General features: G+C 30.8%; 2 protein-coding genes across 3 annotated transcripts; one reads left to right on the forward strand and one right to left on the reverse strand.

Annotated features, from left to right (window-relative positions):
* The first annotated feature begins 7674 nt into the window (after positions 1–7674).
* LOC113516091 (protein gooseberry-neuro) lies at positions 7675–47400 on the forward strand. 2 transcript variants are annotated; one of them, XM_031909018.2, is made up of 6 exons: positions 7675–7941; positions 27123–27295; positions 35116–35256; positions 36193–36301; positions 45178–45374; positions 46494–47400. In XM_031909018.2, the coding sequence occupies exons 1-6, from the start codon at positions 7869–7871 to the stop codon at positions 47226–47228; spliced, it is 1428 nt and encodes a 475-aa protein (XP_031764878.2). In that variant the 5' UTR covers positions 7675–7868; the 3' UTR covers positions 47229–47400. The 2 variants fall into 2 exon arrangements, with proteins under 2 accessions (XP_031764878.2, XP_026756254.2); XM_026900453.3 differs by lacking the exon at positions 7675–7941 and adding an exon at positions 24812–25309.
* Positions 47401–49775: 2375 nt separating this feature from the next.
* On the reverse strand, positions 49776–57150 carry LOC113509273 (serine-rich adhesin for platelets-like). Its single transcript, XM_031908961.2, has 2 exons — positions 57001–57150; positions 49776–54503 (listed from the first exon to the last, which is right to left on the reverse strand). Exons 1-2 carry the CDS (start codon positions 57025–57027, stop codon positions 49899–49901), a joined length of 4632 nt encoding a protein of 1543 aa, XP_031764821.2. The 5' UTR covers positions 57028–57150; the 3' UTR covers positions 49776–49898.
* Positions 57151–57826: the final 676 nt, after the last annotated feature.

Raw genomic sequence — 57826 nt, forward strand, 5'->3', positions numbered from 1 at the left:
TAACAGGCGGATTGACAACCGCAGTTAAGCTTTGGTGATGTTTTACAAGGGACATTGCTGCTCACCCATTAAGTTCCCTTATTAGCCTCTGAAGATACCCACGGGAAGCGGTGACCCATTCCTAGATCACATAGCCAGTCTTTTCTGAAAACTAATGTCTAAGTCGTTAGTTCTAAGAAAAAAACTCTAAATTCTAAAACACGATAATCCATAATCTATATAAGGAGACCCATATTAGGTCTTACTTAAGAGTAAATAAAAATAAGATACTTAATCTTACAGTTTACGAACATCAAACGATGCAAAAAGACAACTAAAAATCTGTCCTGCAATTAATAGCGAAAATCGAAAATTTCATTTCTACGAAACAGTGATCGATGAAACAAAAATAGGTAGGTACATATGTAAAGTCTATTTATATTTATTTCTATGAACTCCAGATAACTCATAAACTAATTACTATAACACAGTAAAATACTACCTGGGGCTTGTTATTCTGAGAAAATATATTCACACCAAATTTTCTATTTTCCCCTAAAGATGTTTGGAAGAGAATTCTGTTCAGCACTAAGACTACCTTTTTAATCATATACTAAGAGTGGTCAATAAAAGTATTATAAATATAATAAATAAATTTTATATGGTTTAAATAGAAAAATATATATATATGTCTTACAATGATTTAGTATTTATAGAGCAATTTTATAATTAAATGTAGCTCGATACGATAGCATGCGATTTTGCCACATGCATTTCTATGGAGATATGTATTTATAATTGTTTATGACAAAATTTATAAAGGTATTCGAATAATTAATAAATCATAATATAATTGCATATATTTTGCTCTTGTATTATAGCGTGACGATAAAATCCTACAATACGATATTTTGCTTCAATAAATAACAAAAGCACCCGCCATGTCCCTTCCAGAATTAGAGTGTCACATATTTATATCCAAATAACCGGCGTTCTTTATTTAACACATTTGACTTGTTTCCACAAACATGTTGCGGGCGGCAGAGGCGCAACCACAGACGCGGAGGCGTGTGGCGGCGCGATCACACATTTTTTTCTCGTTTTTTCTGTCGGCATCTTCTCAACTCTACTCTTAGCTAATGACTTAAATTAACATTCACATATTTCATTAATTTTCTTAAAACCTGCCACTAGTTGGGTTAGGTCGCGGTTTAAAGTTCATTAAATATCGATAATATGTTCATATCATGTTTTTAAAATATTACCTACTAAATGATTTAATGATTTAATTGCTCTTCTTTATTGAAGAGAACATATTAATAACATAGCACGAGTCATGTTAGATATATTGTACCTACATACATATATTATACGTAATAAATTCCTATTACTATAAACAAGAGTCTGTCTGTCTATCTGTTAGAATTTATCAGTCATTTTACTATTTCTTTTAAAATTTTATTCGAATCTCTCCGATTTAAATAAGATTTATGATATCGTTAAATATTTCTTGCGAGAATCAGAGAACTGGATTTTATATAAATCATAGAAAGAATATATATAGTTCTTAATATATTATATTACACTATCTACTTACTATTTTGTAGTGCATCTACATATATGCAAATAAGTTTTCTCTCATATGCAGATATACCTATAGGTTATAAGTTGGTAAAACAATGAACACTGAAAATATGTTATTGTAATACTGACAATACCACAAAAGCAATATGTATGAAAAACTTTCTGAAATATGATTGTGTATTTTTTCTTTGTATGTATAATTCGAGATGGCTAGCAAGCTGACGGCTCACCTTATGTAAAGTAGAAACCGTCACCTATAAACATGAACAGCAGCATAGATATCACAGAATAGACTGTGACAATATTACTCTTCATGGGTGTCCATTCTCCCATATTTCACCCTTCAAATCGAAGCTCATCCGTCCAAGTAGTTGTTTAGCGACAAAAACACGAGTAAGATATAGATACCCATGCAGACGATGTACGAACAGTTATTCAATAACATTGGCAAATTGATATATCCTAAATAAAAATTTCGTATTGGTACAATTTAAACTAATGTAATACAAATTATTCCAATATTACAAATAAGACCGCTCGTTTTTTCTGGCTGAAACTTACTATATTTATTTATCTATGATTCTAATTTAACCTTCTGAAGGAAACAAAAAAGAGTATCTAACTAACAAAGCTTCTAGTACTATGTACTACATCGCTTAAAATCACATGTTCTGATGACTTCTAAAGGGTCAATTTTATTTGCATACGAGCGAGTGAAAGCGTGCCCAGCTTTCGAGAACATTTAGCAAACACTGTGCCGTAGAACAATGGGACTGGTTCTATTTGCACGAACCATTGTACTGTATAAGAGGCTTTACAATTGACATCACTCTCGTTCCTAATAGCGATCAGCACGAGTATAAAACAACATTCGAAAAGCATTTGTGTGATAGGTTTATAGTTTGTTTTGTACAAATCGTATCCTTAGCTAGTTAGGAAATATACCATCTCTTTTATCTTATAATCCTCTTCATAGGATAATCCTATTCAACATCGAATTAGTTTAATAGCTAGTTATCCTAAGCTTTTCAGACATTAAGTTTAGACCGATATTAATAAAACTCGCCAAATTGTAAGCAACGGCGTACACATAATATCCCAGTATGCTATATGATGTATGGGAAAATTTATCAAACGACAAAATGTCCATTGTAAAAACTTTAAATTCGTAAAAAACAAATAGACTACACTTACAAAAAACTGTTCAATCAGTGATTCTTTTCATAACACTCGAAATGTCAAACAAACATATTAAAATAGAAGTTTTGTAAATCAAAAATGAAAATATAAAAAAAAAATTGAACATGAGATGCTATCACCATATTCCCACACCTAAACGAATTAGTACGAGAGACAAATTTTTTTTGAAGTTTTTCAAACCATATTTCTTTATTGAAAATATTTAGTTTCGCTGATAGAACACTTCTATCAAAAGATGTTAATCATTTCTATTTCATCCTACATCCTATACCCAGGCTTATCTTGTCTACGATATTCTTTAATTATGCAAAAGGCTGTATTCTTGTACCTCTAATTTAATCTATGTTTAATTGTTTAGTGTATAGCGAAATAATTCTATTGTACTAAGCAATATTTTAGTTTCAATCATGAAAAATATAATAATGATATATTTCATACAAATTACGGTACATAAAAAATAATAGTAGATTATATTTCCTCAATACGAAATTCAAATCAATCTCCGGCCTGATTGACAGGTACACACACAATTCCCTTTCTAGTATTTGTTTAATGCCAACAAACGTATTCCTACTGGGATACGCTTTGGTAACGTTCAAGTGGGCACTTGTCTTCATTGTTATATCGGAGAGAGTTCTTGGCAACTACGATCGACTAATCCCAAGGTACCACTCGATTTTGTTTTGACATATGAGAACTCGTCAAGACGAATCGATACTGCCACTGAACAGAAGGAATGATGCATTCCTTTTAAAAATCAAATCGAGTTACATTCAAGCCCTTTTTGTATACGATTATGAATGAATAGTTACAATAAGTAAATGACTTGGCAATTTTCATTAGAGGAATTTCGTAATAATCATATAGATAACTAATGCAGATATAAAAAAATAGAATGGGAATAATTAGAATGACTTTAATAGGATATTCTCATTCCTTGAGAAATGATCATATATTCAGTTTCACCGGTAAAACAGACCCTTAAAAGCAATAAATAAAAGATATTGTTATATTTTTCGTGGTAATTCAAACAATAATAAAATCATAAACATGACTTCTAATTAGAAGACATGGCAACCATAAAAGGTCCTTTAGTCAAATAATATCTACCTCTACAATAAAATTTCGTACCTCAATCTTTATCTAAATAAAAAAAAAACTAATTCGATTTTGGATCATTATCACATAAAGAAAATACCATAAGCGCAAACAGAAAAAATGTAAATCTGGCATTTTATTATGAGTACTGAAATATTATAAAGAACTTTAATAAATTAATGCTTTTATGATACGAGTATATAATTTTTCAATATCTTTGTGGCTATCAAAATATTAAATCAAAAAAGGTGAATGTTCTCTATCAGACTATATTTAGTTTGCATAAATACGACCATGTTTTCAGCTACTGTAAGCAACTCAACTGGCTCCTAATAAGATATTGACATAATATTCACATCCTATCCTTGCTGTATAAGATTTTATTTGACCCTTCGGCCCCAGATTACCTCCGAGAGAGATTTTCCTTCAGAATCCCCGATCCCCGTGTGCATTGTTAATATCGTACATTGGAATTACCTATCCACAACTCCCACTCCTATACAAAATTTTTCACAGTACAAGCTACTAGACTATGCATTTTTCTCCTAAATGATACTAGAATTGCGCAGACCCTTCGTGACTTCATAAACATTTTCTCCTTTCGGGTTTTCATATTTAACTGGAAGAAATCCCTTTAAGGAATAAGTCCCCCTTTGTACATTTTTATTATAACCTAATATCTATACTATAAGTGAATTTACAAAAGCATATAAATAAATAAGTATTTTTAATATTACTTTTTATTATTTTTATAACATAGAAAACAAACGTGCAAATAATATAAAATATGTCAAAACTAATCCTACAGCCGTTTTATTTGTCAAATATAAAATCTAATTCTGAAAGAACGCAAAAATCTCAAAAACTAAAAACAAGTTTTTGGGATTGTTTTGCAAATATTTAATAAAACGTATTAAGTGGATAGGTTTTTTTATCTATATAATTAATACAATCATATGCCATCATTTAATAGATTTAATCATATTGATGAAGCAATCAAATAAAAACATTCATATGACTACCTATACTGAAAATATAAAATAAATATATACGTTTATAACTGTGATTCCTGATAAAATATTCACAAGCATGTCAACTTTTATCATAACCGAAAATATCTATTTCACTTAATTAATTACACTTAAGTTTTAGTATTATATTCTTAATGCTCTTAATATATTACTATCTGAAAACAATTATTTCTCGATACTATCGATTTCGCAAATGTTATTCAGTTCGAGCACAGTGTAGTTGTTGTATTAAAATATACCAGAATACAAATTCAATAAAATCTCATCAAACAATTTTATAAAAACATAAGTATCTACATAAAAATCAAATTATATTAAAAAATATTAGTGATATTTTAAATAAAGAATAATTCATGACATAATTTGTTTTTAGTAACCTGCCAAACCGTTAGTTGGACTTTTTATAAATCTTATTGTTATATACATCTTAACTACGAAAATGTTTTTGACTAGATATAAAATAGATAGTACGACAAAATAAAATAAATATAACAGTCACAAACCATTAAAAACTTATTTTCAGTCGAGTTTTTTGCGACTTTATTGTGTATAGTTTTTTGTATATTACCTTACGCAATATCTTCACTATCTAATTGTAAACCAATTTTGATTATTACTTTATAATGGAAATTTATTTGTTTACCTCCGTGTTAGTCATGTACTAATTTTATCGAGATTGAATAATTTTTTGCAACTGAACTTTCAATTTACACGTGACAACCTAAACTGTTTACTATGAAACGGACCAATTTTATGGCTACCGTTAAAATATAAAAGAATTTAATCATTATTTCATCTGTCTCATTTGAATCTTCAAATCTATTAAGAATGTTGATAAACAATATAAAAAGTCAAAAAAAAGGGAACATTTTTTTAGCTCATATCGATACTTCAAGTACATGTATACTAAATGCGACCACACCTTTATATGAACCATCGTCTATAAAATGGTGAAATTTCACAATTACCTTATTTAAACCATACAAAGTTAATTATATAAATTTCCATATCAATATATTAAATAAAATCATAATCAGATCCTTTGCACAAACACTGATACATTCATTTTATGTTCTTTTTTTTCCTTTTATTGTAATTATAAAATAAAATAATGATGATATTATTTAAGTAAAAAGTTTGTTCAGTGTATATGTAAATAAATAAATAAAATAAAAAAAAATAGTAAATGTGTTTGCTATAATATTAAAAATAGATATAAGAATTATATTATTTAATTTAAGTAAATATAATATATTAAGTACCTACATAAATATATTATTTTATTTGACATCATTATTACCAATTTATAATTTTATAAATTACATTATTTCTTAAAAAAATTTACTATTATTAAAAAATTATAAATTAACAACAATAAAATAAATTATAGTTAGTATGTCTTTAATCATATTTCATAATACCTAATAATAGCTACTTCTTGGTGTAGGTTTTTTCTTTTTCCGTTCAATACTTCTCATCACTGGTCATCAAACGTGATCTGATTCAATTATTTCAACGATACTACTACAACTACTGGTACTTTCATTACCCGCCCTTACATTAAAAATGTCATAAACAGCTGGCTTTTCGATTTTTGGCAGAAGACCCCAAAAAATGGAACGCGAATCGAATCGCGTGGTGCATACGTTCAGGACACTCGTATTCGGATGGTACAATACAATGCGTCGATACAATAGTGGATAATTTGCATGACGACTTTTTATTGATACTATTGTCGAGGCAGTAGAAGCAGCTGCGCATCAGACAGGAGCTATAGCTTTGAAGCTTTGATGACATCAACAGTCAGTGTTGAAATGAAAGGCGCGATACAGTGATATGAGTGATATGAAACGTGAAGAGAATGCTATATAACATTAAGTCTGCCTTTTGTACCAAACATTTTTTTTTTATAATGTGGTCATTAAAGAATAAATAAATACGTAAATAAATAAATATGGTATACGATCGAAAATATTATTATATATATAGAATATACTAATAGTATAAATTATAAAATAATTATGTAAAATAAATAAACCGATAATTGGTCAAGCGTTTCTCGTAGGAGAAGTGGTAATGTAATGAGAATTATTTAAAATGTACTTATATTGATTGGTGAACAAAATGAATGAAATAAAAATGTCTCAAAATATAAGGTAAAATATCGAGAACTATTAAACGTAGAAAAATGACGTACTTCGGTCACATTCTGAGGAGTAAAAAATACAGAATAAACCAAGGAATAATTGCTTAAAAGAAATATTAAGAAAATCTCCACTTAAGGATCTGCAGAAGTAGTTTGACTAGAACAGAACCTCGGTCTATATAGCGGTAACTCTAAAAAATAATGAAAATTGCCCTGATGCAATCCAACCTACAATAGAAGTGAAACGCAAAAAAAGAAGAAGAAATAGATGAAATCTCACTACTCATTTATATAGGTAAATAACGCAATCACACATAATCATTAAAACAAAATATGACTCACGTACGACCATTAAATTTATAGAACATGTTAAGACATTTTTATCAAAGAAATTAATCTTAGATACACAATGTAATGAGTTAATACAAGCAAACATAAAACTACATAAATTTACGCCCTTTTATAAGGGAACGCTCGACAGTAGTTTGAAATACATAAGCGTCTGTTCCTAGTGATTTACTATTATTACCAGTAAATAAAAAGTGGTAGGGGAGCAAAGAGGTGGAGCGAAACGCTATTGTAATGATCGTAGGGTCCGAAAAATAATGCGGCTATGCGACTTTGTAATTGAATCGGTTATGTCACACACGAAGCATTTGTAGCTGACAAAGTTTATAAAAAAAATCTGTTACGTTCAGTGAACTAATATAAACAATGTTAGCAAAACTTATGCAATAAAAAAGAAACAATTAGAGACGATCAGTGTAGTGTAGTGTAATAAAATATATGTGAATAAAGTGAAGTGAAAGATCGCAATTAAAAACATCAAAATGGATTACACCACAGGAACTACGTCTTCGATGAACAATATGAGACCAATTTTCGGCGCGTATGCCTTTCAAGGTGATTCTCAAATTATTATAGACGATAGACACGAAAGGATCAAGAGAGATGAGAAAAAAGTCTTGATATGGTTAATTACAATGTTCCCAGGTACCAATAAAACAAGCAATAATACGTCGGAATCAAAGACCCGAAATCAATATCGACTATTGCCTAAACAATAAAAAATTGGGCACAGCGCATTACATTTTATTCACCATGAAAGGTTCCGTAAAAATATTTATAACTATTCTAGCATAAACTGGTTTCTGGTTTTTTATATTAATTTTACCTACTCCAATTACCTAAATGTTAAAAAAAGAAGGATCTAAAACAAATTACTGCAAATTTAAATAAAATAAATAAGGATTTAAAGTAAAAAATAATAGAAGTTAAGATATTGTCCACGCAGAAAATTATATCTCCTGTTCCCTTAGACTTTACTAAAAAAATCCTTTGTTAGTTATTTCTTGAGTCACTTATGAAATCTATATGTAAAATTTCTAATTTCTAGAACAAATAACTCTTACTTCTACATAAATATATCAATCAAAATATCTATTTTTCTGCATAACAGTAAATACTTAGATATTTAGGACTATAATCAGTCACCTTCATCATTTTTATTAACTCTACGAGAATAAAATCAGAATAAAAAACTACATCCAAGCGATGCCTAGACAGTCATGTTCCTATTATTGACGCGGAACTCTAAAAAGCGAAGGTACCTTTCAAAGTGCCGCTTATTAACCTCTCATCGAGTCCGACCGTAAAATGTAAACTCGATAAAGCCACCAATTAAAACTAAATATGAGAATTTCGACAATCAAAGCTCGAGCCGCTACATCTGACACCGAAAAACATTTCTCCAAAAAATAAATCGCGTTTTTTGTTGAGAACGCAAGGTCGCAGGCGCAGCATGATTTTCGCCTTTCGATAACCACGATTACAGTCTAAAGACGCGAAAAAAGTTCAGGTACTAAAACTGATTCGATCTCATTTTGAACCTTACCTCCAAGGTGGAAAGATAAATTGTAATTCTCTAGTGTTGTAATTAGATTTGTCAATATATATACGACGGGATAGGTGGCGATAATAACAATACTTTATGAAAAGGTTTAGCCAACTAATTTGTTTTTTCTCGGCTACTGTCGATCTCGGTAGCGATGCAACCTTTTTTTTGTTGGTAGAGATCAATCAGTCAAAATAACAGTGTGATACCGCCTTTGATGAGATCCGGCCGACCTGTTTTAATCTCGGCTGATACATGATTAGATCACCGATGATGCAGCAAACAGTAACTGATCCGAAATTAAACGAATACATAGTTTTAGATATAGATTTAAGAAATAGCTATTAAACATATCTAATATAATAAAATAATAAATGAAATAAATAATCAAAAATAAATTCATAATTTGCTCCAAATAATTGGAAGATGATGATGATATAAATTAATTGTTATCATTATTCTGGTTTATTTCTTTTTGTTCCATTATTTTCTCATTGTTGAAATTTAGTACTATTACTTTGGTTCTTCCTTTCCAATACATTCAGATTTAGCCATCCTTATTATTATCATACCATAAACATTATATAAATAAATAATCATCTTCCTTTACACATTATACCTATATTTTTAGGTCTTACTCTTGTACCCGCTATCTTATTGATTATCTTGTATTTGTCTCGTTTATTATACTTTCAATTTGATTAACTTTTTCGTAAAAGAATCAAAGTTTCATAAATACACAATTTACAAATCTTTAAAAAAATAACTTAAATTTCTAGGAAATTAGTATGATACCATCCTAAAAAGCAGACTTTCACTCAATACTCCCTCTCTCTATTTCCTTTAATTTAAGAGTTTCCTACTGTCTGTGCAACTAATTCATGCCTTTTCTTCTAGCCCGCTCTATCCCAGGCCCATATCTTTCACCTCCCTATACGACATGACACCTAGCGTTTTCTTTATCTGTCCCATGTAATTATTCCTCGGTCTTTCCCTTCCTCTTTTGCCCTCCATTTTTCCTTCCTTCTTCTTTCTACTGTGCTCTTTAAAAAATTTACATGTCGTAAAAGGTGGTCCAGCATTTTGCCTTTTCTATTCTCTATTGTTTTTATTAATAATCTTTTCTCATTCACTCTTTTCAATACTTCCTTATTACTTAATTTTTTTGTCGTTAATTTATCCTTTCCATTTTTCTCCATTTCCACATTACGAATACCTCAAGAATCTTTCTTTCCTTTTGCGTAATTATCCATGTTTCACATCCATATAATGCTATGCTCCAAATATAAGTTTTTATAAATTTCTTACGGATTACTTTTGATATTTTTGATGTGCATATATGTTTTTTGTCATCATCAATCCTATTAGGATAAAATAAAATTCACATCTAATAGACACCAAATGGAACTTATTTCGTCATCCCTTAACAATGAAAATACAATCACGAATCATGAAAATAAAATCGCAAAATGCAATAAAATACATGTGAATTAAGAACCTCGTTCATTTTTAAATTTGTTAAAAATAGTTTATTTATTTACTTGAAGAATAACTTAGTAAAAAATAGCAGCTGACCACAACAGTGACGCTGTGGTTGCATACCGCAAGGCAAAGAGTAAAACAAATGATGTCAATGACATCGCAGTGACCATTCATCATTTCTCAGGAACGTTAAAACTGTGTTAATATAAGTAAAAATATATATTTATTGTAAACTGATCTCTCGATATTTTGTTAAAGTTTTTACAGTATTGTAAATGTGAAAGTTTGTAAATATGTTTAGATTTTTGGAGATTTGAATGTTTGTTACTTAATCATGCGTAACGGCTAAACAATTAACTTAGAATACACTTAAAATAGTTTACATACTAATTCACACAAACAAAGCTGCGGAAAACAGTTAGTAATTTATAATTTTGCAATTTATAATTATTTAAGGTTTTCAGTCGGACTGTACTCATATTTTTATCAACCGACCTCAGAAATCAATAATTTTGCAGTTCTTCTGAAAACCTTCATAGTTTTTGGAAAATTTATCGCGATAAGCCAACTGACCTAATTACATCTTCATTTCTCGCCATAATAAACCAATAAGACTGGATGAAAATAGAATGGACCCCATTCTATTTTTGTTAATTTAGGAATATACTAAACGTTCATATAAACAATGTAAGTATTGAATTATATTTTACACAAAAGCATTGAATATCAATCTTAACAAATTAGTATAATATAATATAGTACAAAGGCTATCATGGAATATTTTTTTTATTATTATTAAATTAAATTAGAATCACTAAAATCGGTTCAAGCAAACATATCGTGTAATGTACAAACACACTAAAATGTAGTCAAATTGAAAACCTTCTCGTATTAACTTTTTTAAATAATTTTAAAAATGAAATAAGTGAAAAATCGCACGTTACATACGCTCACTACCCACCACAAATTTGTTATAACAGCCACGAGGCGTTCCGTAACTTCCATTAAACCAAAATAGTCATTAAATCGTCCATAATAAGAATAACAACAAAATAAAACAACGAAGCCACCGTCATTGTGATTCGAAATTAAATCGGGAGCTGGACTCATCATCGCGCGCGTCCATTGAGAGAAACACAATAGTAATCAAAGGGAAGAAACGCAGAAGCTGATGATTAATTATACTTACGTTCCAAGTCCAACATGTTTCTTTTGTACCTATGTGTACCACTTGCCTTACAAACAAGTGCCATAAAAATACACATTCGATTTTTTGATATCATACTATAGTGTGTAGAATAAAAAGTTTATTTACAACAGTTTACTCACCTACTAACAGATAATTCACATGAATTAGGATACAATTACTTTATTACGTTAACTCACAATGTGTACCTTCATTCATATGTAATTCATTCGTATCCGCTTAAGCGCGATTGAATAACAAACTTCCGAACATTTAAACATCCAAATATCTTAAGAAACTTTCATATTATATAATACCGTACCCGCCACATTGTTCTCGTTATCAAAATAAAAAGGTAGACTATATCTTTCACCATCTTAAAGACTGTATTCTAAATTAGAAATAACAAATGTTCACATTTATAATATTATCTAATGAATAAGGATTTGCGGGAATTTTAGTCTTTAAATACATAACACACAGTCATAAGTCACAAATGTAGAACGATTTGCGGCTAGACGGAGCGATGACATACGTAGGGTTGCAGGTAATAACTGGCGGCGAAGAGCCGAAGATCATATTCAGTGATGTGCCTTGGGAGAGGTCTATGTCCAGTAGTGGACGAGTATTTTACACAAAATAACAGCCTTAAATTTTAACCAAATTGACATGGGTCGATCCGGAATATAAAATATTAACTTCGCTCGTGTGCGGTATTCAGTTTCTTGTAATATAAATTCTAGTATCTAACTTCTAAACTGGCGAAATTCAAGACATTCTACACTACCATTCTACACCCTTAGGGGTTGAATTTTCATCAAAATTCTTTTCTTATTATTCCGTCTACTCTATATAAAAAACCTATTCGCAATATTTTCTTCTTTTAGATTCTACATTTAGTGATTTCGGTACATCACCTTTCTCATATATATATATATATATATATATATATATATATATATATATATATATATATATATATATATATATATACAATATAATGGATCAGATTCCTAGTCTTTTTCATTCCTTTTATCATAAATCCTCATTTTGAGATTCGTTAAACTTACCTTTTGTAGTATTACTACTATGTTTGATCACTATGTTTATTGACATCAACTTTTTATTATGACTACAATTAAAACTAAGAAACAATTATATGAAAAATCGCTAAATTTCAGTAAAATAAAAATTCAATTTCCAACTTTTTTTTATACAACTTAGAATGGCAAACAAACTGACGGAAAATGAACTACCTGATGGAAAGTGGTAACCGTCGCCTATAGACATGAGCCTATATACTGTTTCGCCCATGACACCCTGCGTTGCCATTCCTGAGGACTCAGATGTTATTCCTCTGTACCCTGTAAATTCACGCCATATAACACAACCATGCACACACACAAACACAACTGCTTTACGGTTGAAACACGAATGGGACAGAGGTGCCCAAGCAAACGACTTTTGTATAAAGTCTCCCTCTGGTATAACTTAAATTCCAATAAGCCTAAAAGAATCCTAAACAACTTCGTGTAATGACAAACCAAGAATATATAATAACTTTTTTATAAATAAACTATAGGAAATTATAGAAATCTGTCCAGCTCAAAGTGAAATATAAATCAGCTTCAATACAACTTAATAAAAATATAAACAAACGTAAAATTTAACTATACCCATAGACAATCTGCTGATGTCCAATACTTGTACAAATAAAAATGCTATTTTTTGATTGAATATTTGTTTTGTGATGATTTCAACAAAATTTGGTTATCTTTTCATTAAGTTATATTAAAATAGAAAAGACCAAGCTGCCTAACAAAATTTTGTTTACTGGTATCTGCAGAAAAACCCATGCCCAACAGTGGGATGTTATTAAGTTAACCTTATCAAGATAGTATCAGAGGTATAAAGTAAAGATTATTCTAGAAATTATATTTTACTTAAGTTCTCAATACTATGAAATATGTTCTAGAGGAAATTGGCTATCTCCTTCGACAAAACGAAAATTAATCTTTGTAATCTAAAACGTTCCTAAAATAATTTTATTGTTTGATCTGGAATAATGAATGATTTTTAACAAAATAGGTTTATTTATCGAATTACTTTTTTATACTGACTGTTTACATACTTTATAAATTATTTTAAAAGTACTAATACTTTAAAAGTAATAAATGTATCATGAACTATTTAATTTCAATACACAAATTTTTGAAGTAAAAACTATTTTCAACTAATTCCAAAAGAAAAGATACAGATATATACATAGTTCTCCATTTAATTATATTTTTTCAACATTAATAATATATACATATATAACATAGGTATATTATACCCATTACGCAATTATCTACTTTCGATATTTTTTTTTTATTTTAAGGTTTTGTAATCGCATCTTGTTTTTTTTTTTTACAACACTTTCTAGAAAACGTTTCTAGAAAACAGAGACAATATCGCAAACAACAATCAAAATGCTCTGTATGGTACATAATTTAATTCATTCCATTCTATTTATTACTTACATTTATTGTAAAAGAAATCTGTTTTACAAATTGTATCTTACATTCTACAATTACATACAACGCTGTCAACTCTAAATCTAATGAAGAAATGCCTGGAATTTTTCTCATCGCGTTTTATTTCTCTTTACTATGTCAACCATTCAAGCTTCCAACGCTGTAATCCTGCCGATCTCTGACGTATTTGTCTCACTGGAATGCACATAATGATTGAAAAAAATATAAGATTCCTATATAGCGAATGCCATAGGACTCAACTGATTGAGTTATAAGTTATAATGACAACCCCATTTTGTTTTTGCACCATTTTTCACTCGAATACCATATGGCGAGACTTCCACTCATATTTAATATACATTAGGGAGACGTCGATCTTTGATTTCAGCTTCTTGCTAGAGTGTCAGTCAGAATATGTGCCTTGATTTATGTCACCATAATGTATTATTAATAGTTTTTGTTACTTTATCTAATATATGCTCTATAAAAATGAATAGATTATTTCTTTTACAGTTACTTTAATAACATTTTTATTTCATAATAGCTACTAACAAATATTTACCTAGGTTAGTACACGTATGCATTTTACACGTATACAAAAGATAATGAATAAACATTATCCAAAGCTAATATCCAAACACAAAAAACAATATCAAAGTCGAGACATTCAGTCGCCGGTCGTGTAACACCATCACTTACAAGCAACTTTATTGTACTTAACCTTAATACAAGTGCATAAAATTGGTTTTCGGTTGTTATAAACATCTCAAAATTCAGCCAAGTAGGATACAAAGCCGGGTAGCCGCGTCTTATAATCGAGAGTGCCTCCGGTTTGATAGTTAATTAAAGAAGTGAATAACATGCGGCATTGCAAGTCAGCTGCAATCTTCGTCATTGTTTAAGAAATTTTTAGAGTGGATAATACCAATTTGTCTTAATAGTGAATTATAAATCAACCTCATTATTGATTTTATACATTAGGCGTTAATTATATATATATTTGATAGTAACGAATGTGCAATATACCTATCTGTATAAGTATAAATATTATTATTTTACATAATAACAAACTGAGTAAAATTATTCATCGCATAGTTTTAAATATATGGGAATATTAATAAGTCTTCGAAACAAAAAATAATATTTAATTTACATGAACAATAACAATGCATTTGCGAAATCCCCAATCAGGAATCCATTTTGGCGCGAACAAAACCGCGTAAAACAACTAGCGTAACTTAAAAATTATAGATTATTTTAAAATCAAGGAATCTATAATGTACATACATATTTATTTTCAATACGTACTTACTCTTTAAGTTCTGATACCATAAAGATATGTATGTTTCATTTTAATAAGTACACATGCATAACTTTCAATCATGCTGTAACTGTAACGACTCGTAAAACCCAATAGTAATAATCTATTGCATTTTACGACAGTCAATGAACGTCACATAATAACTGAGGGTTATAACTACTCCAGCTTATTGTCAACTCTTTGCACAAGACAACGACGGAGGTGCAGGTCGATTCTATCAAAACGAATCTATGTAACTTCATATTTACAGTGAATTATGCTCTATTTGAACATTCCTTATTATAATAATCGCTATTTTTTTTAGATAGATAAGTAACTATTAGAAGTATTATGGAAGTTTTTTTTTATGAAATGATGAATAATAATCATAATAAAAGTGTAATCATTCTCTACAAAATTAAGTTAAATGCGTAATATATAATGTAGAAAAAGTGAAAGTAATAAAATGAAATTAGAAACCATATAAAGCTATAAAGATAACGAAAACGTTAATTTTCCGAGATTTTTCCATTGTCACTATGAGGACTAAAAATAAAAAGTAACTTGGGATATGCAAGTAGGTAATATTTGAAGCAATAAAACCGTTATCGACGAAGTTATCGCTGCGCAACGGAGCGCATTCTGCACGCTTCTAATGAACGCCTTATGAAACAGGCAATTTATCACATGTAGCCTTATCACAAAATGCACTGATAAATTTTATATGAGAACCAACTTAATAAACAATAGCTATTATGTTAGGGACCAGTGATTTTATATATAACATTACTTGTAAGTCACAAATACGTTCCTACCGTACACCTGCATTTTGTTTTCCAAACTCTTATCCCTTTAAGCAATCGTTCAGTTTCACTTTAGGTAGCTGTACGTGAGTTGTTATTTTGTAACTTTTCATACACACACACTCATTACCAATTCGAAATACGATAATATTTCCAAAGGCCCGTCTTTGTCGGCGCCTTCAGTCTTCAGTATGACCATGAATAAATCAATGAAAACAAATAGTATTCGGCTACCAGTATTCCCAAAAGCTTTTTTAAATGATGTATGATCTGCTATTGTTTCAACTCCCGTTTTGTTAAAGATCCTCATATATGTTAATTTATTCAAAGTGAAATAATAGGTAGAGCATATTTTCCCGCCAAGATCGACTGTGCTGTACATATAGATAGGTTTGAGGCGTAATTTGGTAGACACCGAAACTAATTTATTTAACAAAGGACGGACCGACCGATACAGCACTTTTTATATTTACTCCTATAGATAGATATACGCTCGTAGATAATTACATATTTTGTTCTCAATATCTTGCGGATAGCATTATGACAGCATATCATTCCAACCGATTTAAATTACTCATCATAGCTACACAGTAAAAGAATTTTGTAATTCACGAATTTCCAAGAAATACAATTAAAAGTGACCGGAAATTAAACATTCTTTGTGTTTATTTGAGTAATCGAGAAAAACGGGAAATTAATAAGGTACATAAATACAACAGAGTTCATTGTCCACTCCTGTAAATTATTAAGATTCAAATAAACTCTTATAATGAGAAAATATTTTTATAATTTAATTTGTTCTCCATTGTACGAATACTTAAATATTTTAATATCCGTCCATTTATAGCGTACTATTAATATCGCACTGTTGGGTACTAGGATCGAATACTTATTTTACTTAATCTTGAATTTTTCAAACGTCTTACCATCACTTTCCATCAAATGAGGTAAGTACAAGTAAAACAAATAATAAAAAAGTTACGTGCCATTAACATTGACAGGCATTATAGGGCCTTTGAATTCTACACCAGTCAATGATTACATTTTAATAACAAAGAAATCAACACTGAGTATTTTATTTGTTTAAAATAGTTTTTTTGTCTGTTTTCCTAATTTTAAATGCATTTTCACTAGTGTTTATGAAATAGCTCTTGACTAAAATAAAATAAAAATTGAAGTTTCCCACGTAAAATAGATACCTATCAAACTAAAATGTCTACATCTAATTTCATGGCGATCGTTTGAACAGTGCAAGCGTGAAATTGGATCTAAGACACAAACAAACTGACTTACAGTTAGTTATCCTACTAATCCTACTAATATAATACTACGAGTGTTAATGTGAAAGTTTAGATATGCACATATATAGTTGTTTGTTTGTTTCATTCACGCTTAAACAACTAAATGGATTTAAATAAAATTTAATATACAAACAGAATTATTTTATACTTCATTTTTATTTTATATTCACACGAAAAACTGCAGAATCTCTTACTAATATTATAAATGTTTGCATAGATGTTTGTATCTTTTTTATATTATGAAGGTGGTAAACACGAATACAGTCCGTCTGGTAAACGGTTACTATAGCGTATATATATATATAGTGTTAAGTGCGCTTTGCCAACCCTGAAGAAACCTTAATATACCCTTTTTAAAGACTTACTGTGATCTCTAGGCAAAATCCTCGGCAAGGAGCTCATTCATTGTTCTTAAAATAATAATTAGCTTAGATAAATAGATTGATGGATAATTTATTTGCATTACTTACAGCACACAAATTACAACATATATAGATATACATAAAAAGGGAAATAACATAAATGATTAAAAAATACATAAAGCTAAATAAAATTTTTCGCTTGTGCGTGTGCCATAACAATACAAAATGGTCAACAATCTTACTATCAAGAAGACCATCACCATCATTTTAACCCACCAATGGTCCACTGCTTAATATAGCTTTTCCCATATTTCATCACAAAGTACAATCTTATACCACTTGCAGCCATCAGCTCCCTACAATTATTTTGAGATCATCACTCCATCTTCGCCCTTAGACTGCGCTTGCCTACTCGAGGTCATCTATATAGGAATGAAGCCGTTACTCTCGCTTTCTCTCTCTCTCTCTCTCTCTCTCTCTCTCTCTCTCTCTCTCTTGATAGTATATGTATACTAACAAAAAACAAAATCAAAAGTTATATATTTACAAAACAAAAAGACAGCTTTACGTATCAAACAGAATTAATGGTGCATATATTTTTCTTTTAAAACTGTGAGAATCTCCAAATGGGATTTAGTATTTCTGGAAAAAAACTGAGGAAATGAGTCAGGAGTGATCAAATGGGGTACGTTAACGAGCCCGTGTCGGTCCACTGGTCATAGTCGGCTTCCGGTGACAGCCGTGGAAACATTGCGGTGGCAGGACACACCTGCTGTGATCGCTTTTCAGCAATTAATAAGTCACTATGAGCACTTTCAAATTTGGAACTTACAACTATAATTATATTATTATAAAAAGAGCATAAAAAAAAGAAATAAGTACTTATCTATCTTTGAATTTTAAAGCATAAGCAGCTACGATTGCAATGGCCACTTTTTAAGTGTCTTTAAAAAAGGCAGTATCTACTTTGAATTTGGAATATACGCAGCTGTGTAATGTTTGGCAAAATACCTTAATATCAAAGTGGATGCCACTAAAGAAAATAAAAACTATGCATTGGATAGCTTTCAAAGCAAGACGTCAAAAGATTTTCAATTCGCATTAATCTTCGCCAATTTTAAACCAATTATATTCTTTTTGAATCAAATAAATACTGTATTATTTAAAATCTATTTTTTTATATACAAAAATTTTAAAAATATCATAAATAAACTTACTTTTTACATTTAAAGTTTCATGAGTAAAATTGACCAAACTACTATAAAAAGGATATCCAGGAATGTATTAAAAAAAATCCAAGAACCGGACGCTTATTTTTAATACCGGCACAACCCAAAGCGAAGAGGAATAAAAAATTCAGCGCTAAAAAGAATAACACCGTGAGTCTATTACTTGTACAGCATGTCATCGACGGTTCATTAAAATACGATGACTTAACACTAATACTATAGTGGACTTCATTGATAGCCTCTGACGTAGGCTTGGATGCATAAAAACATCATCGACTACCTGCCAAATGAATTTAATTCGTACACAAACGGAATAAGAGCCATTAGATTCATCAAATATAGAATTCACTGGTTCGTTTTGGTATGAAAGATCGCTTACAATAGCATTTCATTCCGTGGAATCCATTGATAAGTCGGATGCTACCAGTGTTACAAGAAGCCGATCTCACGAGCGTTGAGAAACTCAATTACTTCCGAATACCCTCTCGCCAAGGGGCTGGAACAAAACTGAAAGTCCATATTTTTTTTTTATCTACATCAACTTTTCAAATTAAAATAAAAAAGAAAAGTAGGAATGTAAGACTTATGATACAGGTAATTTTTTTATCTACCGCCCAATTCCGATAGCAACTTCAGCTATAAAAAAAGTACAAGAAACGCTACTGTTGCTCCTATGAAACAACAGTTGAAGTTTCTTATTTTATGTGAATAGTCACATAAAATAATAAACTGTGTTGCTACTTTGTAGAAATTAGCAACACATTATACTAAAATAAAATATATAAATATATAGATAACTAGTAAAATAGACATGTACTTAACTAGAACAGCCCAGACCTTAGAATTGTTTTAACTGCTACAATCAGATTATCTCTAGACAAAAAGCAGTCCATTTTCGATACTCTTAAGATATTTTATAAACTTTAACGCTGAGGTTCAATACAAGCCTATGACTTAGTCTAATAAATGATTGTGCTGCAAGCAATTTGCCAGATAAATCACTTGTGTGATTTACATATAAAGTTTTTAGACTATTTTTTTTACTTATTATTTTTGATCTGAACCACTCCATAGTATCTACGTTTTTAAATTATTGTGCTATTTGCCTAAATATTAACGTCTTACATATAGTTTCTGTGAAACATAATTATGCTTGCGACTTTATAAACAGTATGATTCTTGACATAAAAAGTATATTATAGTTCTTAAGAAAGTTTTCACAATATCTTGTATATACGAGTATCACAATTTATTTTACAGGCGATAGTCGACATTTTCCATTAATTTAATTATATATATTATTGGTTGTACATTATTGGAATAACAATAATTCTAAAAATAAAATATAATTAATAAAAATAAATATACAATAATAAATCGCACGTAGCTAAAACATTATAGACATTTATTATGTCTTATATATAGTCACTTAACTTATTAAATAGAACAGAATATAAACTAATATTATTAAAAAGAACTCATCGGTGCGAAAATAACAAGAATTAAACATTTGAATTTAACTTATATAACACAGATAAGAAAAATTTCCAAATACTAAAAAAGAAAGCTAAATAACTATTTGCTTTCCAAAACCGTGAGAAAATGGTCGCTTCCAACTTGTTGTGGAATTTAATGGAGTGTGAGGGGCAAAAAACAGTAAACGAAAATTATACAGTTACAAATTATTGTGCCGTGGAAATTACCAATTCAATGCAAAATTGAATGCTTTGAAGGCACTTTGTGGAGCCGATTTTGTTTGGAATAAATTAATTAAAGCGATTTAAGACGATTTTCCATCGTCACTCGCAGCCGACACCGTACAAATTACGATTTGTACTCTACCAGTTATTGTCTAGCTCAGATCGCTTAACTTGGAGATGATATCTCTCTGAATATCCCCTCAATCACATTTTAAGACTATTGTGGTTTATAAATAACATGTTTCTTTCATTAAATATTTTTTTTCATAATTAGATAAATAAATTATGTTTGCGTCTAAATAGATGAGCGACAAACTTGTTTGTTACATTTTCACGACCCAGTCATTTAAGTCCAGTAAACAGGCTTAGTTGAAAATTGATAAAAGCACTTCTGGACACCAAAAACAGTCGTTAATTTTTAAGATTTTAAAATTTTTGTGAGACCAATATAAATATCATATCAATAGCATACAGCCCGTCTGATGGTAAACGGTCACTGTAGCCTATGGACTGCAACACTAGGAACGTCATGTGCGCGTTGCCGACCTTAAACAACCTTCATATAACCTTTTTGAAGAACCCAATATTGTAATCTCTATAGAAAACCTCGGCAGGGAGCCCATTCTATAGGCTGAGCGTTTGCCGGAGAAAATTTCTCTTAAACCGAAAAGGAAAAAATATCTAATTTCCCTACATGTTACGTAATATTTTCGCCAATTATGATCCTACTAGTATGATTCATTTTATATAAATATTAATAATAATATTTATATATAATTTTTTATGTAAATTCAACATTGATATAATTTCAAGATGTTTCTAATCTAATATTATATTTATTACCCAATGATGATATTCATCATCACCATATCAGCTGTTAACTGTATGCCAATAGTTGTCACGATTGGGAAGCGGATTACCAACCGCAGTTAAGCTTCGGTGATGTTTTAGGAGGGACACTGCTGCTCAACTTTCGACCGTTAAGTTCCCTTACGACACCCACTATGTAATTAGCTACGATTCTATATATAAAAAACTAGCGATGCGCTCCGATTTCACACGTGTAGATAGATAGAAAATTAAATTCGTATTTTATAAAAGTATTAGCTTTCATAAGCAAATTTTTGATACCTTCAGTTACATTATTGTAATTAATTGATTAATAAGAATCTCTGATTATTTTAAAATAACATATAGCCTGTATTACTCACTGACAATATAGTTATCTATAGAGTAAAGTATATTTAAAATCTTTTCAGCAATTTTTGAGTTTACCATTACAACTAACTGACTATCAAATCTTTCATCTATATAATATAGATATAGTAAGCCATTATGACTTACATTAGGATATAGATACGAACATCAAGTGTCAGAAACGGATCAAACTTTAGTTAGCTAATTTAACATTAGACCTACAAAATTCGATCTATCTTTCTATTAAATCAAAACAAAATGATTTTTTTTAGTATTGTAAGTAATTAGATTAAAAATGTACGAGATTCTGACGATTTTTTTTTTAATTTGAATGGGTAGTTATTTTTTCTAATATAATATAAATATGCATATGCAGGTATTAGGTCTCAGAAATTTATATATATATATATATATATATATATATATATATATATATATATATATATATATATATATATAATGTACATTATGATAATCCTATTCATGTACACACAGATAAAAAAGTTGATCTGTTTTTAGATAAGAGTGACAAAGACAAGAGTGCCTTCATACAATTGCTATATAGATAGAGATCTATATATCAGATCAGCTTTTAACTGTCCACTGCTGCACATGAGCCTCTTCCTAGGGGGGTAGTAGTTACCATGATTGAAAGACAGATTGGCAACCGTAGTTAGGCTTTGAAGATGTTTTAAGATGGACACTGCTGCCTGGCATTCCTCGCCCTCCCTCAGTCGCGTTTTACGACATCCACAGGAGAGGACGAAGTGGCTTATCCTACCGGTATAGAATACCGGGACCACACGGGAAACTATCTGTATAATGTAAGACTATATATTTGAAAATAAAACAAATCTTTTTAAAATATGCTTAAAATAAATATATATTTTTTTTATTAAATATAGCTTGGTGCATACTTTACATTGTATAAATATACATACAGTATTATAATAATCAGTATACCAAGCCGAAATCTAGTGATAGTATCCACGAAATTAAACAACTTGCCCCAAGAAACATACAAATATAAAAATATTTTTGTCACTTGATTACTTAATTTTCACGACCACGAAACAAGTGATATAGAAAAAGACCCTCTATATCCCTAAGAAAAACTTTCTCAGTTTGATAAATACTATCACTGTATTTTATTTTGATAAATATGCTCATTATAACTAATAAACTAAACTGTACTTGTTTACTATAATTAATAATTATAAATTACACAAAATCAGCTTTTAAATAGCATTATTTAAATTATCTTATATATGAAGACAATAAAAGAAAATTATTCAAATAGAAAATAAAAATACCCATATCCACCATTTTGCCCCTTAAGTGGATCAAATATACTTGTAACGTACTTACTCAAACTCGAGGGAAGAATGGATAATCAGTAGTTGCTAGTATGGGACGGTTGTTTCCATTGCTAACATTACACGCTATCACGTTGATCTCCACGCAGTCTCCTTGACAACCAACTAATTAATTTCTAATCAATTCGCCGTAATGAGTTAATTCATTTGATTTCATCTTTATTGCATTCACTAGTGCCCTGCCATTGTATACTATTAGCATGGACTCCATCCTTATCCATAAAAAAGAACCCAAAACTTGGACAAAAAATAACACTAAGTAAGTAAGTATTTACGTTACATGCCATTCCCCACATTTTCTCTGGTTGACCTGTTAACGTCATATATCTAATTGGTCACTTCGCTTTACGTCCATGTTACTCTAAAACAAACAACACTCTAGACCACAACATTATATGTAATTGCATTTTGAATAACTTGAATAGGTAATACAAATTCAATAAACACACATTCAACTAACACATCATAATAAACGAGCTTCTAATAAACATGTAGTTTAGACATGCACTTATATCAATTGAATATTAGACATTAATAAATGGTTAACTAAATTGATACTCAACATAAATACAATGAAAAAGGATCAAGATATCTTAAATTCCGTACATGCCTTATTAGAAAGAGATGAATATATTTCTATGAAGTCGGACCAAAATGAGTGGGCAGATCTCAGTCCCCTCCATCTGCGCCTGCGGCTGTTTTGGTACAACACTCAGGTGACAATAATTTCACTAGTTTTATAAACAAGCAAATAAAATGTAAGACGATTGAAGAATGATGGAATATTAAAATTTATTATCTTGTTGCGAAAAATGTGCTTCAAAAAGGTGTTACTGATTCATCGTGAATACAAAATTTTGCTATTTATAAATAATACTCATAATAGAAATTACCAATTATTGGAATCAACTTTACTAATTCATTGCGAGAACAATCACAAATGTCTATTCTAAATTAAAACCGCAAGTTTAACAATAGTTCCTAAGACGTTTTAAAATTAATATTCTACCTGACCCTAACTCTTAGACTTAATATTATAACAACTTAACCCGAAAACTATCTTTGAAATATGAGTAAAAGTAGTTTTCATCCCCAGTTCCTTCGAAATCAATCAGACGAATCAGAGAGATGAAATGACGAAAGATTTCAAAATAGACTATCTATTTTGAAATCTTTCGTCATTTCATCCTCATCATTATCATCACTCATCCTGAATTATCAATCTAATCGACCGAAAAGTATCATTTCGGACCGACCTTATCGCATGGCTCCTCTACATTTTCACACTTATACAGTGGGAGTGTTCTATGCACTCACTCACACACTTCACCAAACCCTCAATACAGAGACTCTCTGGTAGAACTCACGCACACAGCCTTATATCAGCCTGTCCGTACGAACACAGCGGCACTCTCAGTTCACTACACAACCTCCTCTACTGCACTCACGCGCAGAAAAAAAGATAACGCGATCTATCGATCTTTTTTCCAATCAAAAAAATACCGCCGTCTTATAGGCTTCATGGCTATAGTCGGATAAAACTGACGTTTACAAACGAACGCGTCGACCGAATCCACTCATTTATTTCGTTCACAATATTTACGACGGCGTTATTAATTGGACATGTCATTTTAATTATGTAAATAAGTATGGGTGATAATCAATTTAAATTATGTGTTTCGATTTCGTTCGCTTAATTTAATGTAAACAGATATATATCAGTAGTTTGTGACGTTTTTACGGTGTTAAAATAAAGCTTTATATTATAATGGATTTTATTGGAAGCTTGTCGGATGTGCTACAGTAAAATGGTTGATATTCTGCCTCAGTGGAGTTCGCTTTAGTTAGTGATTTTAATGGACCTCTGATACCGACTTATCATACCATTATGGAACGACACCAAAATGGTATGGATGTGTGGGTAGGTAAGGGTATATAAGTACAACTTTTTTTTTACTTTGTAGTTTTTATTCTAACATTACTACCAGATAACATTAATACCGGATATTCTGTTCAATACATAGAGACTAAAACGGCATCTATTATGAATGTTTATTAATAAAAATTTGAACTAGGTATAATGTGTGATTTCGTTACAATTTACTATTTAGTTTAAATTAAACCATAATAATTGCTTACGAGTATTATGGTAATATATCTATAATTAAATAAGTACCTTCCTGTAGGTGTTTTTTTTAAGTATTTTGTCGTTTTAACAATAATTTTATTTATCGAGTTCTTAAAACTATAATTATAATGGTTAAAAAATAAAGACGAATATACCCTCAATTGTATCCTGTCAATGTTAAGACAAACGGAATGACACTATATATTAATGTATTTGTAAAACATATTAACAACAAAATATAATATGATCCTATTAAATGAAAGTCTTTGATCTATGAAAGGTTGAAGTGAATGCAGATGAATTAATATTTGATGATATTTATTATCTTAGTATCTAATTGTATTAAGTACAATATATTTGTTACCATTATACATTTAGTTTCTTTTTTTTTATGATAAACATAATCAGTATTTAAAACACTTTTAAAATGTTCTTTAGAGGCATGTAATAATCGCTTAAACATATGAATACCAACTATTAAAAGTATTAAAGTATCAAATCTATACAATAGCACCTAAATTAATACTTCAATTTTTGAAGCGCGCTTTCAATATTTACTTATATTTTAATCGGGTGTGTATGTTTGTATGTTACATTCTGGCGCCTTAACTACTCCCTTTTAATTATTTAATTATACTCGTATCAATCACGTGGCGAAGTGACGAATAAAGACTAATTTTAATATGAGAACAGATAATATACTACTACATAGAAGTATTACAATATTTAGTACCTATATAAATACAGTTTCGAAATAAAGAGTAAAATCGTCTCTATTCGGCCCCTTTTAGCAAGTGCCAAACTGACAATTAAAACAAAACTGTCGGATAGATACATTTCGATTAGCATTCGCATGAAAAATTACAAGACATCAGATGTCGCTATCGAGTTTAGATAGAAAGAAATAGAACAATTCTATCGATAGATTCCTTTGCTAATATCAAGGAGCGCTGTATTTATGACTGTAAATCATATATTTTTGTTTATTCATTGTTCATTCACTAATCAACTTTTATTATTAATATTAATTTTAACTCTTTTAAATTATATTTTGAACAGTAGAGGTATATAAATGGACATAATTGCTTGTCATATTAAGGATTCTAAGATATTCAGGAATACCATAAAATGATAGAAATCCTTGAAATATTAGACTGCTAAATTACAGCGAGAATAATTTTTCAATTATAGAGATTTTAACCAATTTTTTTACACATCCCGTTTATATATATTTTAAAATGTCATTTCAATTTTATTATATATGAATATATATATATATATATATATATATATATATATATATATATATATTCATATATAATAAAATTCAATTATCCCATTAATATGGGAGACATTCTATTACTTTCGTTTAGGTTAATACCTAACTAAAAATGTTAATATAAATGATTAAAATATTTTAGTGTATTTGCCCCACGTTCCTTAAGAAAGATTTTATTCAGTGTCGTAAACAGAATGATCCCTCTAAAATATGATAGTAATTTCGGTATTCTATATACTAGACAATATAATAGATCCTTCAGAAATAGGATTGTATATCGTAGTTTGAAATGAATATCACATATTATAATATTGTGCTGTATTCATATCAGGTCAAGGGAGGGTCAATCAGCTCGGAGGATTGTTCATCAACGGACGTCCGCTACCGAATCACATTAGGCTCAAGATAGTAGAACTGGCGGCGGCCGGAGTCCGTCCGTGCGTCATCTCGCGACAATTGCGCGTCTCCCACGGCTGCGTCTCCAAGATCCTCAATAGATACCAGGTAAAAAAATATGAACTTAATGTAAGTTTAATACGTTACTCGCAGAACCACATTCCGGAATGGCAAAATCTTTAATTACTATATTTTTGTATCAATAATTCCCTTTATCAAAATAGACTACTAAGATATTATGTATTATTTATTTATGTATTAATGTTTTAAGTATGTGAGGTATTTTTTAAAATTAGGGTATGATGATGCTGACATATCCTTATAGGATAAAAGCCTCTAAATAAAAAAAAAGTTTAATACGTGCAAATGTATGGGTAACTAATAACTTCATCATAACTTACATTTTTGTATAAATAAAGTCTCTGCCCTATTATGTTAGATCTCTACCGGAAAAATGTGTTAATTACCTCCTTCGATTAAATATATAAATATCTGGATAACCGGAGCATTTACTATATATTTATATAGTATCAGTAATACTTTTAAGAAATGTGGAATTAAGATTAAATTACAGTGAAATTACTTCTAAAATTGTATTAAAAATGCATAGGTAACGATTACATAGTTCAGTAAAAGATGTATATATATTATAGTGATCAAGAGGCCCCTTATATGTATGTTACCTTCTCTACTCTTATGTAACTGTAAATAGACTAAAACTTTATTAAAATATTAATAAGTAAACAAATTTTTATTAACATATATGCTTTTTGGTCTGTTCTTTTACATGGATTTCAGAAATCGAAAAACCAATTAAATAAACCACTTTAAAATTGCAAATCAAGATAAACATCTACCAAATTTTAAGTTTAATATTTAGGAATACAACTGTGAAAACTGTATGCAATTTGATGTAGTAGTTTTTGCATGATGGCGGAACAAACATACAGACAGACAAGACGTCCTAAAATTGTTATCTTGGCTTTTATTGCTCTTAGTAGGACCTCTCATATCAATTTTTCAAAAATATCTTTCTTGTACAGATACCGTCTAGTTTCAATTTTATTAAATTATTAAGATTACCAACAAATGTGTAATAAATTATTTCGATAAACGGAATGTGGGTATACCTACTATCAGTTTAAAAAATACGATACCTATTTTTTAACCCAAAATTACAATTGTAATAACTTAAAAGAATCAACTAAAAAAATTAATCCGTCATTCGTATCTATAATTCAAAAACTATCCAAATACAAGAATATTAGATGTTTAAATTCTATTCCAAATGTTTTATCAAACAGTTTTAATAAAATTGTTCTACTTACTAGGTAATTTATTTTTCAAATATTTTCAAAGCACTTCGAAATTTCTTTGTTATTTAGCTAATAATCTTTCTTATAAAATATATTCCTCTAATATTGATTTTATTTATAATGTATTAGATAAAGATTAATAAAAAACTGTGAAAAAGTTTGTGTTAATGTATTTCACACAAATTTTGCGGCATTTGTAAACGTTAAAAGATGAAGAAAGATATATTTTAATTGATTTATTTTTAAACAGTTTGTTTAAATATTCTTAGGTTCAATTCATATTTTTTGTTTTTTGTAATAACAATTCTCAATCACTTTATTATACACCTAATAATAATTTAACAGATACAAAAAAATATTGTTTCTCATGAACTGAAATTTCAAAAGTCTTTGTTCTTAATTTACACTTGCTACTACATTACAACCCAAGGCAACAATTAGTCCATTAATTATAAATAAGCCATTTTTTAAAATACTCAATATTGATTTGAATAGATGAATGAATGAGTATACTTTATTTGCGTTATACAATATAGGAAATAAGCAAGACAATTTACAAACACAACAATACAATTATATAAGTACAGTAAGGCGGTCGTATTGCTGAGAGCAATCTTATATTAATAGATATAATATAGGTATATTGTAACTTTTCTTGAAACTAAAATTACACCTTATTTAAGGCATTATATCTTTTCTCTTCACTACTAAGACAATTATCGTTATTCAAAGATTACACTAATAGATTTTTGACCCTTTTCACTGAATTATTTATTATCCTTAAGCTGAAACAATAATAATATATACATTCTTTTTTTACGACTGAAACAAGTACGATAGTGGCAGATTTTTATTTTAGTAATACGGAATACTCGAATCTTCTCACATTCACGTCCCCTTAATATTTCTTATTTGCTATTTAATTATATTCTAAAATGCATCAAGCAACTTTTTAAAGAAGAAATGTTCTACATTGAAAAACTACAGAAAAAAATACATAGAACATAGCAACAACATATTTAAAGGCATTTAATTTTTTAATGGAAATTAAAAGCTCTAATTGATTAAAATCTACTATACACTGCATTATCGACGCGCTAGTAACGCTTGTATCTACTTTTTCTGTTATAATATCATTATGTGAATCAATTTTCTTTTGGTGTCATATATAATAATAAATACCTATAAATTTATAAAACTAATAAAGGCTCTAAAAATTCTCTAAGGCTTTACATATATGTGATTCCGATTACAACGAATTAAAACAACATATAAAAAAGAAAAGTACAATATAAACGATTTTGACATAACCAAAAACTTAGTAACAGATGGCTTCATATTCTTTATAACAAAAATACAGACTGATTTAAAATAAAAACTTTGTAAATGGAGCAATATTTGCTCGGCTAATTTGATGTCTTGGCGGAGCACTTAATATTACATATTAATAAATCGAAGTTTAATACCACATTTTTGGCAAAAAATACATAATGTTCTAAAATATTCTTGTGTCAATTCAGTTGGAACAGCAATTACTTACAACATACGGAAACATAATATCATAGTCCTGAGGAATACGAGAGGAGGTCAAAAAGTTCGCGGAATGGAGGAGTTGGTGAGGGTTGGTTTACTCGTCCAGGTAGTCACTTGTTAAGCACCTTATTAAGAGTATATATACCATGTTTGAACTAAATCGGGTTATTAACTTTTAAGTTATCGACCTGCAAACAAGTGAATTGGGAAGATGTCAGCGAGTATGGAGAAAATTAAACGCGCTATTATTAAGTTCCTCACCAAGCAAGAAAAATCCACTCAGACAATTTTTCAAGAGCTGTTAGCAAATTACACGGACTCAACCTCTGGTAAAATCATAGTTTACAAGTGGAATGGTCTTTTCAAACAAGAAGTCAAGTCTGTAATGTCGGCCTATCTTAACAGTAAAGATAAACCTTTTTTTCGATGGTATATACAAATTATTTGAGAGATACGAAAAAATATATTAATGTTAAGGGATAATATATTGAAAAGGAAAAATAGTTTCATGTTTAATTTTAACCCCCTTTCCCCTCATTCCGCGAACTTTTTGATCTCCCCTCGTAGCAAGGCACAAAGCGTACGATGGATCAGTGTATTTTGTGATGTCCATGTTACTTTTTATGTATGTAGATAACAGTTCCCATTTTCCATTAGGTGGGCCGTTAGTTTGTTATAATTATTGGCTAAAACATCTTAAGCATTTATTTTTTATAAAACATATCTTTTGCGTCATCTATGTAGATCTCACGACAACTTTTCCCACAGAAATATAATTTTATATATTAATATATCATATTATATATTGTTCAATATTTATTTCAAACGCAAAATATTTTACAACCTACATTGGTAAAAAGATTAGATGGAGTGACGACCTCAAACGCATTGCAGGAAGTCAGTGGATACAGGTGGCTCAGGATTGTTCCTTAAGACAGTCTACGGGGGAGGCCTATGTTCAGCGGTGGACAGATAATAGCTGAAATGATGATTAATAGGATAATATTATAGATGTGAAAGTCTGTAGAGATATTTTGATGTTTGTTACTCAACCACGCTTAAACGGCTAAACAATTTTGAATGAAATTTGGTACACGGGTGGGTCATATTCTAACTTAGTAATTACTGAGCCTTATATATTGTTCCCCGGGGACAAAACCGTAGGAAATAGCTTGTTCATAATAACTTACCTGACCAAACCTACACAAAAATACTACCAACCTACAAGTATTAATTGTACAACAAATCGTATTTTTATATTTCGAACCCACACACTATCAAATAAATACCATCATGCGCCATTATTTCAAACGTAACTTTCAGTATCTACATAATCCAACCCACACGTGTCTAGTGATGTGCCGAGTCAGGCTGACTCAAATAGTTACTCGAGTACTCAATGCACTAAATTTGGATACATGATATTCGAATACAGATAGTACAAGTAGTATACAAGTTTTAATTTTCTGTTCTATTCTTTTATTATTTATTTATTCTTTATTGCACAATAAAATTTTGTACAAATGGCGAGCTTAATGTCATATGGCATTCTCTACCTATTCTACCTACCTATTCTAGCTAACCATTGGGTAAAAACAGAAAGCGTATGAAGGGCAGATGTGGTGAAAAATATGTGACAATTTAAATACCAAAAAATTTTAAAAGTTTAACATTTATTTTTAATTAACAAATCTAACAAATCAAATTGTACTTGAATAGAGTACCCATATCAAGTATTTAAGTATTTGTCCAAGTCTTCAAAGGATCGATTCCTTTTCTAACAAGTACCAAAATACTTGAATATGAAAATAAGCTGACTGGGCACATCACTACGCGTAACTGGTCACTACGAACAATCGCCATAGATCCCTGCGCAACCAAGCCTGAAGGTCTGTTTTCACTCCTATAGCCATCATAATAATGGTGATTGTTTCACCCAGGAAGCGTTTCTCTACGCTCCATGAGGGTACGACCTTTATACTACCTGATTGTAACCCATTGTGAATCGAATATTGGCTAAGAAAATCTATTGTAATGATTTCAAAAGTACTATAGGCACCAATAGTATACTCCCGATATATTCTCTCGTGTTGATGAGTATAGCATTATTAATAAAAACATTAATTGCAATTGTCCCATGTATCTTATTCCAGATCTCTTCCTTTAATCTATTATATTAAAGTTATTGCAAAGTATTTTTATACATTTAATCTCCCTGTAGATTAGACAATTTGCGGTATGACTTTTTTTATTTTGCCTCCCTATAACTTTGGAAAACCAATCGCTCGGGGCGGGACCAATTATGAAAAATAAATCACCACTTTATTATGCATATTTAAGTTACGCTTTCGTACTCTATAATTTCACTGACATATCCTATACTCCAAACCAAAACTCAGTTGTACAAGCACAACTACTACGCAGAAATAAATGGGACAAGGATGACTCTGCGAAGCAGACTTTTGTACAAAATATGTATTTTAGTAACAAAATCATTATAAAAATATTAGGTGAAAAAAATGCTTTATATACCTATTCAAGAATTCAAATAACATGCACCTACTAAAAGAATATAATCTAAATAAATTAGAATATGCCCGACATAATACAGAGCCTTCGAATACTCAAGTTCCGTTGATCCTGTTTTAAAAGGGATATCTGGAATACCAATGAGCATGAATAAGGACATAGACGTTGTAAAGCAATTTTAGTATATACTAAAATTAGCGGGAAAACTTAGCAGTACTGCCTAAGCAATCAGAAAAAAAAAGACTATTGACAGATTCAGCAACGGTCAAACATTTATTTTATCTATTTCCGCAGTATTATGACTTACAGTATCATGGAAACTGCTGGCAAAATCCACCCAATGGTAAACTACCATAAGAAACGCTCCTTTTTCTTATGTCAGTCTATGTTCAACAATGGACAGATAACGGCTCAAATGATGTTGATGATGGCTTACAGTGCAATATCGGATAAAGCAGAAAATACTACAACTATGTAATAACAGGAAAGAGGCTCGAGACACTCGATTAATAAACTCGGTTCAGGAAAGCTCTTACGTGAATGTTTTGAATAATCAAAAATCTTTACAGTTGCCTTTGAATACATTTATGAAAACACAATATATCTAAGGAAAATCTACACAAATTGTATTAAGATTATAATTCTTAGTAAAATAATTTTCCCTTTAAATTTAATCTTGCTGGTTATTTTGTTTGAGTCATAGATTGCTATTTGTTCTTCTGTTACAGTTAATTGTTTAATCTAATAATATTTTATGTGTTTATTAATTATGCATTTATTATATGTTTGTTTATTTATTTATTTAATACATTATTTAAATGTTTATATTATATAAATATATCAAGATTTACTTTATTCAATAATGCACCGCCTACTCATTTCACGATTTGCCCAATAGTTGACTGGTAGAGAAAACCGTCCGGTGCTAAATCCGCCAAATATACATAGAATTTTACCATGTATTAAAGTTTAAATAAATAAATTATTGTTATATTTTTACAAAAATATAAAGCCGTATAATGTTGCAAAATATCGAGTTTTTATAATGCTTTGAATGGCAAACAAGCTGACAGCTCCTTTTAAAGGAAAGTCATCATCGCCTATATATATGAACAGCACCATGGACTTTGCAGAACACACTATGATACCCATTGTACCCCTTATACGTAACCTTTCTTGAGGACTATAATATTATACTTTCTTACCCTGTAATTTCACTGCCAGCCATAAAAGCACAGCTGCTCTACGGAAGAAACACGGGTAGGGAGAAAGCATCTATATACATACATATATATACTTGGCCGTATAGGTCTCTGCGTAGAATAGGCCACCCCTTTCCTACCCGTAGGTGTCGTGAGAGGCGACTACGGGTGCTTATCATGGAGGAATAGCCAGCATCATCCCTTATAAAACATCACCAAAAGCCAAACTGCGGTTGCCAACCCGCTTGCCAAACGTGGCAACTATTGGCAAAACCCTCCTTATGAGGAAAGTTATATTCAGCAGTGGACAGTTAACGGCTGATACAACATATACAACTAATACATATGTATAGATGACTTCTGTACTGATGTATTCTCTCTTTGGTAAAATATTTTTTTTATACAACTTAGAATGGCAAACAAGCTGACGGCCCACCTGATGGAAAGTGGTAACCGTCGCCTATAAACATGCGCAGTACCATGGACATAACTTATCATTATCTTATAAAGACTATAAGGACTTTTTTATTTTTATGCTATACAAAATTTCTGTGTATTTTTTATATATAACTTGGAACAATGTTTTTTTTATATCATTATTCTGAAAAATAAGTAAACCAGCACAAATACGGATAGAAAGTGCATTTAAATTTAATCATTTGGAGTGGCGGCGTTCAATGAGGTGGATCTTGGGCACACATAGTATTTTCTGAGTCTTTCATAGTGTTTATAGCCAATATATATAATTATATACAAAAAGTATGTATTATATTACTATTCACTTCGACTCAATTAGAACTATATATACAGAAAACGGCACATTATCAAAGATATCTATAGAAATGATTGTTCTCTATAGCTCGAATCATGCAAATTATTTATAGTACCTGCATATTTATATAAAATTGCATATTAGTTATTCTAAGGTTAATCTATTTAAATTCTATTAAAGTTATTCTAATATAAAAGTAAGTTTGCATGATAGGGTTAAAGTTAAGGCGGTAAGGTGCCAAGAGGTAACACTCTTGGCACCTTACCGCCTTAACCAATCACTATAGGGTGGAAATGGGCATAAGCAATTTTTTATCCTGATCAGTTAACATATCCCGTTCACGCATACGAAGTCGCGAAGATCTGAGTTTGTAATTGAGTCTGTGGAATAGATCTAACAGCTAAGAATGTCACAAATTACGTTTTTGCTTTTTAATTTGAATGTACTCAATTATTGATTCAATTTACCATTATAATAATAAAAGACTCTAATGATTTCGACTATGTATAGTTCTATAATTTAAAGCTATAAATGAATTTTAAATATAAAATATTAATTACAAATCCTTTCGTCTAGGAGACGGGGTCAATCAGACCAGGAGTGATTGGTGGCTCTAAGCCGAGAGTAGCGACACCAGAGGTGGAAGCAAGGATTGAGGAGCTCAAACGACAAAACCCCGGGATATTTTCATGGGAAATACGAGAAAAGTTACTAAAGGTAACACCCTATTTCTTGTGTATACAATTTGTTTCTTCACAAATAAATAAACAGTATAGTATATGTAGTATAGTTTATTTATTTATAAGACAGCTTTACGTTCAGTCTAAAGCACAAATCAATGTGACAGTTCTTTCTTAGATGTTTCAAATACTTCCAAAAATTTAAAGATTTCAGCTGAAACCAGATCTTTGAAACTGAATTATTCTCCTGAGCTAGAGTCAACAAACTTCGAATTATTCGCTTTATTGTTTTATATTTGTTTTTATTTACAACTAATAAAAATTTGTTATTTTAATGATTGATATATCGGTATATACATATATTACAATCTTCTTAGTGTAGTAGTTGGTATCTTGCTTACCACAAATGAGAGCCCATGTCATCAAACCAATTTGGAAAATAAACTATTCCAAACTAGTAAATAAATTGAATGTGGGTATTCTAGACATAATTCTAGACTTTTATAATTAGAATGGATTGAGAACTAAATAGTTGATATTATTATGTGGTATCTACCACACAATAATACCAACTATCTAGTTATAATTAATTAATAAATTCAGTGGATAAAATAAAAATTTATTTTTTATAATTACACATTTAATACTTAATATCTATATTAAAGTGGACGAGACGATAGGTGCATATGCAATGGACATTTGTACTTAATTTTCTTCTACCATAAACACAGACATACTTAAATATACGAGTACTCTTAGAGAAATTCAATTACAAAATAACTTAAAACCTTCAAATGCCATCAAGGTTGCGAAAAAATACTGTCAACTTTTAGAACGGAACTTTTTACCTGTATTCTCTAAAAACAGCACAGTGGGCGGTCTTTGTCTTACAGTTGAGAAACAATCGGAGGCACGACAAAAAGTTGAGAGACTGTTCCTTTTTTATAATAAATCAGACAATCACGTGTTACAGGAGGGCGTGACCGATCCACCCAGCATTTCGTCGATCTCCCGGCTGCTCCGCGGAGGCGCGAGAGACCCAGATGGGAAGAAAGACTACAGCATTGATGGAATTCTTGGCGGTGAGTGTGTATTGTCAACTTTAATATCAAATACAGTTCTGGATAATTTAACCAATTAGACGTGTAAAACTTTGTTGATTGTTTGACTTTTTCATGGCTACTAATTTGACACTTAAAAATAAATATGGTGTAGCAACTTAAATATTTTATAATGCCATCATGTAGCCTTAGGTTATATAGATAGACAATTAGCTAACAAAAAGTTAACCCGTTTTTGAGACTCGATGCTCCATCTATATAATCAAGTAGGTATGTAGCATTCTGTTTCCACATTAAAAACTATGTTAACGAGACCCTGTTTATTGAAAAAGGACCATGAAACCGTATTAAAATATCATCTTAATTTAGTACCTACACCTTCCTGTATAGTAGCTTAACTCTTCAAAATACCATTATAAATATTATCCTTACTAATATCATAAATTTGAAATTGGCGTTTGATTGTTACTTCTTACATCCATATTTTACAACGTTTCGGCCTATATTCCTCGAATCAAATCTCTAATAAGATATCCTTGAGAATTCTTTAAGGAAACTTATTAAATCATAAGGATAATATAATCATAAATGTTAGAAAATCTTCACAATATTTTTCTACAGACCAAATTTATACTAAAAGGTTTTTTCTTATTAACAAAAACATTCCTCAACTGTCCCTTAAGATAACTCCAGATGTAGTACATTGAGTTTAACAGTTCTTACCTAACTCATATCTTACTTTGCGTGAGGACTATGTTTTTTACTTGGTGCAATAAAGTGTAATATAAATAAATAAATATTTTTCCAACTAAAAGTACCAATTTTATCTACTCGTAAAATCTAAGGTTGAATCGAGTCGAGTAATGTTTCAGGAACTGTTTTAGAATACAGATACTAGTTTCTTAATGGCTTAATGAATAATTATGTATGTAATTTGGTACGCTCTTACCATATACATATACTCGTATAGGATGGAGAAAGATAAAGGCTACTTTTTAACCCCGGTCAGACAGTGAAAATGCATTGCTACTTATTGTGCTATTAAAAATAACGCTACACATTAATGTTAATTCTGTCATTTTTTAAAACATGATTCTATAAAATTATGTTGCTATGTAGTATCAACAAACAGATTACTCTGTTGCTACATATTACTCCTCGACTTTATTTGCTGGTTTCTAGAATAGGTAATATCATACAGACTTTGTAGTTTTCCACAAAGTAAACTTCAACTCTATTCCCTAGATATGTTTTTCCATTATCGAGATTCATCCCAAGATTATTACTACACTAGTAACAAAGCAATCCCATTTTATTAGGTATATAAAAGAAATTGTCCAGAATTTTTCAACTTTCACCTAGGTTAGCATTTTGAAAATGGAACTGTAGGACCTAATTCGTAACTGAAAAATAAAAAAGTGTTATGAAAAATATGATTTTGTAAAAAAACTGCTTTCGACAGCCTTTGTTTTTACAGGTCATTTTAATTATTAAATTTTATGTGTTCATTGAGTCACCTTTACTAACCGGGATAAAAAGTACCCTACATTCATCTATCTATCCATTACAGTTATCCATTATATACTAAATATCCGTAAAATAAACATTTCAAAATACACTTATGTACCTGTACCTATATTGTTTTTTATTAGATACACTAACGTTTATTTTTTTCTCACACATTACATTCTCCTATAATTATTAGTATATTTGATCTACCATATAGAGCAATTATATAAAATAATTAAATATAATCTAACAACGAAATTGACATTTATGCATGTATATTAGCTACCTATTAATAAAATTTTGCTATACCCAAACAGAGTTCATAGGGGGAAAAAGATTGTTAGCAATGGAGTTTGACAGCCCCCTTGCTAGCAATATACCTTATTAGGTCGACCTCCACGTGATTCCCCCTGGAAACCATCGTGAACAATTCTTGTTGAATTCGTCACGATGGGCTAACTGACCTACTTCATCCTCATCTATCATTCTTCACTGGTGCCCCGCCGGTGTATATCGATAGCGCGGGTGGGGTTACTATTCCATTATCATCCATTTACAAAAAAAACAGGGTTCATGTACTTACTCTAGATAAGAACATTGTAACTACTCTATATTATGTACATGAATGCATTATGATAATAAATAAATAATAAAAAATATATCTACCAATCGATAAATATACACTTCCGTACGTACGAGTATCATCACAACCACAAATACCCAAACATTAACGTCCAATAACTTCCCGTCTATTCAAATTCTTATTCGCAATTTAATAGCCACAACCTGTCAAAGCTTTCTCACGAAGTGTGTTAAAAAAATCAATTTCCGCACACAAAATATCACTTCGTCATTGTTGCCATTTGAAATATTGGAGCTGGTCTCTCGAACGTCAAAGGGCGGCTGCGTTTGGCGGGCGCCGATATAAGCGGCCGACAAAGCGGGACATAGCCGCCCGTTGAGCTTTCGATAGTGCTGAAACACGAACAATGCACATAGGTAACATATTTTGCTTGTAGTACGTCATTGTTGCGTTCTATTTGTACGTATTGTCGCAAATTAATTGTGCTTTAAATTTATGCTCTATGTACCTGTTAGTGTTTAACCGAGAGCAATGTGGCCGCCGCGTCCATAATAGGAGTACTTTGTACATCCAGATATTTTTCGCGATTGCATGGTTATTTTGTTTGTTATTAACAAAGGTTGTGATTTATTTACTATTGCTTGCCACGTAAATAAAAAGATGAAATAATATTTTTTATTAGTTAACAGCAATAAAATTGTAAATTATGTAGGGCACCAAACGCAATATTTATAGGCATGGGTAATATTGATACCAATCAGATATCTATATAATGAGGATCTCTGGACATTAGTGGCGGTAGAAAGGTCATCGCCCATTTCGATATCGGTCATATCGGTTGGATATCTATTTTCCAATATTATTTTTTAAATAACAGATTTTAATATAAATATATAATTTTTGTAACAAAAATATACAATAATATATTGCTTTATATTATCCACCTCTAGATATTTATCTTACTTTAAAGTCCAAAACAAAAAGCAAGGTTTATCGCCATCTCGCTTACTACAATATAAAATATAGCCCGTTTACCTCCAGTCTTTAATACCAATAATACCTGTACTGCTAAGATAATTAAGATCAACCTGTACTAAAAGTTTTGACGGAAGTTTCGCTCTCTAACTTTTACCATTTGACTCGAGCGCCATTAAGTTTAAATCTATATATTTGCATTTAACAAATTTTACTAAATACCTGTAAATAAAAACTTCTTAAAAATACTTGCTGATTTTAAATTATAATTACCGGGAAAATTTTAAAAATACCAGAAGGAGACTTTTTATGTACAAAAATCTTTAGTGAAGTAACTATGATTACATAGATGTGCTTCGGTTTGATAGGGTGTGATAGGGTAGTGAAATTATCTAATACGAAGGCATAACATCATAATTCTTAGGTTTTTTTTAATGGGTGATAATGAAATGGTAACCCCGTCTGCGCTATCGGTATATGCTGGCGCGATACCAGTAGGAGATGATAAGTGAGAATGAAAGCAGGTCAGTTATCCTATCATGAAGAATTTCACGATAATGAACCACGATGGTTTGTAGAGAGAACCGCGTGGAGGTCGACCTTATAAGATATTATTATTAAAGATTACTAGCAATAGAGATGTTAGACCTCATTTCTAACAATCCCTTTTCCCTTTAATACTTAGGAATGACAACATATAGAGTATCACGGAGATCATAGTATACTCTGTAATGTCTATAGTATCGTTTATATTCCTGTTTTTAGGCGACAGTTACCACTTTCCATTAAATAAGCCTTTAGCTTGTTCATTATTCTAATTTGCATAAAAACTGTCGACTAATCCTTTGCAAAACATTTGAAAGTAATAAAACGTCTCATATTCAACAGAATATCTCAAATTGTCACTGAAAGTCTTTTAATAAAGCGTTACATTCACAGGAGTACATTGAAACAAAGGTACGCGATAAAATCTCTCATTTACTTAATAACTGTCGTTAGATGAAGTGATGTGGTGATAGTGGCGGATGATGATTACTACGAAGCTCCACGACGTGCGGCGTACACGCAATCAGTCTACATCTGAGACAGTTAAATGAATTTAAATGTGTTTGGATGTAATGAGCAGATTCTAAATTTGAAATTGTATTAAAATACCAACGCTTATATAAATTGATTTAAATGTAATTGAAGATAGGCATGTATTAACTGTATATATAGTGTAATAAAGTTTCCTGATAATACAATAATCGTTTTCCAACAAACGAGCTGTAAACTTCTTTGCCACCATAGTAGTATAAAAATATATACTGCTCGTAGCAGATAACAAAAAAAAATATAATAGGACATTTTGTAAAATATTTGTTTTGAGTAGTTACATACTTTGTCTACATAACTCATTTCCAATATTTTTCTAAATATTCAGTAGTTAATACTCAAAGTATTGATTCTCACGCATAATGAAGAGTACAAAATTGCAAACATAACTGCTACATATAGTCATCATGCAATTAGTTTAATATCAGCATTTTTTCCTTATTTTCACATAGATGCAGTTACAGAATATTTTTCTATACGGCAGAACGGTGATTTTTTTAAAAACATTTAAGTATTTTTTGAGTTTAACCATTTCAAACAAAATCCGGGCCGTCATCTTGTCATTCTAAATTGTATAAAAAAAATCAAATCCTCTTTAATTTTATTTATTTATGCTTTTTTGTACACAAAAATTACGTTTTTATATTTTATTCTAAATAAATATGTACAACAGGCGAGCGCGAGGCGAACTCTGTAAGAGTTCTGTTCCAGCAAACCTTGAGTGGAAAGGAGTATTGAATTTCTAATATTAGTATAGATCATTATCTTCTGTATGTAATACACTTAGTGACTTTTTTATACAACTTAGCAAACAAACAAGTTATACAAACGGTCCACCGTACGATAAATATTACCATCGACTATAGATATGAACAGCATCATAGATACCATAGAATATAAAAATGTACTCTACTATTTTACTTGTGTATATGTCGTGTAGCCCGTGTCACGCCCGCTATGCATCAACTATTTATATGGGAACATTTATTACCTCGCGTTGTATTCAAGACAATTTTGTCTCATCACATTATTCAACTAAAGGCCTCCCATAACGACCCGACCTCCATGCGTCCGGAAGTGCACGACTTGCCGACAAAGAATGCTTAAAAAGAATAGACCATGTTCTATACCTCTGACCCGTGTGGTTTAACCCAACCAACTCCATCGTATTCAATTGTTATAAAACTTTTTAATTATCACACATTTTATTTCTACGCACTTCTACCGTATAACAAATTAATTTCGAAAGTTTTTTTTTCGAATTTTTATTTTGAAAAAAAATCTATTTTCATCAATCAATATTTACTTTTGTTAATACTTGAGCAAGATGTTATTATCCAATAAAATGCCATATTACCAAAAATTACTTAATTCCAAATCAAAACAAAAATTTACGACAGTAATTAGATTCACTAGCCCACATTTCGTTGAAGACATTTGAATAGAACCGATGATGAATATAGTTAACAAAATTAATCCGAACGAGAAACGTTGTACACTCATAACAAAACAATAAGCAACAAAATACTTGACAGCTCTCATCTAGAATTACAGTCTTAATTTAAAATGGAATTTAAATATTCATATAATGGATCTGCGCTATCAATATACATTGGTGGAGCACCAGTGAGGGATGATAGATGGATGGATGAGGATGAAAAGGCAGGTCAGTTGCCCAACGTGACAAATTCAACGATAGATTGGTCACGAGGGTTTCCATAGGGAACCGCATGGAGGTCGACCTGATAGGATATTTTGATAACAATGGAGACTAACCTCCCTATTGATAACAATCCCTTTCCCCCCACATCATCAAGTTATAGTAGAGACGTTATGTGGAATAATAAAAAATCGATGAATATTTTTTTTTGCACTAACAAACAAGCCAATACTTGATTTAAAGTAGAAACCGTCGCCTATAGACATGAACCATACCATGGACGTTGCAAAATACACTGTGATGCCCATGATACCATATAATGTACTGTTCTCAGTATTTGCTCATATTTAACCATTAGGCGCATCATTAACATATCTACTTTTTTCACATGAGGTCCCTAAACACTAAACAAGCTGAAAACTCATTGTAGTAAATAATATAATAGAATTGTTATTATTATGATTGCCTTCTACTTTGATTAAAATCTAAAAAATATACATTAGATTCCATTATTACTAGATTTCAAAGTACTAAGTAATAGATATCGTATGTTACATATCATGTCTGAAGAATAAGAACATTTACCACAAAGGTCTATAAATACTTAATTAAAAAGCATCTTAAGCTCTTTGTTGAGAAAAGTAAACTCCTAACTCACATTAGGTATAATCTACTAATTTCATATTGATTTAACATGTAAAAAACTAAAACCTATTTTATTATGGATTAATGTTCTTAATGGATTAACTTAAAAGTCGAGGGATAGGCAGCAGCATCCTTCTTAAAAATCCTTCTTCTTGCCAAACGTGGCAACTCCAGTTAGGCTTTGATGATGATGTAAATAAGATATAGGCAAAACCCCCCTAGGAGGAGGCATATGTTCAGAAGTGGACAGTTAATAACTGGAATCGGTTATATTAATAATAAACTATCTACCGAATGACAATACAAGAAAAGTCATAACGAGTGTACCAAACCAGTGATAGTTTACATGAAACTAAAGTTAAACTGAAGTCAAAATTTTAATTAAATTTTTTAACTATTCAAACAAACTATGCGAACACGACTAACTTAGTATGAACCTTTCATAAAACTATTTTTATATTTTGATTTACAATTTGAAGCAAGTTGTTTAATTCCATGAATATTAACAAATATGTACCATGTAGATTTTAATTAATTATTTAATTAAAACAATATATAATATAGACTAATATTACGACTCATTTCGATTAGAATATTTTGCAAAAAAAAAACAACAAGAAATGCTAATCGGTTCATTGTATTTATTTCATCGTGATACAAATGAGCAACATACGCCCACTGCATGGCGTACTAATCCGACCATCTGTTAACATCCCAACAACCCGCTGAAACAAAGGCAGGCCGGGTGCTTTAATGAACCGAGATTATGAAGGTGTTAAAACGCCGCAGCTCTTTCAACTTCCAAATTATGAGGCGGTTGGAGTCGGCGGTCTTCACGGGGTCACATTTCGGCAATCGCTAAAAGTCTCCCGGCTCTCTCCCACTAAAGCCAACTACATAAAACTCTCTCTCTTCGACAGACATAAAATCCTTTAGAGTATTGCTTTTGTGAACTTTAGCGACCATATCAGCGAAATGAACTTTGGGATACAGTATTAAAGTCTTATATCGAAGTGGTCTTATTTTCGAAATGCGAGAGTCGTTTAGTCTCGTACTTACGATCAGGGCTCGGAACAAAAAAGACTAAATAAATCTGTCCCAGTCGCGAGCGAGCCAGAGAATTTGAGCAATGTAAATCATTTTATTACAATACGTAGTTTTTTATTTAACGTCGCGGCCTTTGTGGTTAGATATGATGCCCCTTGGTTTATAACCCGCCAAGCTCTTCCACTACGGGTAATCACAGACTTCCGCCGATTAGAACAGTGTTTTACAATTCATTAATATTTGTAAACATTTTTTTTTAAATCTACATTAATTATAACTGTTAAAAGTTTTCGACATTCTTGACAAATGTAATTTAAAATATAGATATTATAAACATGCATTTCGAATACTAAATTTTATATTTATGTTTTCCTTATTTTTTTTTATTTAAAATGTGTTTAAAAGTTTATATATGTAGCTAAGGAATTTAATCCATATTCAAAAAGAACTCCTATAATAAGGCACTTAACACAATACAGTACGTTCCAATCGCGGCAGAAACAAATCGGATGTAACTGAGCCATACGGAATTAAACCACATATTCGTTTACATATCGTAAATCCAGATCGCGACACCAAAATATTGAATGGTGCCAAAATGTCACCCGAACAGCAAAGAAGCCGACAAAGAGACCGCCACACTGGGTGTTCCTTACTCCGCGCCGCACTGAGCCCCTATTTTTTCATCTCATTCAATTTTGACTTCTTTCAAAAGGCTATTAATATAAGCCGCATTTTTTAAAATCAGTTTTAAGGGCAAAGCTGGGTATTGTTGAGGTTGTTTTTTAATATGTTTCCCTTAGGAATCCGCTACCGATTTATAAATGAGTTCGGCCGACCCGCGACTCTGACGGGTCTTGATTTAGGCGAATTAAAACATGATGTGGGTTTTTACAAAAAACATTCCGCTAATAAATAACGCGTGTCTCAAAAAAGAGATGAAGACAAATTGCTGCGGTGTCAAATAAATTGTTCAGGAACGTAAATCCGCCTCAAGAAAGGACACCTCGTGATACATTTTATATTAGTTACTGGATTAAATCTTTACTTCATCTGTTATTAATTAGCTAATAAATATTATTTCGTATACGTTGCTAATTAAATATATTTGTATCGACTATGGAGACGAAGTTAGAATACTTTATTTCCAAAAAAAATTATATGATTGATAGAATTTGTGATTGTAAAGAGTAGTTTTCGATTTATTCTACTGTACAAAATAAAGTAAACAGTGCAATCTGTAATACGTATATAAGAAGTAGAGATAAAACAGAGGCTTCGGTCATGACAAAATTAATATATTTAGTGAACCAACTGTGCAGTAAACCCTATTTCAAAATAACTTTATGAGAACATAACTTACTAATAATACATATCATTCAGGTCGTGGGTCGGATTCCTCGGACATCGAGTCGGAGCCTGGTTTGACGTTGAAACGGAAACAGCGCCGTTCCCGTACTACATTCACCGGGGAACAACTGGACGCCCTGGAACGAGCCTTCCATCGAACGCAGTATCCTGACGTGTACACCAGGGAGGAGTTGGCTCTCCAAACTGGACTTACTGAAGCCAGAATACAGGTAAAAAATATCTATCATATCTTTAGCCTAAATATAAACAAAATAATTAATAATAATATATTTATCGTATAAGGAACAATCAATCTTTATTTTGCTCTCTGGTTATTTAGCATACAGTGCACTATGAGTTCTAGACGATCTTCTTCTGAGAAAACTAAAAGATTTACTTAAATACATGTATTAATTAGAAAACAAACATATTTATATAATGTCTCAAATTTATACGGAAATCAAACTGCAAATATCAGAAGGTGCCATAGCGTATTAAAACCGCTGCACCATCTAAGGATGTATAAAAAATCACTATCATACGATAATTTCTTTCATTCTGTTTTAAATTATGAATCTAAATCGCACATAAATTACCTACTATTAATTGGTAATAATAAATACCATACAATCATGGTACCATACCATAAATCGCCTGGCCCTCAAGCTATATTAATGCAACCCAGGACAGACAAAGACAATTTAGAAGTTTCCTAAATTGACCCGATTAAAAATCGAACCCAATACCTCATTTACGCAAAAAAATGTGGCCGCCTTTGCGCCAAAAATATTGTCAATATTCAGTATTTTGGTTTAACTAATAAGTATATTTAACTTATATCTTACTTATAACTCTATAGTATGTCATTTTCTACTTAGTGAAAACTATGTTTATGATTTTGTATGTGTACTCATATTGAAATTTTCAAATGTCTATTAATTAATTTAACTTACCACCGTAAGTTCACCGTATATCCTTATTTTTGTTAAAAAATAGACTTATTTATATTGGTCGTAGATAAAGAATAGAATCGATGAATATTTAGTTCAAAACATAGAAAGAGAATAAGACAAGTACTATCCTTAAACTATGGTTCAAACAGTAAGGCCTTTTAAGAGAAAGCCTTTAATAATTTTTTTATGTATGCATATCGTACAATATTTTTATTCAAATCTATGTCAACTTTGATGATTCTTTTTGCAATCGATAGAGGGTTTCCATGTAACACTAATTAAGTCACCACTAAAGTTTGATTTCACAAAACAAAAATTTAATGGTATATCTGAAAACTATTACTGTCTTATTAATTATTAAAATTAATATTGGGTACCATATTTTTTTATTTGCAGGTCTGGTTCTCAAATAGACGTGCCCGATTAAGAAAACACACCGGTTCAAATTCAACTCCTAGTCTCACTGGTTACTCCACCTTGCCAATGCCTCAGATACCGTGTCCGTATCCAGCTGGAGAAATTTCATCTCTATCTCAACATCACACACAGCATCCTGATCCTTGGCATCATCAAAAATATGCTAACTATAATCAACTCATGGCGCAGTCACAACATTTAAACCAAGCTTTTCAAAACGCTGCTTTCCCAAGTACATCTGGTTCTACTTTCAGCCATCTAGTGAGTGGTACAAATGGAACTACACATAGCCAAATATTGGACGCTGCTATCCCCAGAAATGACTACGCAAGATATCCCAATAACGATGTCTACAATAAACCTATTAATTACCTTCCGAAAGAAACAGAAGGTGAAGATAAAGTAACCAGTGAAGAAGTTATTGAAAATAGAGAGGATGCTTTTGTGAAAACAACTGCTGACGAATACAGCAAGGCATTACCAAATAATGATTATCCAAAAATCCCTACTGATTATTCAAAAGTTTCAGTAGACCCATCCTCATCTGCTAATTGGAGTCCTTCCCATAATTCCCTAAACATGAGTTTAGCTGGTCTCTCCGGTGAATATAAATATATGAATGATCCATATTCTTTCCCGAATATTCCTGATCCCCTTACTCAACATAGTTATCCTAATCCACCTAATAATCCAACTAGTAAATATTGGATTTGACAAAGTACATTAATAATCTCAACATTATCTTGTATTAATACTAAATATAAGTTGTTAACTTTATTTAATTTAAAAAAGTTGTATATAAAAAAATACCTCTATTCTACATTCCATTATATAGAATTTAGATTTATTGCTTGTAAACCAAACATTTGTAAAAAAATATTAGAAAAGTCATTAGTAAAATATAGAAAATATTATAAAGTGTTATGTAGTTTTATTTTATTATTATCTATGAAGTATTCACACGTTATAGCAAAATATTAAATTACTAGCTGTTTCTTGCGGCATTACCCGCGTACATACAGTTGTATAGGTTATCATACATTATGTTAGAATTTTAGGTTAGAATATAACTAATAAAGTATTCTAACGTAATTATCGCGGTATTTCTAAATTGTGTTTATTGGCAAAGTATTTGAAAGGTTGGTTTATGATCAGGTTTATCCCGCAATGGAGCAATATTTTTCGTCATTTCAAGATAGTTTTTTGAAAGGACGTTGAACGGTATCAAATTTAGTACTATTTAAAACTAATTTCGTTGAATCTATGGACCGAGGTAGACAAGATAATAGATTATTGTTTAAACTTCAAAATATTGGTATTAATGGTGAACTTCTCAGATGATTCACTTTATATATAAATAATAGGTGTCAGGCAATGGTAAGTAATTACATATCGACTTGAGTGTCTCTACCGAGTAATGTTCCTCAAGGGTCCTTATTAGGTTCTTTACTTTTTGTAATTTTTGTGAATGATATGGAAACCTGTTTTCATAGTTCCAAATTTCTCTGTTTTGCCGATGACATGAAAGTGTTTGCTTCAATATCCTTAATATTAATAGCATTAATTTGCAGAAAGATTTTCATCGACTGGAGGATTATCATAATGATAATCATCTATATTTAAATTCATCTAAATGCACTGTCGTTACTTTTACCCGTAATTGTAACATTCATTATTATTATTCATATACATTAAATGCACTTCACTTCGAAGAAATACTATAACTCGAGATCTTGGTATACATCATGATTCAAAATTACTGCTCGATTCACATATTTATAGTATTATTACCAAGGCCTTTTGTGCCCTAGGTTTCATAATACGTAATTCCAAAGAGTTTACTAATATTAAGACGCCAATAATACTACATTGCACCTTTGTTCGCAACAATTTGGAGTATGCTAGTCAGATCTGGAACCCACTTTATAATATTTATGTCTGTCAAATAAAAGCTATTAAAAAAAATTATTAAATATCTATGTTACAGAACAAAGAAGCACTTCAACTCCTCTAAATGTATTGAGCTATGTAAAAAACATCACCTACTTCCTCTTAAGTACCATCGCGAAATTTCAGAATTGATGAAAATTGGTAATGGTTCAATCGATTGCTCCGATATGCTATATCAACTCTTTCTACGTATCCCAACCTTAAGATTAAATGCCACCTTATTTATTTTATTTGTTGCCACTAACTACAGAAAAAAATCATTATTCTGACTTGCAAGCGATAATTTTAATAAAATATCTAAAAATCTCGATTTAGGTTTATTTAATTCTAAGATATAATCCGCTTGATGTGTGCGAAGTCAGTGGTTCTTTGATGGTTCATCTTTGAGCGTGTGATTCCAACTTTTTATTTTGCATAACTGCCTACCTATAATATGTGAACTAGTATAATGTTGTTAGTCTAAGTTTAAATTAGTTAATTGTAAGTACTAATACGTATAATAAATAAAAACGAGATTTGACTAATACATATGACATCGCTAATCTTTCTTTTTTTTTTATTATGAAATTTTCTAGCTGTTGGTTTTTCTTTAATAAACAATAAAATAAAAATAAAATGTACAAAAATTCATTCGAACTCGTTCAATTATTTAATCGTGATTGAGTAACTGTATAAACTATCATATTCATAATATTAATAGGATATAGCGTAAAAACTTTACATAGCCTATATTAAATTTTCGTTTCATAAAATAAAAATCAAATGCGGTTTAGATTTATTTTATCATATCATCAGTTACCACTGCTGAACATAGCTCTTAACATAAAGGAAATTTCAGTACTTACCATGCTTGGCGGAGTTTGGTAACCATAATTAGGCTTTGGTAATGTTTTAAGAAGGACATTGTTGCCGATCCCTCGACCATTAAATTTCAATCTGTCTCATTACATTAGAAAATTCAATGTATAATTAAAGATAATGTCACATAAAAAAACTACTTTAATTGTGACAAAACTAATTATTTTGACCTAATACTAAACTCTAAACCAATTTCGATAAAAGTCTATGGAACCAATCTGCAAGTATATCCTTTCAGATAAAAAAATAATTTTCCAAATCGCTTTAGAACTGACGAAGTTATGAGGATAAAACATAACAAAATAGAATCAAATTAAGAACCTCCTTCTTTTCAAAGTTGGTTCATAACAAAAAGTTTTTGAAAGTACTTTTGTAATTTTTAACATCCAAGACAATAATAAAGGCATGGAGTTCTAGCAGCCTTATTTCTTAGGTAGAAATAAAACAAACATAATGTTTGCCCTGTATTTTATTTAAATGCACATATCTACAAAATTATTCGGTTCACTAACATTAAATTTAACTATATACATTTCATTATAGAATTTTACTCATTAAATAACAGGTCAATCAATTTCACTGCCGGTTTATTTCAACGACGATCGCACCAGGCTCATTGGGACGTTTAATCTCATTTTTTAGTGGAACTATAATAAAAGGAGGACGGCTTGGAAGGATGGATGGACGGATAGGTGGACGGATGATCGGACGACCTCCTGATATGATTTCTAGGAAATTGTTATTAACTCCTGGCAAAATATTTGCTATATTATTATTATCTACAGGAACCACAGGAATAGGGGTATTGACTTCTGGTCCATTTTCAATGATACCAGATTCTGTTTGTGATTCACTGACATTTTCAATTCCAGAAGAAGTAGTTACACTAATTTCTTCGTCAGTATTAGAAGAAATACTAACTGTGGTGACCGTTTCAAGACCACCTGCTGTTGTCAGATCTCCAATAGTAGTAGTAGCTGCCTCAGATGTAATAATATTGATGTTTTCGGTTGTAATATCAATGCTTTCAGATGTCGTTACATCTGAATTAGTAATAGATGATGATAAATCTTGTGTAGTGGTAACAGCTGAATTATCATTTTCAGACGCATTAGTGGAAATAGTATCATCGCTTGTTGAAGAAGATTCGGGGAGTGATACTGTATTTTCAGTAGAATCAACGGTTGTACTTTCAACTCCTGATGTAACAATGCTCGTAGAATCGTCAACAGTAATGTTAGAATCGGAGACAGTTGTACCAGTAGAATCGCTACTATTATCTCCTGCAGTAGTTGAATCAATACCAGAGGTTGTATTTTCAATTGATTCAGTCGTAGGTGCATTACTAGTTGAAACAGCGTTAGTAGAATCAGTAGCAGAAATATCTGATGTAGACGTATCGGTAGACACATTATCGATATTTTCATTGGTATCTGATATAGTGTTATCATTAGATTCAACAGTCGTAGTTTCCACACCATTTGAAGTGTCATCAGTAGAAGCAGTATTACTACTTTCAGTAGAAGTACCTTCAGTGTTAGATGTTGCACTTTCAGAAGCGCTATTGGTTGTATTTTCCACAACCGATGAAGTAGTATTAGCGGAGTTAACAGAGGAAATATTAGTGCCTGACGAGTCTGTGGAAGCAACTCCAATGCTTTCGTCAGAAGTGACGTCAGTATTGGATACTGTATTTTGGGATTGACCAACATTAGATGTAGCAGCGTTATTGGAATCGATATTAAGAACATTTGAGCCAGAATCGTCAGATGAATTAGCACTACTACTTATTTCAGAACTTACGTTGGTACTGGCTGCTGCATTTTCCGATGAACCACCAGTTGTAGATTCGACACTAGATGAGGCGGCATTGTTGGAGTCAACATCTAGAACATTTGAGCTGGAATCGTCAGCTGAATTAGTACTGCTATTTATTTCGGAAGTTACATCATTACTGGTTGCTGCATTATCCGATGAACCACCAGTTGTAGATGAAACACCAGATATAACAGAGTTGTTGGAATCGACGTCAATTACACTTGAGCTAGAACCGTCTGTTGAATTAATATTGCTACTTATTTCTGAAGTTACATCATTACTGACAGCAGTATTTTCCGATGAACCACCAGTTGCTGATTCGGCGCTAGATGAGACAGTATTATTTGTATCAACATCTATAACACTTGAGCTAGAACCGTCAGCTGAATTAGTATTACTACTTATTTCAGAGGTTACGTCAGTGCTGGATGCTGCATTCTCTGATGAACCACCAGCTGCAGATTCGACATTAGACGAGGCAGCATTATTTGTATCAACATCTATCACACTTGAGCTGGAACCGTCAGCTGTATTAGTACTACTATTTATTTCAGAAGTAATGTCGCTACTGGACCCTGCATTATCCGATGAACCACCAGTTGCAGATTGAGCACCAGATGTGGCAGAGTTGTTAGAATCGACGTCAAGAACACTTGAACTAGAACCGTCAGATGAATTAGCACTACTACTTATTTCAGAAGTTACGTTAGTACTGGCTGCGGCATTCTCTGATGAACTACCAGTTACGGATTCGACATTAGACGAGGCAGCATTATTTGTATCAACATCTATAACACTTGAACTGGAACCGTCAGCTGAATTAGTACTGGTGTTTATTTCAGAAGTAATGTCGCTACTGGACCCTGCATTATCCGATGAACCGCCATTTGCAGATTCAACACCAGATGTGGCAGAGCTGTTGGAATCAACATTAAGAAGACTTGAACTAGAACCGTCAGCTGAATTAGTGCTGCTATTTATTTCAGAAGTTACATTGGTACTGGCTACTGCATTCTCCGATGAACCCCCAGTTGCAGATTCGACACTAGATGAGGCAGCATTGTTTGAATCGATATCTAAAATGCTTGAGCTAGAACCATCAGCTGAATTGACACTGCTATTTATTTCAGAATTTACATCAGTACTAGCTGCTGCATTTTCCGATGAGCTTCCAGATGCAGATACGACACTAGATGTGACAGAGTTGTTGGATTCAATGACAATAGTATTTGAATTTGAACCCTGAGTAGAAGAAGTGCTACTACTTGTTTCCGAAGTTAGGTTAGAGCTGACTGATACACTTTCTGATGAGCCACCAGCTGCAGATATGACATTAGATGTGACAGAGTTATTTGATTCAACGACAATAGTATTTGAATTTGATCCCTGAGCAGAAGTAGTGCTACTACTTATTTCAGATGTTGTATCAGAGCTGACTGCCGTACTTTCCGATGATCCACCAACTGCAGATACGACAGTAGATGTAGCAGAGTTATTGGAATCAACAACAAGATTATTTGAATTGGATCCCTCAGAAGAAGCAGTACTACTGTTTACTTCAGAAGTTACATTAGTATTAGATACAGCACTTTCCGGTGAACCACTAGCTGCAGTTTCAACATCCGATACAGATCCGTTGTTGGAGTCAACAGTGAGATCATTCGAACCAGACCCCTCAGTAGAAGCATTACTATTGCTTGCTTCAGAAGTTGCTTCAGAACTGGATAGTGCATTTTCAGTTGAGTCAGTAGCTGCTGATATATCGCTTGGTGTGGTTGCATCAGTTGAATCGGTGGTAAGAACATCAGAACCGGATAAAGATGTATCAGTGGGGTCATTACTTGTTGCATCAGCGTTAGATGCTGCACCTTCAGCGGAACCGGTGTTTGCATTTTCCACGCCAGATGAGACGACATCGGTAGAATCATCAGTGGAAACATTGGAACTAGAACTATCATTAGATCCAGCAGCACTGCTTGTTTCTGAATTTCCATTGGTACCCGTTGTTGATATTTCAGTAGTGTTACTATCTTCTGTTTCAGTACCAGTTATTGCAGTATTACTGGAGTCAACTTCAGAATTATTCGAGTTAGATGCCGATATACTAGAGGAGATGGCATCATTACTTGTAGCGGATGATTCATTTGTATTTGATATTACACTTTCAGATGTACCTTGGTTACTTGATTCAGTAGCAGAAATATCAGAACCAGATAAATCAATGGAAGTGGTGTCACTATTTTCTGCAGGAGTTACATTGGCACTCGATTCTGCATTATTAGTAGAGCTAGAAATTGCTGACTCTGTAGTGGATGTAACAGTGTTACTTGAATCACCAACAGACGAAGGTCCATTAGGTGAAGAGAACGGATTATTATTCGACTGTCCACCGCTAATCAAATTAGTAATTAAAGTTGATAACAACTGTGATGCAGCTTGAAGCAAAGTCCTTTTCTCTTCAATATTATTTCGTGCAATAGAAACCAATGGCGAGAGCGCATTATTTAGCAACGTTAATTTATTGTTTAGATTTTCAATCTGTCTATTTAACCTTCTTCTTAACTGTTCTATCTGAATGGAATTAATACGTCTCAGTATGTAATTTCTGAAACTGTTTTGTGCATTATTACGCACTTCATTTTCTATCCATTCTATCAGTGCTCGTCTTCTTTCGCTTTTACTGCTATATATGTTAATATTAAGCTGTTCCTGTATAAATATATTCAGCACTACTTTCTTTTCTACTTTCGTACTTACTGATGATAACCCATATTGCTCATAAACATAACCTTTCCATAGATCTTCAAAATCTAATGACCCCTCTATTTCTATAGATTCCGAACTATCTGAAGCTTTATTATCCTCCAAAGCCTCTTTCTGTAATTTCTCAAGTATCTTACGTTCTCTTTCTCTACGTTTTCGTTCTTCTTTTGCAATCTTTTCCTGTCGTTTCCTATTCTCTTCTTCTTGCTTACGTCTTTCTTTTTCTATTCGTTCCTGAAGCTTTCGTTCTTCTTCTTGTCTCTTCTTTTGTAGTTTTAATTCCTCTTTAGCTAACTTTTCTTCAAGTTTTCTCTGTTTCTCCTCTAATTTTCTTGTTTCTTCACGTAATTTTTCTTCTAATTTCCTTTTTTCTCTTCTTTCTCTCTCTTCAATTTTTCTCCTAATTGCTTCTATACCCTGGATATTTCTATCTTGTCTAGAATCGTCATCATTGCCATCATCATCCTCACCTCTACTATCGTCATCACGATCTATGGACGCCTCGGACTCGCTGGAATCGGACTCACCAGATCGCCGTAATGATCGTGAACGTTGCGATTCATTTGGTAAATATTTCGCACTTACCAAACAAAAACAAACCTGTAACAATAATAAGATGGCTAAATTAATAAATTTATAAATATTAGTAACAGTAATTTAATTAAAACTTAAAATACTCTCTTAGTTTTATTTAATTAGTCCTTAAGTCAAATTGAAGCCAACTGCCGTCTTATTTAATTAAATCTACGTACACAAATCATGATGAAAACTTTTATAATTGAATTGTGTTGTAATTTTATCATAGATTAATATAAAGCACTATGAATTGCTCAGAATAAAGTACGACTTCCAATTCGTTAATTTAAAGTCCACGCCTGCGGTTCAGATATTAAATGTCACATTTATTAGATAACAACCACTTTCCTCCTCGCTGCTATGAACAATGTACTAAAATATTAATCAATTCTTTTGTAATGATAACTTATAAGCTTCATTGTACAAATACTATTTAGTAACTATCGAAAAATTAAGAAGTAAATAACTTTTTTAAGTTTTACAGACAATGACGTAGCAATGTAATGTTGGTCAAGTAGGCCATTAAATAAATATATCTGTAAAATTATATCAATATCAAATATGACTATTTATTATTAGTATCTTAATCGTAATCAATCTGCTCCTACTTCTTTTTTGACATTATCGACATTTATTATTTATTCTATATCCCACACTAATATTAGAATCCGTATGCACTACTAAATTAAAATAATAAAAATCAATGGTTCATTGATAAAAGAGGAATAATAAAATAAATTGAGGAAAATCTTTACAGTATTATTAATCAATTAATACTTTAAAAATATCAAATAAAATTAATAACGGAAAAAAATATTCAAGAAATTGAATTAATTATTAATAATCAATCGTAGAATAATAAAATCAAACTGTAAAATTAAAAGCGTTTTTAAATTAATAACAAAAATAGTATACTGTATTCTATCGTATGAAATATTTGTAGAATAGATTTGTCTGTTTTCTTTTTAGAATCGTTAGTACATACCCATTGATTATTTAATTATTTAATCATTAAACTTTAATCAACAATTGCACATTAATATTATAAATCACAAGAATATATATAATTTAGATGCAACATTATCCTTTTAATGTACTGAACATAAAATTTATCCTCTATTTTTTACATTGACTTAGATATTTTTTATGATAATGTTATAATTACGAGTATTAACAGGTTGTCTGTCATTATTGACGGCCAAACTGTTAGCAAGTCGTTATAGTTGCCTATAAACATGGACAACACGATGGCCATTACTGAATAAACTGTGATGCCCAAGGCATTCCTCATGCATTACCATTCCTGATGTCATTAAATCACTATATGGTATGTAAAATAAACATAATAGTAATAAAAAATAAACTTAAAAAAATCAACATAAGTTTAAAAAATAATATTACATTACTAGTTTAACATTTTTAATTCTTTTTGTTATGTTCAATGAACAGTAAACAAATAATCGTTTGTATTATTTGGTAGTACTAGATACTATCATTATTCTATTACATATTGTAAATTATGTTCAATAAAGGTTTTACAACAACATCATAAATTTTCTTTAATTTATTGCACAGGGAAAACAGAACAGTGAATCTTAGAGAATTCTTACATATAAACAGGATTAAAACATTGAACAGGATCAAAACAATAATATCATTGTTAATAACAGTACAAGAAATAATTTAAAAAATTTCAAAATGACTTCTAATTTCCACAATTACTAACAATAACCAGTAATAACAAACGCTTTCAAAATGCTCGGTTCACAGAACACAGGATAATCCAGCATGAGGACTAGACAACTGACATAACCGTGTAGCACTTATTAGAAAAATATTAAACTATCAATCAACTAACATTAATATTTAATAAATGCTTAAACATCAAACGTATTTGTAAATTTATCTACACACATTGTAATATAAAGATAAAATATGACATATATAATTATCTCAATATAGATTTAGTTAAAATAAAAGTTATTGATATTAAACATTAGACTGCATCTCAACTAATAAAAAAAATAGTAACTTGAATAGAAATTTCATAAAAATATATTTATAAAAATATTATATAATATGAAAAATAAAAAATCTTTAAAATTATTCATAATTTCATAAATATCACATGAATTTAAACAATACTTGTAAAATTTTATTTATTAGATACACATAATTATTTTAATTAATTGATAATTATGTCAGTATGTACGTAAGTTTTCATAGACCTGACAATATAATTATTAAAAAACTCATGGACCTTATAGTCTATTGAAATTATTATTTATTACGCAACAAAACAACGCAAATGTGTTCAAATACTGCCACTCAGTAAGTACTGTATGTATTTTTATATTTTCACTGATCGCACAATAGGATTATTGTAAAATTTATTACTGTATCTATTAAAACAGATAACATTATGCAACATAACACAACGCAAATTATTAATAATTACTTCCATTAATATTATAAGCTGAACACTAATATTATATTAAAGAAGAATGTAAGAAATACTTACAAGAAGGAATATAAATAACACTCTCATTTTGGCGAAATTCGTTCGGGTTTTAAGACACTTAAATACAGTAGTGTTTCATACGAGCTCGTTCGTCACATATTGTATCGAATACTGTACAAGCATCCTTTTATACTTGCACCACAAATTACCTGAGATAAGGTTAGATAATAGCTTCTGACGAGATATCTTGTAAAAGTAAAGTCTTAGTTCAACAAAGTTTTCGCGAATCTGACTCAATGTAAACATTGATTAGAATATTATGAGCATAACGTTGCCGCAGTATGCTGGAAAGACCAGTCAAACATCTAGATCTTTGCATCCGGTATTTTAACGGATGTTAAGATTAAAATGTTATATAGAGTAAATGAAATTATCATCTTGAAATCAACAAAAATAATAAGTGGTATTAAAAATTAATGCGATAAATAATTGCCTAATTGTTACATAGACGATACTGAACACGATTAAAATTTTCTATAATTGACTTTTTGAAGCAGGTACAGCAGTGTGCTGTTCTAGAAGTAGTAAAATATAGAATAAATTGCATCTTTGAAAAAAAGACAGAGAAAATTTTATATGAAAATTTATTAAGTTTATTAATTTTTCATTTTTGAATTCCTGTGATTTTGAACGAAAATTCGATATCAAAAGTTTTCATTTCGAATAGGAACTCTTTTAATAGAATTATAATTAGCATGTAAATTTATATGATTTGTAATTTTTATGTAAAATTTAATCATCATTATCATATCAGCTATTAATTATGCTGCTGAACATAAGCATAAAAGGGGTTGTATTAGTAGTTTCTACACTTGACAGGCTGGTT

The sequence above is a fragment of the Galleria mellonella genome, unplaced genomic scaffold (assembly GCF_026898425.1).
Source record: "Galleria mellonella isolate WM207_F2 unplaced genomic scaffold, CSIRO_AGI_GalMel_v1 utg74, whole genome shotgun sequence".
NCBI lineage: Eukaryota > Metazoa > Arthropoda > Insecta > Lepidoptera > Pyralidae > Galleria > Galleria mellonella.

Bases quoted from the DNA above. Each gene is read 5' to 3' on its own strand.
- LOC113516091 (XM_031909018.2), top strand. From the start codon at position 7,869: ATGGATTACACCACAGGAACTACGTCTTCGATGAACAATATGAGACCA. The intron at 7,942-27,122 runs GTGATTCTCAAA...TATTCATATCAG, and splicing joins CGGCGCGTATGCCTTTCAAG to GTCAAGGGAGGGTCAATCAG. The intron at 45,375-46,493 runs GTAAAAAATATC...TTTTATTTGCAG, and splicing joins TTACTGAAGCCAGAATACAG to GTCTGGTTCTCAAATAGACG.
- LOC113509273 (XM_031908961.2), bottom strand. From the start codon at position 57,027: ATGAGAGTGTTATTTATATTCCTTCTT. The intron at 54,504-57,000 runs GTAAGTATTTCT...TTATTGTTACAG, and splicing joins TGTTATTTATATTCCTTCTT to GTTTGTTTTTGTTTGGTAAG.